Genomic DNA, 60,948 nt, shown 5'->3' with positions numbered 1-60,948 from the left:
CACATCATTCATTCATTCATTCGTATTTATTGAGTGGTTACTGTGTGCAAAGCACCGTACTAAGCGTTTGGGAGAGTACAATAAAACAACTAACGGACATATTCCAGCCCACAACGAGCTCACAGTCTACAGGGCGGGACAGACATTAATATAAATAAATAGGTAAATAAATACATACATTACAGGTATATACAGATATATACATCACTGCGGCCTGGTCCCCACAGCCCCCTCCCCTCCCCACTCGGCTGCAGCTGGCCTTCACAACTTCCTCCCTTCTCCACAGGGCTGCAGCCCGCCTCCACAGCCCCCCTCCTTTCCCACCCCCCAAACCGCTGGAGCCCAGTCTCCACAGCCCCCTCCCCCTCCAACCTCCTCAGCCTCAGTTGTGGCAACAACAAAGGAGTAAAACGGCAGCTACAAAGGAGCGAAGCCGCTCGGCTGCAACCCTGTCTCCCACCCGCCTCCTCCTCGGCTCCCCACACGGTCTCAACAATCCAAACAACGGCCCCCTGGATGCCAGACCCCCTGACCCACCCCAGCTTGCCCAGGCCTCTGATCTGGAGTCAACGCTGCAGCCCCTGCTGGGAAATCCATCCTCCGTCCCCATAGCCCACTTCCTTCAGGAGCCCTTCTGGATGATTCTCTACTTCCCCAGGTAATGTCCCCTCAACGGTCACCCTTAGAGCTGATGTTTAAATCAGGTTTGGTTTTTTTTTTTTGTTAAACGCTTACCACCTGCCAGGCATTGTTCTCAGCGATGGACTAGATATGAGATAATCAGGTTGGACCCAGTGCCTGTCCCACGTGGGGCTCACAGTCTTAATCCCCATTTTCCAGATGAGGTAACTGAGGCACAGAGAAATGAAGTGACTTGCCTAAGGTCACAAAGCAGACATGTGGTGGAGCTGGAATTAGAACCCAGGTCCTTCTGATTCCCAAGCCCATGCTCTATCCACTAGGCCACTTATTTACTGCCTCGCATATGTATTATTTTAAAAATTGTGCTTTAAACAGAGGTTCTCCCGCTCCCACCATTTGTAAATAGTTTACCCCTGACTCCTTGACTTAGATGGTAAGCTCCTTGAGGGCAGGGATCTTGTCAGTCACTTCTTTTGGGCTCTCCCATCCACACCCTGTACACTGTAGACACTCACTAAATACCTACGATTGACTGATCGGCCGGGGTAGATAAGGTGGGGATCGGCTTCAAGGGTTCACCCCTCGGCCTTGATGACCAGAGAAGCGAGAGCCAGGATTCCTGGGTTCTCAACCTGGCTGCGGGGAGGAGCCTGTGCTGGGAGAGCTAAAGCGGGTCCCTTCCCCCTCCCTGAGCCTCTTGATGCCTAGGGCATCCGTACTGCATCCAGCAAGTTCTTAATAAATACTATGACTACTATTACCATTCATTCATTCATTCAATCGTATTTATTGAGCCCTTACTGTGTGCAGAATACCGTACTAAACGCTTGGAATGTACCACTACTGGGGACTCACCAAAGGGAGCATAACTTTCCTGCCTCTGCCCCCGCTCCCAGTAATCAGGCTGTTCCCCAGCTTGGAACTCCCTCCTTCCCCAAATCCGCCCCCCACCCCCCAGGCTTCCCATATTCAAATCCTCCTGAAATCCACTCCTCCAACATTCCTTTCCCCAATTAATTCCCAGCATTCCAAGTCATAAAAACCCAGTACTAACTGCCATCCTTGATCTTGATTCTATTTATTGCCATCCTTCTTGTCTGTCTGTCTCCCCCGATTAGACTGTAAGCCCGTCAAAGGGCAGGGACTGTATCTGTTACCGATTTGTACATTCCAAGTACTTAGTACAGTGCTCTGCACATAGTAAGTGCTCAATAAATACTATTGAATGAAGGAATCCTTGGCAATTTTGTCTCCCCCATTCAAATGGAAGCATTCCTCGTGTAGCTTACTAATTTTTGTATTTCCCAAGTGCTTAGTACAATGTGTTGCACCTAGTGGACACTCGGTATGTGCTATTACTACTACTAGATGGCATAAAGGGTGTTAGGAGTTGAGGATACAGGAACTCTGAAGCGATGAAGCTCCATCATCCTGCCAGCTGCATTCCTCCTTCTGAGTGAAAGCCACTGCCCTCACTAGGCACCCTGGAGCTAAAATTGACCTACAAATAGCCAACAGCCCACTCGCCTGGACACAATTTGCGTCGAACAAGGACTCATTCATTCAGTTGCATTTACTGAGCACTTACTATGTGCAGAGCACTGTGCTAAGAGCTTGAGAGAGTACAATGCAACAATAAACAGACATATTCCCTGCCCACAACAAGCTTACGGTTTAGAGTCAAGAATGTCAAATTCATTTATTTTACCAGCGTCCTGCAGGGGGGAGGGAAGATTGGACTAATATTTGCAAAAGCTATTACATTTTAAAACTTGAGCAAACTCAGGACCTCAATTAATAAGGAAGAGGGGAAGAAATGAAACCCACAGATGATATGAAACATCATTTCTGAGTCAACAGCTTCAGCGCCCTTCCCCACAACACCTTCCAATCAGCACGGTTCAATTAGAGTCAGGTAGAGTGGTGTGGATTTCATCTCCTCCCTGTCCCGGCCCCTGCCCCTGATCGGAAGGAAACCGTTATAAGATGCAGCAGGAGGGAAAAGGAAGAGAAGCAAAATGGACTTGACCCTCGTGCTGGATCACCAGCCTCTGGGGAATGTCAGTCAGTGCCAGCCAGTGCCGGTCAAACCTTGTCAGCCACTGTCAGTCAGACATGGCCAGTTATTGTCAATCAATCACAAACTGTCAGTTATGTCAGCCATTGCCAGTCAATCACTGTCAGTGACTAGGCAGCGTGGCCTAGTGGAAAGAGCACGGGCTTGGGAGTCAGAGGTCTGGGCTTCTAATTCCTGCTCCGCCACTTGTCGGCTGTGTGACCTTGGGCAAGCCACTTCACTTCTCTGGGCTTCAGTTACGTCATCTGTAAAATGGGGATGAAGACTGTGAGCTCCACGTCGGACAACCTGATTACCTTATATCTGCCCCAGCATTTAGAAAGGTGATTGGCACATAGTAAGTGCTTAACAAATACCGTAATTATTATTACTGTTACTATCATCCATCATTATACATTAGTGAGTCACTGTCGGTTACCGTCAGTTAGACGTTGTCAGTCGATCATCTTCAGACTTCCTGGAGGAGGTGGTTTTCTGTTGGATTTTATAAAGGGTGAGGGTTGTCTGCAGTGGTAGGGCTATTCATTGGAGGGTCCCTTCCTGCATGGTGGACAGTCCTGAGGGCCCGTGGGTAAGCTTGTTGTGGACAGAGAATGTGTCTGTTTATTGTATTGTACTTTCCCAAGGGCTTAGTACAGTGCTCTGCACTCAATAAATACAACTGAATGAATGAATCAATTAATTAACAGTTCCACCCAGCCAGTGCTGGCATGATGAAAGATCAGCCTTGGAGTTCTGATAGTGACCCCCTCCTGCCCCTTAGAATCTGGTGCCAGGATATCATTGTCCTCCCCTCCGTCCACCATCCTTTTCCCACCAGAAGAGTAGCACCGTCCTTGGGCTCCGAGAAAGCCACCCCTCCCTTCTCTCTGATTCTTCCCCACCAAAGTGGGAGGCTCAATTCTCAGCAAGTAGAGACATCAGCACAGCCGGGCTGGGATCCTCAGGCCCAAAAGCTCTGAGGAGCTGCAAGTGGGGAAGCCAGGTGACAGGCCAGCTAAGAACAGCGTCTTTAGCCAGTGCTATTATGAAAATTATTATTATTATTATTGCTATTATTATCTCACTGTGGGCAGGGAACATGTCTACCAACTCTTGTACTCTCCCAAGAGGTGAGTACAGTGCTCTGGACACGGTAAATGCTCAATAAATACCATCGATTGATTGATTAATTGATATTATTATTATTATATTTGTTAAGTGCTTATTACTGTCAGGCCTTGTTCTAAGCACTGGGATAAATACAAATTAATCAGGTTGGATATAGACCCTGTCCCACATGAGGCTCATAGTCTAAGTAGGAGGGAGTAGGATTTAATCCCCATTTTGAAGGTTGGGGAAACAGAGACCCAGAGAAGTTAAGTGATTTGCCCAAGGCCACACAGCCACCAGTTGGCAGAGCCAGGATTAGGACATAGGTGCTCCGAGCCCCAGGCCTGTTCTCTTTCTACCGGGTCAGGCTGTTGTGTTTCTGTGCCGTTGTCCCTGGTTACTATTTTCTATTCTGTTGTGTCTGTTTTCTATTGTTTGTTGATCTTCACGCCGACCTTTCGATGTCCATACTGTCTCCCCCTTAGATTGTAATCTCCTCGAGGGCAGGTACATGGTGTTTGCTCCCGTGGGCACTCAGGCGGAGTTTTCTGTGGTTGGAACCAAAAGCCAGATGAGGGGGCTGCCCACAGCAGAGGGTGGGGGAGACAGCTGGCCTTGGGGTTGAAGGCAGAGACCTATGATCGCCAGGTCCCCGTTCCTGGATTGCATATCCTCCCACAAGTGGGATGACAAGCTACCCTCTCTTTAGCCACCAATCCCGGCCCCAAATCTCCCTCTGACTCCTCATTCTCATCCCAGAGTTCAGGAGGGCTGAGGGCACTGGCTGGCCCGGGGCTAGGGGTCCCGGGAATGCCGGCTCTGGCCCTGCCTGACTTGGAAGAGAGGGGCCTGTTCTCAGGAGGGTGACTCTGAACTGGCCGGCCACCCCATCCTGGTGGTGCGGACCTCCTCCCCCACAGCCCCGATCCCCTCTGCATCCATAGCGGTGGTGCCTTCGGGTCTGCTCCACTGGACAGAATGGGAAGGGGATTGGCTGCTGGCCCCAATGCCCTCCTTTTGTTTCTGCCAAATGGGTCAACCCAGCCCCCTTGGTAGCCCAACTCAACCATGCAAGCGCTCCTCGGCTGCAGCGCCTCTTCCTTCCCAGCCCCTCCTTATCTCCAGGAATCTGACCCGAGAGCTTGGGCTAGGAGAGGGTGAAGCCAAGCCAGGGAGGAGGCTCAAGGTCCCCACTCCCCGGGGCAGTCTGAGCAAGGGCAGGGTAGTTCATTGGGTTCAGGACAGTCCCACACATCCCGCCTCCTCTCCCACGCTTGAGCTGGTCTCCGCAGTCCTGGCTCAGACAAGTCATGCGAGGAGCTGGGTTTCAGAGAAATTGGGGGGTGGGGAAGGAAAGGAGGTGTCTGTGGGGGTGTGTATGTCTCTGTCTAGACATATGTTTTGATGTGAATAGGAGAACTGAAGCTGGAAGAGACCTTAAGAGGTCATGTGGTACATCCTTCTGCCTCTGGCCCAACTTATGTCTATACCATCCATGCCAGGAATTTGTCAGGTCTTAGAGCCCCACTCTCCCGGTCCCAGCATCTCACGACTTTAGCCTTCAGGACATTAGGAGGGATATTTGGGGTTCAGTGGGAGGAGGGGGTGTAGGTGGGCCCGGCTCTGTAAGTCCCTGTGAGAAGTGGTCAAGAGCGTATACTTGGTGGAGGGCAGGGGAAGGGAAATGCATGAGGGACACGTGCTCAGAGGAATGGCCCTGGGCCACATGTGTGTGTATCATAAGGGGTGACTCTGCATCAAACACTGTGCTAGCAGCTGGGATAGCTAAAGACAAGATGATCAGATCAAACATAGTCCCAGCCTCCATGGGGCTTACAGCGTAAGGGGGAAGAGGAACAGGTATTTTCTCCCCTTTTTATAAATAAGGAAACTGAGACACAGAGAAGTGAAGTGACTTGTCCAATGCATGCAAGTCTTTCCGTGCCCTGTGGTTGGTATGTCTGCTGCCTGGTTTTGTGCATGTGAATGCTGCGTGGTTGGAGATGTGCACTGGTCAACGTCTGTGCGTCTTGGCCGTGTGTGTACATGCATGCAACGTGGTTGTGTGGAGTTATAGGCATGTTGCATGTTGTATATGCGTCGACTGCATGGTTGCGTACGCGTACGTTACACGGTGTTATTTGTGTATCCTGCAAGGCTTTGTGTGCATGGATGACAGAGTTGTCTCTCCACCCTGATGTTGTGAAGTTGGATACGTGAGCTAGGCAAATGGGATTGGGGGGTCTCTGAGCAAGTGAGGTGTCAGGGTGGGCACTGTAGTTGGAGTGTGTTTTTTGTGCCTGACTGTGAAGAGCTCTGTGAGCGAGGGTGTATGTGTGTGAGTGAGTGAGTGAGTGTGTGTGTGTGTGTGTGTGTGTGTGTGTGTAGCCAGGGTGGGGGTGGTGACAGGAGATCTCTATCAGATGCCTGGGTGCTTAGAGCAGGGTTTCAGACTACTTTCCAGCCCTATTTCCACTCGCCTGTCCCCCGCCCCCCACCCCATTCTTAACCGAGCAGGAAGTGGGCCGGGTCTGGGGGATTTTTATGCTCGCCCCCGTTAGCCTTTTCGATACTTGGGGCCCCAGGGAGGCTGGAGCCAGGCTGAGCTGGGAGCGCTGCGGAGCGGCGAGCTGACAGGTTCCTGTGGGGAGAGGAGGGGGCTCCCCGCCTCCTCCCAGAACTCCTCCGGGACCGTGACCTCTGGGACCCCCATCACCCCTGGGGGCCGCACGGGTTCAGCCGGCGGGTGGCCGGAGGCCGAGGAGCAGTCCTGGACCCACCGAGGCGAAGGACGGCTCCTCGTGGGAAGGTAACCAAGGGGTAGGGGTTAGGGGCCCTGGGGTGGAGGTGAGAGCTCGGCTGGGCTGGGAGCGGAGCTCGCTGGGGAGTTTCACTCTGACGCATTGTTCCCGCTACCCGCGAGGTCTGAGTTAGTCAGGGCTCCTCTCCCTCTCTCTCTGTGTCTGTCTCTGTCTCTGTCTGCCTTGCTCAGTCTCCCCATCTGCCACACCTGGGACCTGAAGAGAGGGGCTGGGGTCACACTTGCATTTGGTACCTGGCGTTCACTCTCTCCATCTCCCCAACCCCCACCGGCCCCTGCTGGGACAGCCAGTCTGGGGTCTCTGGCCCACGGCTCCCCCCCGTCAGGACCAGGCCAGGCCCTGGACACCCCGACTCGATGGACACTGGGATCCAGGCCCCGGCCACCCGCTCTGGGGGAGGCTCTGAGGGTCCCCGACCCTGAAGGCAGCTGGGGGTGGGAGGAGAAAAGCCGCAGAGGGAGGGTCTGTCGCGATGGGCTGCGGGGAGTAGGGAGGCTAGGGAACGGGGGCAGAGACTTGCCTGAGGAGGGACAGGGAGTATGGGAGTGGGAGGGGGTTTCTTTCCAAGTGAACTCACTTGGGGAGGGGATGCCTGGGTTCTGGGGGTCAGAATCCAAGTGCCTTGTCTTTCCAGGCCCCTGGGGCCTCCCAAACACTTCTCTGTTCTCTGCCAGGATAAAGTTGTTCTGCGCCTTTTTCTGGCCCAGCTGTGGCCCCCAGCCCATGGCATCTCAGCCTGCTCCCACCCACCCCCGGCCTTGCCGGGCCGTGGTTGGGCCTCTCCTCCTACCTAGCCTGGATCCCTGAGGAGGGGTCGGCTGGGCCGGGGTCCCGCTCCGACTAGGGAGGAAGCTGCTATTTCCTTGGGTTGGAGGAGACCGGAGATCCATCGGGCCTCCTTCCCTTCATCTCTGATGGGGCGGACCAGGGGTGGAGTTCATCCCTACCCTTGGCCAGCCCCAGTGGGCTTCCTAGGGCTTCCAGCACTCCTATGGGGGATCCTTACTTCCACCACCCCTCCACCAAAATACCCTGGCCTTGGTTCCCAAGTACCTTCTCCCCACATCCTTGGGCTGGAGCCTGAGTTCTCCCCCATATTGTCCCCCAGGAGGGGCCCAGCCTGGGGTTTTGGAAGGGTCCCAGGCAGACCCCAAGGCTACTCCTCATCTCGGCATTCCAGGACGTCTTCTCCAACTCCTGGGCTACTCCGGCCTCCCTAAAGGCATTCGTTCATTCATTCATTCATTCGATCGTATTTATTGAGCGCTTACTGTGTGCAGAGCACTGTACAGCTGCCTCCCTCACCATCAGCCTTTAGTCAGGGCTGTTTTTCAGGGGTCTCCACTCCCAGCCCTCCCCTCTTCCCCACGATGGCTTCTTACTTGGCCTCTGCTTTGTTCTTCCTAGTTGGGGCGGCTGAAATAGGAAGCTGCAGTTAGGGTCCTGAGGTGAGAAATTGAAGTTAGGATCTGGGGTGGGAAGTTGGGTGGATTTAAACAGCAGACCCCATGGTCCAGCAGCTTAAGCCCTGGGACAACTGACTGGAGGGAGATCCAGCAGCCACTCACAGAATGACAGGCTTGGGAGTGGGCATACACCCTGCCCAACTTTGAAACGGGGAGACGAGATGCAGGTAAGCACAGAAGTGGCAAGATCATGGTGACCGAGGCCAAGTCGGAGGCCCTGGCCTCCTGCCTCCGATCGCCAGGAAGAGCGCAGGATATTAGGAAGCAACTAACCTGGCTTTGGGAAGAGCAAATTGTGCCAGAAGTATCGGGTGGCCTCCTCTGAGTGTGCCCAGCCAGACTTGTGGACAAATGAGAAGTCACAGGGGAATACGATTGAAGGAATGACTCAGAATGGATCAGAGCCTGGCCTCAGATCTGGCATTCTCATATGACATTCCCATGGGCGATTCAGAAAAGGAGGATCTGGAGTGCTCACCTATTGGGTGGGGGGCATCGCCGGCTTGTGGGTCACCCCCCACAGGTAGCTATCAGTGGCTCAGGCCATCCAGGGGAAGGATATTTCGTGGGTTCAGAAGCCCAGAACTAGCCCAGAACTTATACTGGAAGAGGGTTTGGTCCCGGAACCAGACCTCTCTGCATATTGTCATTCTGGAGAAAGAGTCTGTGACTGGGAATCGGAAGTCCTGCGTTCTCATCCCAGCTTCCCCGCTTGCCTGCTGGGTGACCTGAGGCAAGTCCTTTAACTTCTCTGGGCTTCAGTTTCCTCACCTGAATAATGGACATTAAATATCAGTTCTCCCTCCATCACAGACTGTGAGCATTATATAGGACAGGGATTGTACCTCATCTGCAAATACTGTATCTTCCCAGCCTTTGACAGAGTGACACAAACACTATCATCACCATCTCTCTCCTGGTCTCGAATAGGGGCAGACAGAACAGCTTCCTCTAGACTGTAAGCTTGTTAAGGGCAGGTAATGTGTCCACTAATTCTGTTGTATCGTACTCACCCGAGCACTTAGTAAAGCGCTCTGCACATAGTAACTACTTAATAAATATCACTGATTGGTTGATTGTGACCCTGGTCCAGACTGAATGTACCCCTCATGCTGGCCTCAGCCCCCTGAGAATCAGACTTTAGTCTGACACTACCCGATGGTTGTGAGGCTGGCCAGGAGGGCTGACCGACTGACTGACCTTCTCGGGAGAGCCATACCTGGATGGAACTACCTGCCCATGAAGGGCAGGTTTGGAAATCTCCCGTGCTGTTCCAGCTTCCAGAATTCTAAGCATCGCCCCTCTCCAGCTCCTCCTGCCCACAGGTATCTCCCTATTGCTTGATGGCAAGATGGTGGGGCAGTGGAGAAAGCCATTCAACTCCAGCTTACCTTGCAAACCCCCGGGATGGTGATAACTATAGCACTTGTTAAGCGCTTACTATGTGCCAAGCGCTGTACTAAACACAGGGGTAGATACAAAAAATTCAGGTCCCACTTGAAGCTCAGATTTTAAGTAGGAGGGAAACAGGAATTGAATCCCCACTTTGCAGATGAGGGAACTGAGTCACGGAGAAATCGAGTGACTTGCCCAAGGTCACTCAGCTGGTAAGTGGCGGAGCTGGCATTAGAACTCGGGTCCTCTGATTCCTATGCCCATGCTCTTTCCACTAAGCGATCTCAGCATGCCCTGTAGCGTTCTGGGACATTCCCTTCTCGCTGGCCTTGGATTACCCTGACCACTGGTTGGGTGGATTCAGTCCCAGAACTGGGTAAAACAAGACCAACAGGTCCCTCAGCCTCTCGTTGGCCTCAGTCGAACTCTGACTGTGTTCCGGGGATCCCTGAAAGTTTACTCCTCTTCTCCTTTCAGGTTGACCCCGAGCCCCTAAAAGTCTTTCTGACTACTTCTCAGCTGGCAAGGCCGGGACCTGCGGGCACCCCTCCGCTAAGCATTCATCTGGTCCTCCGCGGCTCTTCCCCTGTGTAGATGAGGCGGCTGAGACATGGGGGGCTAAAGAGAGTGATCCCACGTCGCACGACACTTCAACGACCCCCACAAGAATAGAGCCCAATAGAGTCCAGAAGGATTGCGTCAGCTGCTTCACCACTGCCCTGTGGCACCTCTTCATTTAAAGGTAATTGCCAGAGCTCCTCTTCTTCCCGATTTTAGCTCCTTGTGGGCAAGGAACATGTCTACCAACTTGTTATATTGTATCTCTCGAGCGCTTTGTACAATGCTCTACACCCAGTGAGTGTTCAATTAACATGATTGATTTGGAAATCCTCATCTCCCACTGTCTCCCCCAACCATGCAGCAGAATCTCTTAATATATGGTACACAGGGGTGTGTGGGCGAGGGGGCGGGTGATAGCATTCAGGTCTCGATGCCCCACGCACAAGGATGAAAACAGTAGTTCTCTTCTCCCAGGTCATAGAATTGGCCAATGAGTTGCAATAGCCCTCACTGTCTTCAATCAATACTTTCAGCTTTGCTCCAACAGTTAGAGACATAAAATGCAGCCGAGGTGAAGGGGGAAATGGGGCAAAGTGAATAGTCAATCGGAAAGACAGTTCTGTGTTTGCTTCTATGATCCGCTGGAAAGAAGCAAGTGGGACCGTAGAGAATGTCCGGCTAGACTGTAAACTCTTTGAGAGCAGGGATTGTATCTTCTAACTCTCCTGGACTCTTCTAAGAGCTCAGTACAGTGCCCTGCACACAGTAGACTGTGAACTTGTTGAGGGCAGGGATCGTGTCTACCCACTCCACTTTTCCAAAATCTTAGAACGAGTCGTCTACAATCGATGCCTAGAATTCCTTAACTCCCATTCTCTCCTAGACCCCCTCCAATCTGGCTTCCGTCCCCTCCACTCTACCGAGACTGCTCTCTCTAAGGTCACCCGTGACCTCCTTCTTGCCAAATCCAATGGCTCCTACTCCATTCTGATCCTCCTTGACCTCTCTGCTGCCTTTGACACTGTCGACCATCCCCTCCTCCTCCATACCTTATCTCACCTTGGCTTCACGGACTCTGTCCTCTCCTGGTTCTCCTCTTACCTCTCTGGCCGATCATTCTCGGTCTCCTACGCTGGAGCCTCCTCCCCCTCCCATCCTTTAACTGTTGGAGTTCCTCAAGGGTCAGTTCTTGGCCCTCTTCTGTTCTCCATTTACACTCACTCCCTCGGTGAACTCATCCGCTCTCACGGCTTTGAATACCATCTCTACGCAGATGACACGCAGATCTACATCTCCGCCCCTGTCCTCTCCCCTTCCCTTCAGGCTCGCATCTCCTCCCGCCTCCGGGACGTCTCCACCTGGATGTCGGCCCGCCACCTAAAACTCAACATGAGCAAGACTGAGCTCCTCATCTTCCCTCCCAAGCCCGGTCCGCTCCCAGACTTCTCCATCACCGTGGATGGCACGACCATCCTTCCCGTCCCGCAGGCCCGCAATCTCGGTGTCATCCTTGACTCGTCCCTCTCGTTCACCCCACACATCCTATCCGTTACCGAGACCTGCCGGTTTCACCTCTACAATATCGCCAAGATCCGCCCTTTCCTCTCCACCCAAACGGCTACCTTACTATTACGGGCTCTCGTTATATCCCGGCTAGACTACTGTGTCAGCCTTCTCTCTGACCTCCCTTCCTCCTCTCTCGCCCCGCTCCGGTCTATTCTTCACTCCGCTGCCCGGCTCATCTTCCCGCAGAAACGATCTGGGCATGTCACTCCCCTTCTTAAACAACTCCAGTGGTTGCCTATCGACCTCCGCTCCAAACAAAAACTCCTCACTCTAGGCTTCGAGGCTCTCCATCACCTTGCCCCTTCCTACCTCTCCTCCCTTCTCTCTTTCTACCGCCCACCCCGCACGCTCCGCTCCTCTGCCGCCCACCTCCTCGCCGTCCCTCGGTCTCGCCTATCCCGCCGTCGACCCCTGGGTCACGTCCTCCCGCGGTCCTGGAACGCCCTCCCTCCTCACCTCCGCCAAACTGATTCTCTTTCCCTCTTCAAAACCTTACTTAAAAATCACCTCCTCCAAGAGGCCTTCCCAGACTGAGCTCCAGACTGAGGTCCAGAGAAGTAAAGTGACTTGCCCAGGGTCATACAGCAGACAAGAGGCAGTGTCAGGATTAGAACCCATGATCTTCTGACTCCCAGGCCCGTGCTTGATACACTACACCTTGCTGCTTCTCTAAATTATGACATCTTTGGGGACTTTAAGGGGGGTAGAGGTTGATGGGAAACCCACTTCCACTTATTGCCAAACTAAGTGACTGATGATCTATTCTGGGGTTTGGGGTGTCCTATCTTTTTCAGGGTCTCTCCTCTCAGTTCAATCCAGCAGCTATGAAGACCTCAGCTCTTCTTCGGTGGTCACTTCCCATCGTCTTCCTCCTCCTCCTTCTCTTCCTGATGGGAGCTTGGGGTTCCGGAGCTGCGAATGGTAAGGAAGGGCTGGGGTCAGAGCTACCCTGAGGCAGGGGTGGCCCTCTGGCCAGTATTTGGCCGGAAGCCTGGAACCCCTGATCCTTAGACTGGAAGCTCGCCTCTAGACTGTGAGCTCGCTGTGGTCAGGGAATAGGAGAAGCAGCGTGGCTCAGTGGAAAGAGCACGGGCTTTGGAGTCAGGGCTCATGAGTTCGAATCCCAGCTCTGCCACTTGTCGGCTGTGTGACTGTGGGCAAGTCACTTCACTTCTCTGGGCCTCAGTTCCCTCATCTGTAAAATGGGGATGAAGACTGTGAGCCCCACACGGGACAACCTGATTCCCCTATGTCTACCCCAGCGCTTAGAACAGTGCTCGGCACATAGTAAGCGCTTAACAAATACCAACATTATTATTATTATTATTATATGTCTGTTATATTGTTATATTGTACTCTCCTAAGTGCTAAGTACAGTGCTCTGCTCACAGTAAGCTCTCAATAAATACAATTGATTGATGGATTGATCTTCCAGGGAGAGCAGAAGGGGAGATGGGGTGGGGGCAAGGTGGGGAAAAGAGATCAGAACAGGGACTGCTGCTTTGGTGTGATAAGAGAAATTGAGACTCTGTTAGAGACCCAACATAGAAATTGTAAGATTGTTTGAACGTGGATAAAGTTAATCATTTCTGGGTGCCAGTGTATATGAGGTCAGAGGTGCCGCAGTTACCTTATCTGTAAAATGGGGATTAAGACTGTGAGCCCAATGTGGGACAGGAACCGTGTCCAACCCAATTATCTTGTATCTATCCCGGTGCTTAGTACAGTGGTTGGCACAAAGTAAGCACTTAATAGTATAGTTATTGTTATTATTTATTAGTAGTAGTAGAAAAATAAATAATGGTTTTTGTTAAGTACTTAATACAGTGAACTGCACACAGTAAGCGCTCAATAAATACGATCGAATGAATCATGGCAGCTTATAGGAGCCTCACTGGTCTCCCGAACTTCAGATAATAACAGTCAACGGGCTATTCGTTAAGTGCTTACTATATGTTGTGTACTGTACTAAGTGCCAGGGCAGATACAAGGTAATCAGGTCAGACACCGTCCCCGTCCCACAAAGGGCTCACAGTCCAAGTGGTAGGGAGAACAGGAACTGAATCCTCATTTTACAGATGAGAAAAAGGAGGCCCGGAGAAAGAAGAGTCTTGTCCAAGGTCACATAGCAGGCATGGGGCAGTGCCGAGACTAGAACCCAGGTCCTCCGACTCTCAGTTTCAGGCACTTTCTGATAGACCGCACTGCCTTTTCCAAAAATGGGGAGCAGCGCTGCGGGAGAGGTGTTTGTTCTGGCCCCGAGGGACTCACAGTCTATGCAGGAATATGAAATGACCCTCAAAGTCGGGATGGAAAGGGAGAAACGAGGAGAAGGGAAATGGGAGACCCACTGGGAGGAAAGGGGGGAAGGAAAGGGAGGAGAGAGAGGGATCGGGTAAGGTTGAGTTGCTCTCCTTAAGAGTCTACATTCTTCTGACAGCCTCTTCCAGCCTCACCTGTTTCTATGATTCAAGAGCCAACCTATCCTGCACCTGGGTCCCGGCTGAGCTCCCGGAGCTGCGGTCATGCTCACTCGAGGCCAGGACAAACTATAGGTGAGAAGAACAACGTCGTCTCTGTCCCCTTCCCTCCCCCATCCTCGCCCTTCCCCTCTCCCTCCAGGCTCCCTCGTCCTCTCTGCCGTCCACAGCTTCAGAAGGTTTCTCCAGGGCTGAAGACGGCTGGGGTCCGGACTGCAGTCTGGTCGCAAAAAGCACCCAAACTGTTGACTCAGAAAGAAGCAGGCCTCTGGGGATCTCGTTCTTCCTGGGACTTGCACATTATTCACTTCAGACCAAAACACTTAGGGTCCCCCCTGCTCCTTTCCGCCCAACTGCTACTGACTCCACAGAAAAATTCTTGAGGTGCTAGGGACTTCCCAGCCCTGCAAGTCTTGCCTGAGGACTGGACTCGTTTCTTTTTTAGAGACCAGACAACTGTCTGCAATCTGCTCCCCATGGGGTCAAAGTCCTTCAGTTGCAACCTGATCCTGGATCCAGATGTACATGTGAGTGTTGGGATGGGGCGGGATGGACTGCCAGGGTGAGGGGAGGGAGGATGATTTAATTTTAATGACAATAATAATAGTATGAGTATTTCTTTTTTTATGGTTTTTCTTAAGACTTTAGTGTGTGCCAGGCAGTGCTGGGAAGCAGCGTGGCTCAGTGGAAAGAGCACAGACTTGGGAGTCAGAGGTCATGAGTTCTAATCACGGCTCTGCCGCTCGTCAGCTGTGTGACTGTGGGCAAGTCACTTAACTTCTCTGTGCCTCAGTTACCTAATCTGTAAAATGGGGATTAAGACTGTGAGCCCCACGTGGGACAACCTGATCACCTTGTATCGCCCCCCCCAGCACTTAGAACAGTGCTTTGCACATAGTAAGCACTTAATAAATGCCATTATTATTATTATTATTATTCTAAGCACCCGAGTAGATACAAGATAATCTTGTTGGACACAGTACCACATGGGGCTCACAATCTTAGTCAGTTTCCCCATCTGTCCAGTGAAGAGCATGCTAGCCCTCACCTCTTTCTACGCTGCCCAATGCTTTGAACAGTACTTGACACATAGTAAGCGCTTAACAAATGTCATAATTATTATTATTCTACCGTGTGATGGCAGGAATAGTGGGTCTTTATTTTTGCTGCCTGCTCCCAAGCACTCAGCACAGTGCTCAGCACACAGCAGGTGTTCAATAAAGACGGCTGATTGAGCGCCAGATGAAGACCCACAGGACCATATGTAAGGGAGAGGTCTGAGCCCATAGGAAGAGAAAGATGCGGTGGACTGGTCCTAGGGACAGACAGTTTTCTCTCAGCTCATCAACAACCCCGAGCTCTTTCCCTGTGCTCCTTTCCTACCCTGGGTCGGGATGGGGGCACTTTGACCCCCTCCTTTCCATCCCTTTTGGCAGGCTCAAGCACTGACGGTAGTGGAAGATGTCAGCCTGAAGGTGACATGCGAAAACTGGAAAGGGAATGTGATTGAGAAGCTGAAGCCCTTTGGGAAGAGTGAGTGAAGGTCTGAGGGTGTGGGGAGGGCGTGCCTCCTTCCGATTTCCGGCTCCCCCAAACCCTGGCTGACCTCCGCTCTCCCTTTGGGCCTCACATCCTTCCTGTGCCCCCTTCCTGTGAAAAAAGCTCCGTTCACCTGGGGATCAGTGGGGTGTCAGGGCATTCTGGGCCGGTGGGGGCTTGGGGACCCCTGGGGTCCTGTGGCTGCAGGGGGCAGGACTGGGATGAGGACCTGACTCCATGTTCCCTCTGACCTCTTTGGTTTAGTTAAATGCTGCCCCATGACCCTCCCTTCACTGCTGCCCAGGGTCCACCCACGGCTCCCAGGGACCACAGGTCGGGGAGCAAGGGTGGTCCTGCCCACTCCCTCCACCCAGGCCAGCGGTCTCCTGGACTTTCTCTACCAGGTGTCAGCCATGGAGGCAGTCTCAGCATTTCTTCCTGCCCCCACCCTGGGTCCGCGGCTGTAGACACTGAAGGCTGCCAGCTCCGCCCGTCAGCCCCTGCCTGTGACGCATCTGGGACCCAGCTTTCCAAACCCCATCCCCTGCTGCTCCCCTATATCTTCTCCTCCCTGGATCCCAGACCCTTGGGAATGGTCTCTCTTGAGGCGTGGCCCTGGTGCCCAGACCCTTTTGCATTTGCTGTGGAGACCATCATTCCAACACGGCTGTTTTCTTTCCAAAGTTCTATTCCTTCAGTGGACCTATTCTAGTCTCATGACAATCCGGGAGGTGGGGAGAGACAGGCTGTCCCATCCCCATTTTACAGATGAGGAATCTGAGTCACGGAGAGGTCAAGCCACCTGACCGGGGTGGGACTAGAACCAGGGCTCTGACTCACACTCCGACTGTCGTTTCGCTGCAGGGTCCCTCTCTTTGCCCCTACGCCCTCTGTGGATTAATGCGGGTCACCTCTTCCCTTCTCAGTCCGCCTGATACCTCCCGACAACCTGCATCTGAGTTACGTGGACACCCACAGCTGCAACTTCACCTGGCAACTCAGGGTGTGCTCCCACTACCTACGAAGATACCTGGAATTTGAAGTGCGCTACTGGGCTTTGTCTGATGAGGGGCCGGTGAGTGCAGCCCCACCCTCCACCCTACATCACCACAGGCAGCAGCCCCGCGTCACCCCTCTTGGGCTCCTGAAGTTCCAAGTCCCACTCCGGCCCCCTCATCCCAGGCTGCCCTTGTCCACTAAAGCTAGGGCTCCGCACGCTGCGCGAGCTGGATATGCACAAACTGACGACAGACCGTCTGACTGGTGGATGGATTGGCTGCCTTGTTGGTTGACTGACGGATTGGCTGATGGATGGAGCTGGCGGACTGGTGGAGGGACTTACGGACATACTGCTGGACCGACTGATTGACTGTGGGACTTCCCAAGGCTGGAAAGGCAGCAAGTCCATTCCTGAAACCATGGGAGGCAGGGCCTTAGGAGGAGAGAGGGATTCTGGGGATCTAAACCAGGAGGCAGAGGGCCAGGCCGGTTGAGCAGAGGATGCTTAGGACAGGAGAGGAACGGGGAGAGAAATAGGAAGCCTGGGCCCGAGAGTAGGAGACCTGCCAAGGGGGGATGGTAGGAGCCCCAACCCCGACCCCAGTAACAAGGAGGAGTAGTCTGGGGTAGCAGAGAAAGCCGGGACAGGGGAAGGTGGTGAAGGACAACAGCAGTGTGGGCCAAATCGGTATCTCCCCCCACGATTATCGCCATCTCTCTCCGATTTGGGGTAGGGGAGGGGGCTGGACCTTCGGCCAGCTGGGGGGGGGGTCTCATCCTCATCTCCTTTGGCTTCCTCCGCCAGGCCCCAAAGACCCTGTTCCTCAAGCAGCCCCAGGAGTGGATTAAGATCGAAGGCCTCTCCCCAGACACGCGCTACAAGGCGCAGGTCCGCGGGAAGCCTGGTACGATGTACTTGGGACATTGGAGCCTCTGGAGCCAAGCCATTGAGTTCCAGACAAAACCCGAAGGTACGGAGGAGGTCCTGGGGAAGGGCGGGTGCCAGCAGGACCCACGCGCCTGAGGAGGGAAGGGATGGGAATGGACCTGCCTTCCCAAAATCAGGTTGGGAAGAGAGGCTGCTTTAGGATACATCCTGGGAACAAGCCCCAGAACCGAGTCCCAACCCCGGGGAGCAATTTGAGGTGAGAGCATCGTGTCCATCCCCTGCTCCCCATGAACAAGCAAAGCCTGGTCCTGCTTCCCAGGATGCTGAAGATGTTCCTGGAGGCAGGAGGCTGGACAGGATGACCTCTTCGAGGCCAATTCTAGATTTCACTGTTAGTATGGAGAAACCGTGGGCTGCCCCACGTGGGAGTTCTGACCAACAGTGGAGAGGTGGGAGAAGGGGAGGGGAAAGCTTCCCGTTGGGGCATCGTTGACATGGCAACCCATCCTGGTCACAGCTGACCTCAGTGAGAAGGGGTCATCAGGGACCTGATGACGTGGCAATAAGGACCCCAGGATACCCAGACAGGGAGAGGTCAGAGAGTCAGACAGTCGAATCGGGGGGCTAGTAGTCTCTCGGGCAGACCCCTACCTTCTCATAGCTCCCGGGACTCACCTATTCCTATTCTCTATTCCCTACGTGACCCTTCTCCTCCTCTCTCCCAGACCCAGCTCCCTCACAACCCTGGCTGTTCAACTTTATCCTGGGGCTATGCGGGGCCCTGGGACTGGTGACCATAGCCATGCTCATCCCCAGATGGTGCACGCCAAAATGGTAAGAGAGTCGAGTTCTGCCGCTTCCTCCCAGCGCTGCTCCCTCCATAGCCCCAGATCCCCGCTCAGTCCCAGCTAACGCCCGGTTTCCCGGATCCCCTGCCCGGTCTCCTTCCAGCCGGGCTGGCCATCTGCAGCCAAGGGGTCACTGCCTGGGGAGCTAGGATCCTGTGGGAACTGCTAGCTCTGCTTCTGGCAGTCTTTGTGGATCCTGCTCACTCTTAGAGGATCCTGGGAAATCTTGGAGAGTTTTGGGGGGTGACTGAGCCCCAGTTCTTCAGGCCTGGACTCCAGGACTCCAAATCAGACCCTGGGGTTCGAGGGGAGGTCTGTAGGATCCCTCTGGGTGTATGGGAATGGTGGAGGGGGGAGGCCTGCAGCCCAGTGAGGATCCTGGGGAGAGAGAGTTGGAGACCAGCATGAGGTGGCCAGGGGGACAGAGGAGGGGTAGTGACCCTTCCAGGAAAGAGCCTGGACCTGGGAATAGGAGACCCAGATTCTAATCCCAGCCCCACTACTTGCCTGTTGGATGACCGTGGGCAAGTCACTTAACTTCTCTGAGCCTCAGTTACCAAATCTGTAAAATGGGGATTCAATACTTGCTCTCCCTCATACTTAGACTGATGTAGAACAGGGATTGTGTCCAATCTTATTATCCGATTAGTACCCCAGTGCTTGGCATGTAGTAAGAGCTTAAGAAATATCACATCATTATTATTATTATTATTGTTCCCTTGCTCAGCCACCTTAAGGGGACCGGTGGAAGACTCTTGGAGGCAGTTGGGTTGGGACTTAAACAGGGCCCTCCTACCCTCCCCCAGCCTCTGTCCTCACTCTCACTTTCTCCTACCACCCCCAGGCTCAAGAAGGTGTTGAAATGTCACATTCCAGACCCCTCGGAGTTCTTCACCCCACTCAGCTCCCAGCATGGAGGAGACTTTCAGGTAGGAGTTGGAGTGGGCGGTGGGAGGAGACCCCTCCCCGGAAACCAGGTTTGGGGTCGTGGTCCTCGCTTCCCCACCTAGAGGGTCCCGCTGGGGGCCGTGAGAAAACCCAGCGGGGGCGGCTTCGGTTTGACCTTCTCCAAACTGTCATTTGGCTCACAGTCTCGCCCGGCCCCTCGCCCCGGCCCCTGGCCCAACCCAATCCGGGGGCGGCAAACCACAGGTGCCCGAAGCCGGACTCGGCTCCCGGTCGGGGACCACAGGCGGGGCAGGGGAGGACAGGGCAGGGCAGAGCTCGCTCTCCTCCTGTTTGATGCTCCCACCCCCACACTTCCCTTCCTCCTCCTCTTCTGGCCGGGCCTGCCACCCCGACTACCCTCTCTTCCCCCTATTGCTCCCCCTCCAGTTCCCCTCTCTTCTGCCAACCACTCCTCCCCTACGCCCGCACCTCGAGAACCTGACTCCCTCCAGGCCCAGGAAATCAGCCTCCGAGCTAAGCGAGTCCGGTGGGTGGGTGGGTGGGGGAATAGGCATGGCACCCTTTTGGAGGGGTCAGTAAGAAGGTGAGACCTAGAGGACGAGGGGGAGTATTAAAGGGGCAGAAGACAGGGGAGAAGGGGAAAAATTCACTCCCTCCACAAAGGCTCTAAAATCAATCAACCAATCATTGGTATTTATTGAGCAATTACTTTGTGCGTAGTACTTCCCCCGATGACTCTGTGGTGGCCCTGCATGGTCCCCAGCAACGAGGATGTTTTCCTCTTCCCTGCCGGGACAACTTGGGGTCCCAGAGGACACCTCTGCTTCCAGAATGACTCTTTCAAGGATGAGGAGGCCGGGGAGTCCCAGGAGCCGGCCGAGCAGGCTGTGGAGGCCTCGGTGCCCTTTCTGCCTGTCCAGGCCAGGCCCGGCTCCTTCCTCCCAGGTGACCTGTCCTGTCCCGAGGCTTGGGCCAACTGGGGAGGGTTCCCCGTCTGCCAGCTCCCCCAATACTGGCACAAATCCTCCGTTTCCTGGGCCGCCCACCAACGCCATCCCAGCTGGACAGGCCCTAGTCGGACCGGACACCCACTGGGGGTTTGAAGTGAAACCGGATGGCAAGATTCCTTCCTCTTCGGAGCACAGCCTGCCGCTCATTCATTCAATCATGCATCCATTTGTATTTATTGAGTGCTTACCATGTGCAGGGCACTGTATTAAGAGCTTGGGAGAGTATAGCACAACAACAAACAGGCACCTTCCCTGCCCACTCCTCCTCTGCTGTCGTGGTGGTCCCGGCTGGCACCGGCACTGGTCCCGGTTGAGCCGTACCAAGCTGTGCCAACTGTAGCGTGTTGTCAGGACAGGTCGGGTGGGTGGGAGCCACGGTCATCACCCCACAGCTGAGTGGTCCATCTCTCCACAACTGGGTCTTCTGGCCACCGGACTCCCTCACCTGCCCCCTCTTCATCCCTCTGATTCTAATCTTTAAACCTCTTCCCTTCCTTTCTTCCTCTTGGTGGGTTTTCTTCGGGCTCTGGGCCCCTCCCACCACGTTCTTTTCCAAGACAGACATCAGAGGAGGTGCTGGGCCCACATGGGGCTCAACTAGATTTGCTTATATCCATCCCAGTGCTTAGTAAGCACTTAACAAATACCATCATCATCGTCTAGCACATAGCGAGCACTTAACAAATACCATAAAGAAAAAGAAGGGGCATGGCCTAACGACAAGAGCACAGGCCTGGGAATCAGAGGACCTGGGTTCTAATCCTGGCTCTGACAATGACTTACTGTATGACCTTGGACAAAGTACTTATCTTCTCTGTGCCTCTGTTACCTCATTCCTAAAATGGGGATTGTCCGTGAGGCCCACGTGGGACAGATAACTGATTATCTTATATCTTCTCCAGAGCTTAGTACAGTATCTGGCACCCAGTAAGCATTTAACAAATTCCTTTTTAAAAAAAGAAGAGGCTTCTATTGCTCATTGCAGTACGATAGGATGGTGGGGGTGGAGAGGCAGTTAAGGAAAGGACAGTCCCGGGGGAATCACATCTGGGAGATTCTCTCAGAAGCTTCCAGGTGGGGGTGAAAGGTAGTACCCCGCTCCCTACCCTGACCCCCTCTCTGTCTTACAGAAATGGATCTCCTCCCCCTTCTCCACGGCCTCTTTCATGCTGGGCCCAGCGGAGATCTCCCCTCTGGAGGTGATGCAGAAAGAAGACAAGGATCCCCGACTCCTGCTGCCCAAGGAGCTGGTCCAGTCCTACGCACCTCCGGACACCAGTGGCCTCTCTGGGTCCAGCTGCTTCACTAACCAGGGCTACTTCTTCTTCCACCTCCCGGACGCCCTGGAGATCGAGTCCTGCCAGGTGTATTTCACCTACGAGCCCTTCGCCGAGGCTGGCGGGCCAGCGTCGGCCAATGACGACGACTCCTACTGCATGTTCCCCAGCGGTGAGGATGCTCTGCTCTTCCCCCCGGGGCCACCCTGGGGGCCCGGCCAACACCTCGGCCTCCAGAACAGCTCCTTCGAGGCTGAGGAGGCCGGGGAGGCCCAGGAGCCGGCCCAGCAGCCTGTGGAGGCCAAAACCCCCTTTCCTCCGGCCCAGCCCGGGCCCGGCCCCTTCCTCCCAGATGACCCGTCCCCCCAGGTCCTGAGGCTCGAGCCAACTGGGGAGGGGCCCTCCCCTGCCAGCTCCCACGGGGTTGGCACCAGCCCTCCGTTTCCCTGGGCCGGCCCCCCGGCCTCCCTGGTCCCCATTGGTGGGGATGCTCCCTTCTGTCCGGCCTCGAATGCCGGGGCTTATCTATCCCTGCGGGAGCTGCAGAACCAGTACCCGGCCCACTTGGTCTAAGCTGGGCCTCCGGGTGGGAAGGGAAAGGCAGGTAGAGATAGAGGCTTCTTTGGTGCCCAGGCTGGACCTGCTGAAAGGGGTGCCCGGCTCCCTGCTGGCAGGGGGCATGATGAACCGGAAGCCCCAGACTGTTCTGCCACCCAGGGTGGCCAGTCCACCTTCTAGATGGGGCCCCTGAAACCCAGGAGAGAGGTGGTGTTCTTTCCAACTTGGGGATTTCTTCTGGAACTCATAGAGGGGTTGCTGGTTCCCTCCGCCCCCAGCCCCGCCTGCCCTCTCCAGACCCATGTCTAAGGACAACTTGGTAAGGGGGTGAGCGGGAAGCCTCTGGCAAGACCCAGGATAACTGCAGTGGCGTGGGTGATCAGGAAGTGACTTGTCGGCCTGATGGAAAGGAGGTTCAGCAGGGGTTCACCCCGTTGCCAGGAGGCAGGTGAGCCTTGGGCGAGTGAAGGGATGCCTCGGGCATGGATGTTGGCAGCTCGGAGGGAGTGAGGCGCCGTGAGGGAAAGGGAGTTGGGGGTGGGGGGAAGGGAAGAGGCCGAGCTTGGCACCGCAGAGGGAACCTAAGCCGGGACAGATGGCACGGGGAGTCCCCAGACTCTGGATTCCAAAGATGGCAGACAAAGGACTTCCAGAGCCAGGGCGGGGAGGCTGGGGAGGGGTTGGCTGGTGTCCCAGCCTCTAGGGCCAAGAAAAAGAAGGTTCCTCTTCGGTGGGCTCCCTGCTCTTCCTTCAGCGGGGAGCTTCTCTGTTCAGCCCCTGCCCCACCTCCCTTCTCTTACTGCTGCTAATGCTCCAAACTAACTCCGAATTGGAAGGGATCTATCCAAATCAGTCATTTCGTCTGAGCTCAGCTGGCACCCACAGGCACATCCTGAAGAATTTCCTATAGGAAGCAAGCCGTGCTCTGGCCTCAGCGTCTTTTACTACTTCGGCGGGGTCCTCAGCAGACCGCGGGCCTCAGAAACAGGAAACCCAGGTTCTAATCCCAGCTCTGCCACCAATCCCGAACCTGTCACTTAACCTCTCGGCATCTCAATTTCCACAACCGTATAACAGGGAGAGGATACATGCTCTCTCTCCATCTTGGACTGTGAGCCCAGTGAAAGAGGACTGGATCCAATTTAAGGCTCTGTATGTACCATAAGAACTTAGCCCAGTGCTTTGGCTCATAGGAAGTATTCAATAAATACCATCATTATGAATGCCGTGATCTCAGCCCTCCTGAGCGTGTGTTTTCATTACTTATTTTAGGTGATATTCGGGAATATCTTTATGCCTTGGCGTGCCTTTCTGGATTCAGTGAGACAGGGATTTGAAAGAAAGGTCTTGAGAAGCAGCTTGGTCTAGTGGATAGAGCCCAGGCCTGGGCCTTGTGCAAGTCACTTCGCTTTTCTTTGCCTCAGTTACCCTGTCTGTAAAATGAGAATTGAGGCTGTGAGCCCCTTGTGGGAGGGACTATATCCAACCTGATTACCATGTAACGACCCAGTGCTTAGTACAGTGCCTGGCACATAGTAAACTCTTAACAAATACCATAAAAAAGAAACATGTGCTTGTCTCCATTAGACACAGGGTGGAGGACCTGAATTTTCAGGGAACTGGGTGTCATCCGAACCCAGGACACCCCAGTGTCCATGGGAGGCCGAGTGGCAGACTGGAAAGAACATGAGGCTGAGAGTCAAGGCCCCTCCTGGGTCTTTACTGCTCTGGGCCTCGGTTTTCTCACCTGTAAAATGGGGATCAGCAGACTTGCCTCTCATTCATTCATTCATCTATTCAGTTGTATTTATTGAGCACTTACTGTGTGCAGAGCACTATATTGAGTGTTTGGGAGAGTACAGTACAACAATAAACAGATACTTTCCCTGCCCACAACGAGCTTACAGTCTCAGGGTGGGGGAGACAGACATTAATATAAATAAATAAATTCAGATACGTAAGTGCTCTCCCTACCTCACAAGGATGCTGGGAGGACAAATCGAGATAACGGATGGGCAAGGGGTGATAAATACAGTGGGTGAGGGTGGGGATGAGGATGAATCGTTCCCTTCTTGGTTACTTAAATGCTGGTCTCCCGCTTCCAGGATCGTCGGGGAGAGCAAGCAATGCTCTGGTCCTCAGGAGGTCTCTCAATCAGTGGTACTTACTGAGCGTTGACTGTATGCACAGCACTGTATTAAGCACTTGGGAGACTACAGTACAGTAGAGTTGGTAGGCAAGATCCCTGCCCCCCAGGAGTTTACAACTGAATGGGCAGGGAATGTCTCTACCAGCCACGTTATGCCTTTATAATGTACTCTCCAAAGCACTTAGGACCGTACACAGTAAGCGCTCAAAATATACAGAAGCAGCATGGCTTAGTGGAAAGAACACAGGCTTGGGAGTCAGAGGTCATGGGTTCTAATCCCAGATCCACCATTTGTCAGCTGAGTGACCTTGGACAACTCACTTCCCTTCTCTGTGCCTCAATTACCTCATCTGTAAAATGGGGATTAAGTCTGTGAGCCCCACGTGAGACAATCTGATTACCTTGTATCTACCCCTTAGAACAGTGCTTGGCACATAGGGCTTGCCAAATACCATCATTATCATCATCATCCCACTGATTGATTGCTGGATTGAGTACAGTATAATAAAGTTTAAGGAGCTCTACAGTCTAAAGGGACATAAATGTACACCTCTGCATATATACCTACACACATGCACTCACACAAACACATATTCCAGAGGAGAAGTCTGCTGGAATCTGGGAATTGGTTAAGGCCAGGTCAGCTGGATGGCAGGTGTGGGCAGTGCTAGCATTTGGGATGAAGCAGTGAAGCCACATCACCCTGACCCCATTGCTGCAGCCCTTTCCTCTGATGGTGGGCACCCAGCTGAGGGTTTGGAAAGGAACTGTGCCAGTTGGGGGTCCGGAAGGAAGCCCATGAAAATGGTAATGTATGCAGCACCGGCCAGCACCTCACACCTGCCCATTGTCATCAATTTGCCTGGCTGGGTGTGGGAGGGGCATGAGAGGAACCAGGGGATCATATCTCAGGCCTGGGAGGGGGAGGTTTAGTGGGAAACAGTGGGAGAGAGAATATCCACTGTTCCCTGGGCCCCGAGAGGGCAGTTTGACCCGGCTGAGGAGCCCCTGGGATTCCCGTGGGCCTTCTTGGGGAGTTGGAGGAATGGAGGAAGAAGGCCAGGACCCCAGGTTGTATTTGAGGCATGGAGCCTCATAGCGTTCACGGTGTGGTTCCGTCTTGGGCCCTTAGGAATTATATCACTTACTTGCCTCTGCTGTGGTGCTCTGAATTTTTTTAATGGTATTTTTTAAGTGCCTACTAGGTACCAGGTACTGTATTAAGGCCACAGGTAAATATAAGTTTATCAGGTCAGAAACAGTCCCTGTCCCACAAAGAGCTCATTGTCTTAATTCCTGTTTTACAGAAGAGATAACTAAGGCATTGAGAAGACTTTCCCAAAGGTACCCAGCAAACAAGTGGCAGAGTGGTGATTAGAAGCCAGGTCCTCCTCACTCTCAGGCCCAGACTGTTTCCACTAAGCCACAGCGACTCTGATCTCAGAACCTGATTTGCTTGAATCTCCCTCTGCCCCCCACCCTGCTCCACCCAGTGCTTAGTACAGTGCCTGGCACACAGTAAGCACTCAAATACCACTATTATTATTATGATGATGATGATGTCTGTGTAGAACTGCATGCTGAGGAGTTAAAACTCATAATTGTGGGATGTAAGTGCTTACTATGTGCTAAGTGCTAGGAATAGATTCAAGATAATCAGGTGGGACATAATGTGCCTGTGTCTTACTTTCCTCATCTTGAAAATGAGGATTTAATAGCTGCTCTCCCTCCCTCTGTGTGGCTCCCATCCCTGTTCCATGTGGGGCACGCTGCTTCCCTGGAAAAAAATTGCTGGAGGTGTTGAAGAACTGCTTCCTTCATCCTACCAACATAATTCCAAACCTCTCTTTAGGGAGGCAGTGTAATAATAATAATGTTGGTATTTGTTAAGTGCTTATTATGTGCAGAGCACTGTTCTAAGCGCTGGGGGAGATACAGGCTCATCAGCTTGTCCCACGTGAGGCTCCCAGTTAATCCCCATTTTACAGATGAGGTCACTGAGGCACAGAGAAGTTAAGTGACTTGCCCGCAGTCACACAGCTGACGAGTGGCAGAGCTGGGATTTGAACTCATGACCTCTGACGCCCAAGCCCCGGCTCTTTCCACCGAGCCACGAAAGTTGGCTAGTGGAAAGACCCCAGGCCTGGGAGTCAGAGGTCCTGGGTTCTAATCCTGACTCTACCACGTACCTGTTGTGTGACCTAGGGCAAGTCACTTAACTTCTCTGTGCCTCAATTGCCTCATCTGTTAAAAGGGGGTTCAATACTTGCCCTTCCCATTAGTCTGTGGACTCCACGTGGACTATGCCTAATCTAATTGTCAGGAATCTATCCCAGTGCTTGGCACAGAGTGAGAGCTTAAAAAATACCTTGATTATTGTTATGGCAGGCATTCAAACCTTCATATTCTTCGTCCGCTTATTCTTCGATCCCGAACAGTGCAGCGGATTGTAATCTAGTCTCGGCTACCTGTAAGATCTCGAACATTTCTGTAACAGTTTCCGAGCCCGACAGCCGCTAGCCGCTCCACTGCAAATGTTTTGATGGTCTCTTAGGTCATCTAGCGATTTTCAGAAACCATCTGAGCCTTCAAACCTGCGGAGTGTCTGTTTTAGAGACCCGGCCTTGTATCTTCTATCTAAACGAAAATCCTCAGTGTGGGAACGTGTTCTACTCAAAGTTTCCATAAACTGTTTCAAATAATAAGCTAGAGGCTCTTTGAATCACTCTAACGTTTTTCTCAAAACGGCCTCTTGAAAGAGAGTGTGACAGCCCTGTTACCCCACTGAAAGAGTGTGCCAGAGTCCTAGTACCCCAGTGCTCCCACCACTGCCATTCTACAGTGCTCTCACTCCTGCCATTCTACAGCGCTCTCTCCACAACATCCTACAGTGCTCTCACTCCTGTCATTCTACAGTGCTCTCACTCCTGTCATTCTACAGTGCTCCCCCCATTGCCATCCCACAGGGCTCTGACTCTTGGCATTCTATAGTGCCCCTTCCACTGTCATTCTGCAGTATTCCCACCCCTGCCATCCTACAGTGCTCTCTCCTGCTATTTTATAGTGCTCCCTCCACTTCCATTTCAAAGGGTTCCCACCCCTGCCATTCTACAGTGCTCTCACCCCTGCCATTCTACAGTGCTCTCCCCAAATAGTCTGTAATGTTTCCACCAAATAATGATAATAATAACGATAGTGTTTGCTAAACACTCTCTGTCAAGCACTGTGCTAAGCAATGGGGAAGGTACAATGTAATCAGATCAGAGCCAGTCCTTGTCCCACATGTTGCTTCCCATTTAAGGACTAAGATGTTCGTGAAGCAGTGTGGCTTAGTGGATAGAACACAGGCGTGGGAGTCAGAAGGTCTTGGGTTCTAATCCAGCCTCCCTCATATGTCTGTTGTGTGACCTTGGGCAAGTTCCTTCCCTTCTCTGAGTCTGTTACCTCATCTGTAATATGAGGATTAAGAGCGAGAGCCCTCTGTGGGATGGGGACCGTGTCCAACCTATCTTGTATCCAACCCAGCACTTAAAACAGTGCTTGGCACATGTAAGTGCTTAACAAGTACAATAATTATTATTATTATTATTATTAATAGACAAAAGCAGTTGTGGCTGTCCCAGTAGCTTCAGTAGGCCCCAGGTTCCAGTGGGAAATTGGGGACTGGATAAACATTTTCCAGAAAAATAAAAACTTTCATATTCATAATTCAAAGTACTTGCATATATCAGCACTTAAATACCCCCATGGTTATTAATTATTATCACGTCTTGAGTCATGACAGTACGAACGGAAAATCTGCCCACCTTCTTAACATCATCACGGATGGGTTTCTGTAATTAGCATGAGAATGATATCCGTGACATCATTTCCCCAGCTCTTGTATTGTTCTCTCCCAAGTGCTTAGTACATGGCTCATCACACGGTAAGTGCTCAATAAATATTATTGATTGATTTTAGAAATGACTTTGGAAAAAGAGTTTTGTTCTGACCCCATCAGAACCAAGATACTATTCGGGCAGAGCCACCAGATTCCTCAGGCTGTCAGAAACACCCTGGGGAAATTTGGGCCTCAAGCCCCAGCCGAGCCGTTTGCTTTACTGTGGGGGGCAGAGGGAGATACGAGCAAATCAGGTTCTGAGATCAGAGTCGGTGTGGCTTAGTGGAAAGAGTCTGGGCCTGAGAGTGAGAAGGACCTGGCTTCTAATCACCACTCTGCCACTTGTTTGCTGGGTACCTTTGGGAAAGTCTTCTCAATGCCTTAGTTATCTCATCTGTGGTATCTGTTCAGGGCTTACTGTATGCCAAGCCCTCTAGTAAGCGTTAGGCTAGGTATAACAGGTTGGACACAGTCCCCGTCCCACACGGGGCTCACAGTCTAAAGTAGGGGGAAAACGAGGCATTGAATCCCCATTTTACAAACGAGGAAACCGAAGCATAGAGAAGTGACCTATCCAAGGTCTCACAGCAGTCGAGTGGCGTAGCCGGGATTAGATCTCAGGTTCTCTGACTCCCAGGCCCGTGCTCTCTCAACTAAGCCATACTGCTTCTCTGTTTTAATCTGTACACTGCTTTAATCCCACTATTCCCCAATTCCCCACCTCCCCTTCTCTCTCCTTGGTTCAGATTTATTTCTTCTTCATGGTCTGCGAGAGGCTGGCTAGGCTTGTCCTGTCCATCGCTGTGCAACTATCCTTAGAAAGTGGCCAATGGGAGAGCAGAATCAATCAGTTGTATTTACTGAGTGCTTAGTATGTGCAGAGCCCCGTAGTAAGCACTTGGGAGAGTACGATGTAACAGAGCTGGTAGAAACATTCCCTACCCACAAGGAGTTTATAGTCTAGAGGATTAGAGGTCTATCTGCTCCAGGGAGGGCTCCGAGAAACAGCTCGATCTAATGGAATGAGCACAGACCTAGGAATCAGAGGACCTGGGTTCTAATCCCAGCTCCGCCGCTTACCTGCTGTGTGATGACTTGAGCAAGTCGCTTCTCTTTGCGCCTCAGTTTCTCATCTGCAAAATGGGGATCCATCACCTGTTCCCCCTCCTACGAAGACTGTGAGCCTCGTGTGGGACCTGATTATCTTATATCTACTCCTCTGCTTAGTACGGTGCTTGGCACGTGGTAAGACCTTAACAAATACCAGAATTATTATAAGCCTCTTCGCGGATCTTCTGGGCTCCATTCTCTCCCCTTTCTGGTCTGTCCTTCACTAATGGGGTCACACGATTGGAGGAGTGTCCTGATTCAGAAATTCCCTGCCAAGCCCGATTAGCAGTCTGAGCTTAGAGCAGGGCTGACCCCTGGTGGGAACTCTAACCCTGGGGGAGATGGCATTTTCTTGGGGTAACCTTGGCCACTCTGCCAGGGAAACTTTTCCGGGGATTTCGTGGACGGCTGAGGCCCCTCGGATTACCCCAGGGCTCACGACGATGGTTCAGGTTGGGGAAAATTCCAGGCTGAAGCAGGATGTAGACTGTAAGCCCCTTCCATAGACTGTAAGTGCCTTTTTTTTTTTAATAATATGTCTTAAGCATTTATTATGTGGCAGGCACTGTACCAAGTGCTGGAGTAGATTCAAGCTAATAAGGTTGAACACAGTGCATGTCCCATGAGGGGCTCACAGTCTACTAATTTTATTCATAAGGTAACTGAGGCACAGAGAATTTAAGTGACTTGCCCAAGGTCACACAGCAGACAAGTGGCAGAGCCAGAAATAGAACCCAGGTCCTCCGACTGCCAGGAATGCGTTCTTTCCACTCACCCCCGCTGCTCTGTGTGGGCAGGGTTTGCATCTAACAACTCGCTAAGGTCAAATCTCCTCCAAGAGGCCTTCCCCGATTAAGCCCTCTTCTCCCTGGTTCACTCTCCCTTCTCCGTTGTGGATATATGACCTTTGGATATCTGATAGTCGCCTTACCCCCAACCTCACAGCACTTATGTACATATCTTGAAATGATATTATAAATTATTTATATTAATGTCTGTCTACCCCTCTAGACTGTAAGCTCATTATGGGCAGGGAATGTAACTTCTAATTCTGTTGTATTGTACTCTCCCTAGCACTTAGAGTAGTGCTCTGCACCTAGTAAGTGCTCAATAAACAACACTGATTAATTGATTAATTGGGGCTGGAGAGCCCCTTGGGGAGGTCTGAGGGGAGAAAGCCTCAGGGAGGTTGGGTCTGTCGCATCCCAGAATTTTCTTCCCGGGGCTCACCCTCGGTCCAAACCCAGTAGGCCTCCAGCCTGTCGGGCCTGACACAGTCTAATTGAGACTGCCACGATTAGGGGGTTAAGCGTGGAGCGCATGCTTCTCTGGAGAGAGCCAAAGCCTCCCTGTCTCTCTGTATGAAGCAAGACACAATTTCCATGGAAAGACAAGTTCTTCATTTCCAAAGGTCTCCGGGCATGGAACGTTAAAGGGGATTTCCAGGCTCTGAGAAGAAGCCAGAGGCACGAATCATCGGGGTAGAAGTGGCTCGTGTGACATGGCTTCCGGCCCAGGATCCCTCGCTTTGATCCCCTACGTTCTTCGGTGATTTGTCCCGATAAAACGGGCAAAGGAGCAAGTGAGCAGAGCGCTGTCGTCCGGAGAATGTTGCCCACTTCCTCACACCCCCTTGGTTTTCTCCCTTTCAGCTGTGTGATTGCCAACAAAGTAGGCCACAGACTTCTCTGACACATTTTCAGTCAACCGTTGGGCAACAGTGAGATATTTTCCTCCGTTGGGTCTACCCGCCCTACCTTGCCCTCCCTTCTCTGTCGACTATGCGTTTTTAAATGGTATTTGTTAAGCACTTACGATATGCCGTGCAGTGTACTCAGCTCTGTAGTAGATACAAGTAGATACGATATACAATCAGGTTGGACACAGTCCATGTCCCACATGGGGGTCACAGTCTAAATGAGCCCCACTCAGTCCAAGTCTTTGTCTAAGTGAATTTATTTACACGAATATCTGTCTCCCCCTCTAGATCGTAAGCTCGATGTGGGCAGGAAATGTCTGTTAATTGTTATATTGTCTTCTCCCAAGGCCTTAGTACACTGCTCTGCACACAGTAAGCGCTCCATAAATACAACTAAGTGAGCTTGGACTGCTTGCTTGCTTGCTGTGTGACTTTGGGCATATCACTTCTTCTCTGTGCCCCACTTTCCTCAACCGTTAAATGGGGATGAAATCCTTGTTCTCCCCCTCACTTAAACCGTTAGCTCCATGCAGGACAGGGACTGTGCCCGACCTAATTAATTTGTACCTACCCCAGTGATGAGAACAGTGTTTGACACATAGCAAGTGTTTAGCAAAACCAAAAAAAAAAAAAAAAATACATGTGTGCATGTATGTGTAATTATATATTTCCTGTCCCAGCTAGCAAATTCCAGGATTTGCTGAGGTCCGGCCTGCTCGTGTCTGGCGCCTTGCCCAGGCTGCTCGGGGATCGGAGGAGCTGACCAACAGCGTCTGTGCAATTGGTTCTGCTGACGCCACACATTCCTGGCTCTCTGCCTCACTGCCTTTCCTACAGTACTCCAGGGCAGAGCTCTGCCAGCCTTGCCAGCCTCTCCTTTCTTCATCCCTCTTGGCACAGACACAGAACACATATGTGCCATTGATACCCAGATTTATACTCTCCCCCACCCCCTGCCGATTCCTTAAAATTAAATAAATTAGGTGGCACCCCTCTGGTTCAGGATCTGAAGTAAATGAGGCCGGGTGAATTTGAACTCTTCAGGTCCATCTGTCTATCCACAAATGACCCGGACATCTGCAGCCCGAGCTATCCAGTAACTGTGGGAGGGCCAGATCCAATTTCCAACCTGGAAGGATGTTCTAATCAAAATAATAATTATTGTGGTATTTGTTAAGCACTGGGTGGATACAAACAAATCGAGTTGGACGCAGTCCATGTCCCACGTTGGGCTCATAGTCTTAATCCCCATTTTATAGATGAGGTAACTGAGGCCCAGAGAAATGAAGTGTCTTGCCCAAGGTCACACAGCAGACAAGTGTCGGAGCAGGAATTAGAACCCATGACCTTCGGACTCCCACTACACTATGCTGCTTCTGGGAGGTTGTGGTGGTGGTTGGTAGGGGGACACCAGGAGAGTGATCACTTTGAGTCACCCCAGGATGGGGAGATGGGATTTGGTTGTCTCTGTGCTCCTTTAAAACTCAAGAGGAAGAAAAGAGGAAGAGAGGGTCAGGCAACCTGGCCTAGGGGAGAGAGGGAAACCAAAGGAGAGACAAAGAGAATAAAAGGGAAGGGAATGAGGAGAAGGTGAGGACAGTTTGCTGTGGTCAGGGAACGTGCCTAGGAGAAGCAGTTTGACTTAGTGCCTAGAGCATGGGGCTGCAAGTCAGAAGGTCCTGGGTTCTATTCCTTACTCTGCCACTTGTCTGCTGTGTGACCTTGGGCAAGTTACTTCACTTCTCTGTGCCTCAGTTACCTCATCTGGAAAATGGGGATTAAGACCGTGAGCCCCATGTGGGACATGGACTGTGTCCAACCTGATTATCCTTGTACCTACCCCAGTGCTGAGAACATTGCCTGCCACATAGTAAGTGCTTAACAAATACTGTAAAAAAAAAAAACCCCAAAAGGTGTCTACTAACTCTGTTGTACTCTCTCAAGTGCTTATTACAGTGCTCTGCAAATAGTGATCATTAATAAATACCAGTGATTAATTGACAGCAGCCTAGGAGGGGCAAAGGAGATCAGGCCCTCAGGGGAGAAGCTGAGAAGGGGAGGGTAGGAAGAGGAGAAGCTGAGGGGGAATTGCAGAGAGGAGGTACAGAGGAAGATGGGGAATCTGGAACAGATATAGAGAATCTAGAGGGTGGGAGGATTAGGAGGACATCAGAGAAAGAGAGAGAGGAATAGGGAGGCACAGAGAAGGAAGAAGTGCCAATTATGAGAAACAACTGAGATGGGTAGAGGCTAAAATCCAGGCATCAGCTGGGGAGAATCCAAGTAGAGTGAACAAAGTCCTCCCCCTAGCTCTGGTCAGATAAAGTGCTAACGTTTCTTCCTGTCAGAGTGAGCACTCTAGCAACAGCTGAATGGGACAATGCCCGGGGCTCGAAAATGTTTTTGACTCTTGTTAAGTGAGGCTGAAATGCCCAGGCCTTCAGGGGAGCAAACACATACACACACACTCAATCAGTCAATTAGCCCTCACTGTGTGCAAAGCATTATGGTAAGGGCTTGGTAGAGTACAATAGGACTGAGTTGGTAGGCATCTTTCTTGATCTCAAGGAGCTCATAGTCTGGAGGGTGAGACACACATATACATACGCACACCCACACACACAAGAATCCAACCCTTGTGCTCTCCTCCCTCCTGGGACCGGTGAATGTAACCAAGACTGAAAATGGTTGCTAGGGCAACATGTTCTCCCAAGGGAGCACTCCAATCCTCTGCCACCTGCCTCCCAGGTGGTGTTCTGGGGGATGAGGGGACAGGAGGGGGGGACAAGGGGCGGGAGATCATCTCCCTTAGGACCCTCTTTTCCCCAACAAGTGCACATGCGCACGTGCATATACACATACACGGGCCCTCTCGTCGCTTCCACTCAGAAAGCCTGGCTTTTCTCCGAGGCCATTTGCCTGGGACAAAAGGCCAGAGGGGGCAAGGGCCAGCACCAGAGGCCAGGGGTGTCTGGCTATCGACCCGGAAGGGTGGGAGGGAGGTGGGGGAGACCTTGAGCCTGAGCAAACAGACAGCTCTCCCTCTGCTCCTGACTGTGCCTGGGCCTCAGTCCCACCTGGAGGTTTCAAAGGTAGGTCTGCCCCCGCCTTAACTCCCAGGGGAAGCTGTGGGGGAGGGGGCTGGGGGGCGGGAGGAGGCAGAGTGGGCAGCGGTGGGTCCGTCGGTCCCTCGTCCTCGCCCACAGGGACACGCCTTCCTCTCGGGGTGGACTCGTCCCGCTTCTTGTGCATCCATGAACTGAAGGGGTGTCGGAGCTGGGGTCTCCTCCTCCCTACCTCCCCCTGCCCTTGCCCGAGGGGGAAGCACCTGCTGGGACTCCTGGCCAGGAAGTGGCTGGGGACGAGCGGAAGAGAGAGAGGTCAGTATGAGCGGCTCGGCCTGGGGATGTCGCGGGGGCGCTGAGAGGCGGAAAGGAGGCTGAATCCACTGACCAACGGGTCTCGGTCGGTCAGCCGTGTGGAGCCTGGTGTTGATTTTCCAGCTGACAAAGGGGAGAGGCAGCAGGGGATGGGGCTGCTGGGCTGGGGGTGGTCGGGGGGGGGGGGCGGGTTGACTCCTAACGTGCTCAAGCCTGGGAGCCAGGGGACCGGAGGGGCTCGGGTGGGGCACCCTACCCAGGCCCAACCTGCTGCACGTACTAGCTCATGGCAGCTTGCCCGGTCGTGCATAATAATAATAATGTTAGTATTTGTTAAGCGCTTACTATGTGCAGAGCACTGTTCTAAGCGCCGGGGTAGATACAGGGTAGATACGTGTGCATGCCAGCACACGTTCCCACACACGTGCATATAAATACAAAGATCCCCTCTCCACTTACACGCATGTACTTGCCGGCACTTGCCCGCTCCCAGGTACACAAAACCCAATTACCCAGTCCTAGACCTGGCAGCTCCTCTGCACACGTGCACAAACATGCAACTGTGTGGGCTCATACTGCTCGTCCTCTAGACTGTAAGCTCACTGTGGGCAGGGATTATGTTTATTGATATAATGTACTCTCTCAAGTGCTTAGTACAGTGCTCTGCACACAGTAAACACTCCATAAATACGATTGACTGACTACCAGCAACCCTCTTTGGAAAACCAAACCCACTTGGAATGCTGGGTAGATGAGGCTCAGCTCAGCACTGTTCTAGCTGCTTCCAGCAACTTGGGCCGATCCTCCCTGAACTCATCCGGTCCCCTTCCCTCCCACCCACCCATAACCACCCATCCCACCTTGAGAATCTGGTTGGCTGTGCTCTCGGTGGGAAGCGAATTGACTCTAGGCCAACCAGGAGACCAAAGACACCTCGAATCAATCCTGGGTTTGCTCTTGTTGCAGATGCCCGAGGAGGCCGAGGGCGAGGAGCAGGCTGGAGAAGGGCCAGAGGCGGGACGTGAGCAGGCGGACGGAGATTGGGCGGAGAGGGGGCAAACGGATGGGCCCGGTGTAAAGGGGATCCTGGGGCTCTCCGGGAAGACCACAGCCTTGCGTAGCGACAACCCCCAGAGGAAGAGGGACTACCTGTGCCTGGCTCCGCTCTGGCTGGCCCTGGTGACCCTGGCTGCTGCCGGAGTTCTGATCTGGTATTTCCTAGGTAACCCAACGACGTGGCGCCGGCGACTCCGGGCTGAGCCCTGGGTAGGGGGCGGCGGGGAGTGGGATGAGGGTCTGGGGGAGCTGGGGGATGGGGTTTCCTCTGCCAATGACTCTCTTCCTCCACTTGGAGCTCGGGACCGACCCCGGGGCCTTCTAGGGAAGGTCTGGTCCAGCCAACCGGCCAGGGAGAGGAAGCCTGGGGATCCCCCGCCGAGGGAGAGGGGAGGGCTGGGGTTCACTCGCCCCCTCGGCCCTGTGCTCGTCTGAGCTCTCTGCCCGGCTCTCTCCGGGCAGGCTTCAAGGAGGAGGGGACCAGCAGCCGGCTGTACTCGGGCAGTGTCGCCGTGCTCGATCGCCAGTTCTTCCCAGACCTCGCCAACCACGAGTCCGGTGCCTTTCGCAGCGAAATAGCCAAAGCCCAGATCATGGTAGGGGCAGAGGGGCCTGGGGCCTGGATTCCCCATTGGGCGAAGGACAAGAGGGAGGGGAGAGGGAGGGCAAGGGTGGCCCTGTGGCTCTGTGATTTGGGATGACCGGAGAGGGGCAATGGAGAACGGTTGGAGCAGGGAGCCCTAAAGGCTAGAGCACAGGCCTAGGAGTCAGAAGGGCCTGGGTTCTAATTCCGGCCCTGCCACTTGTCTGCTGTGTGACTTTGGGCAGGTCATTTCATTTCTCTGGGCCTCAGTTACCTCTTATGTAAAATGGGGATCAAGACTGTGGGACTTTTTGCAACATGATTAGCTTGTATCTACCCCAGCGCTTAGAACAGTGCCTGCCACATAGTAAGCATTTTAACAAATACCATTTAAAAAAAAAAAAAGGCTCTGGCCAGTCACCCTGACACTTCTCATTGCAGCTGAAAGAACTCATCTCCGCCACTCGCCTCTCCGCATATTACAACTCCAGCACGGTGTACTCCTTCGGGTGAGCCCCCTTCCCTCTCCTCTTTCCTCTCCCTCTACCACAGCTGTGCTCCCCACAACTCCCCATCGGACCCAGAGGCAGATCTGGGCTCCCTAGTTCGGGGGCGGCAGGAGGGGCAACGGTTTCTGAGTCAGAAATTGCCTAGGGCTCAGGCCGGCTCTGCTCTCCCGACTCGGCTCCACTCTTCCCGCTCAGGTTCTGACCTTCCTCCGGGCTGGGCGGCCCTTCCATGCCTCAGTTAGCCCCCTCCAGGCCATGGTTCCAGCCCCAACCCAACTTCTGGGGGGGAATAGAGAGGCTTCCAGTGGGGAAGAGGGGAGGCCTCTTCTCCCTTGCTCTCGTCTGACCCGGATGTGTCAGAAAGAGCTCGGGTCTGGGAGTCAGAGGAGCTGGATTCTAGGCTTAACTCTGTCGTTTGCCTGCTGTGACTTTGGGCAAATCACTTCACTTCTCTTTTTCTCAGTTTGCTCATTTCTAAAATGGGAATTCAATACCTGATCTCCCTCCTATTTAGACCGTAAGCCCCATGTGGGGACGGGGACTGTGTCTGACCCGATTAGCTTGTATCTGTGCATGGCACACAGGAAGTGCTTAAAGCATATCACATCTTTTACTAATTATTAAGGAGAGATGAGGGTTCCCCACCCCCTAGATGAATTATGAGCCACGCCAGGTCTCTTCCACCTTGGGGTCAACCTCTGCTAGAGTCATTGTTCCCACTTCCCATCCCCCAACCTTGCTGTCTTTGGAGTGGAGCTCTTCAGGGATGGAAGCTCCTCAGGATCGAGCAGCCCTGGCTGACCCCTTCAGGGTCAGAGCTGAGTCCTGCCAGGGAGGCAGGCAGGTGAGCAGGTGGACATCAGTCTATCTCACACTGAGAAATTCCCCCACCGCCTAGGCCTGGGACTTCTGGAGGGGAGGCTAAGGAGATGGGAGAGGAGTTGATGTTTCAAATAGAAACTGCTCCCCTTTGGCTTTAGAGCACTCAATCACCTTGCCCCTCCTAACTGACCTCGCTACTCTCCTACTGCAACCCAGCCAGCACACTTTGCTACTCTAATGCTAACTTCATTGTACCTCAGTTTCATCTATCTCGCCACTGACCCCTCGCCTGGAACGCCCTCCCTCTTCATATCCAACAGGCAATTATCGCCCCACCTTCAAAATCTCATTGAAGGCACATCTCCTCCAAGAGACCTTCCCTGACTAAAGCCTCCTTTCCTCTTCTTCCACTCACTCCCTTCTGTATCGCCCTAACTTGCTCCTTTTATCCATCCCCCCTCTCCCAGCCCCACAGCACTTATGTCCATATCTGTAATTCATTTATATTAATGTCTGTCTCCTCCCCACCCCCTGCCCCAGATTGTAGACTTATTTCGGGCAGGGAATGTGTCTGTTTATTGTTGTACTGTACTCTCCCAAGTGCTTAGTAAAGTGCTCTGCACACAGTAAGTGCTCAATAAATATGACTGACTGATTAATGTGACCATCTGGTCCTCACAGGGCAAAGCCTCTGACCTGCTTCTTCTGGTTCATCCTACAAGTCCCCAACAGCAAAGTCCAGAAGATGAGCCCAGACTGGGTAAAGGAGGTGCTGGTGGATGAGCTGAAGGCACGGGCCAATGCTTCGGACGCCCTGCCCCAGGATGACCAGTATGAGATGGATCCCGGCACTCTGACACTCCTGGGTCAGTGCCGGACAGTTGGCTGGAGATGCAGGCTGGAAAGGGCATGGGAGGTGTGGGCAGGGTCAGAGGAGAGCTGCTACTGGGAGAGGGGAGAGCATCAGGGTGCTCCTGGAATTGTGGGGGACAATGGCTAAGAGCAGACACCTCTAGAGTTCGTCACAGTTTGACCCGCATGAATAGAGCAGCTTCTGGCTTTTTATTTAGTTGTGGATTTATTTATTTGGGTGGAGGGAGGCCTTTATTTATTTGTCTGTTCATTTCCTTTTTAACAGAGGCCAGCTTGAGAGACATAATTGTGCTGAATTCCACGCTGGGTATGCTCTGTTGCTCTGTTTCTTTTTCTTTATGAATTCTTTCATTCTCTACTCAAAGGGGCTTCTGCAAGGCTGGGGGCTGGGGAGGGGAGGGGGGTGATGGGAGAGCTGGGGCTAGGAGAAGAGGATTTATATAGGTTGCCTCAGGCTCAAAAACTGAGAGAGAGTAAAAGAGAGAGAGTGAGAATGTGAAGCGGACTTTTGAGAAAACCTTGGGGGCCTGGGTGTGTGCATATGTTCCCTAAGTATATATGAAGGATATGTCTACTCATTTTTGATGCTCATTCACTTATTTGTCTATTCTGTAATCATTCCCAATGCCCAAGTCTTTCCAAAATTCATAAAAGTAAATCCATTTGTGTTAGTCTCCCAGGCATGTCCAGATAAAGCGGGAGACCCTCTTAAGTTTGAGAGTGTGTATATGCACACATGCAACCGAACATGCATACACATAAGCTCACCACATACACATATGCATGCACATACACATAGACACACACTTAGACACACACACACGTTATCTGAACTAAGCCCGGATACCTTCAGATCTCCCAGGGTCAGTCAGTCAATTGTATTTATTGAGCACTTACTGTGTGCAAAACACTGTACTAAGCGCTTGGGAGAGTACAACACAACAATGAACAATGAATTCCCTGCCCATTACGAGCTCACAGTCTAGAGGGAGGTGGGGATTCCCGGAGATGCTGGCTGTTCTTTGCCAACTGGTGGGCTTCCCCTCTCACCCTCCATAGAGGGCCCTCGGCCCTCTTCCTAAGTGGGTGCAGATTGATTTTCAGGTCCATTCTGTCCACTTCAAATTCGGGGGACCTGGGGTTGGCCGTTCTCCTGATGGAAAGCTGCACGGCTGCTGCTGCCGCTCTTCGGTTGGGCAGCTGGGAGGTAGGGGGGTCGGGGGACCACGGGCCGGTATCCCACTCAGAGCCAGGGACCAGCAGCGGAGAGATGGTGTGGCAGCACAGGCCGGCCAGTGGGCTGGGAAGCACCGCTGGCCAGGTCGCAGGGAGATGTCGTTTGGGATGGAGGTGAGCTGAAGGAGCAGCTCCATAATGTGCTGTGAGAGGTTGCGTGTGTGTGTCTGCATGCACATGTGCACCCAAATGTGTGAGCAACCACAGGTGTGTGTGTGTGTTTGTGCGAGCACGTTTACACATGATGCTTCCGGAAGCCCTCCCTTGGTCCTCCCAGCAGTGGGGGCAACTGGAGGAGAGAAGAGGAAATGGGGAGCCAGATCAATATTGGGTGATTGCAGGGGGAGACGGGAGAGGCTGAGCCTCCTCCCACGGGGGGAACTGGGAACTGTGGGCGGCCCCGGGGGAAGGAACCGGGAGCCCTTAGAGGAACTGGAGCGCCAGACCCTGGTCCTTTCTTTCCCAGACTTCCTATCTCTCACTCCCTTCGGCCCCCCGTGGCTCCTGCCATTGCATTTCCCCAGTTCCCTGTCCCCCCGCCTTTCTTGGCAGCGAAGGCTCTGTCCGTCTCTCCGATCCAGGCTGCTACCGGTACAGCTACGTCGAGGAAGGTGAGATCCGCCACCTCAAAGGCCCCGACTACCTGTCCTCCAGCTGCTTGTGGCATCTCCAGGGCCCCCGGGACCACATGATCAAGCTCCACCTGGAGTGGACCCTGCCCGAGTGCCGAGACCGCCTGGTCATGTACGACGTGCCCGGACCCCAGGAAAGCCGCCTCATCGCCTTGTACGATTCTCCTGGGTGGCTGGGGAGTGGGGAGCTGGGGACATGGGGGTACTGAGGGGATGCTGGGATACTGGGGGGCTGGAGGGTGCTGAGGTGCTGGGGGTGGGGGCTCCGAAGTGGAGAAGGGGATGGAAGAGGCTCTGCTATGGAGTGTTCAGGGTTTAGGCTAGTGTCTGGCCTCACTCAGCGGAAAGAGCACGGGCTTGGGAGTCAGAGGTCGGGGTTCTAATCCCTGCTCCTCCACTTGTCAGCTTGGATAAGTCACTTAACTTCTTTGTACCTCAGTTACCTCATCTGGAAAATGGGGATTAAGACTGTGAGTCCCATGTGGGACAATCAGATTACCTTATATCCCCCCAGCACTTACAACAGTGCTTGGCACATAGTAAGCACTTATACAAATGATAATAGTAGTAATAATAATAACAATGATGATGATGGTGATGAAGACCTACTCCCTGCAGTCTTGAGGCTTCTGTGCTGGGCTGGGGCTGGACATCTTCTGTCCAGGTGCCAGGCCTCTTCCTCCCAGCTAGATTGAAAGCTCCTTAATAATAATAATCATAATGATGGCGTGTAAGTGCCATCACGGTGTTAAGGCACCGTGCTAAGCACTGGAATATACAAGCCAGTAGATAGAGCATGGGCCTGGGAGTCAGAAGAATCTGAATTTTCATCCTTGCTCTGCTACTTGCCTGCTGTGTGACCTTGGGCAAGTCACTTCACTTCTCTGGGCCTCAGTTCCCTCATCTGTAAAATGGGGATTAAGACCGCGAGCCCTTTGGGAGACAGGGACTGTGTCCAACCTGTTTAACTTGCATATATCCCAGTGTTTAATATAGTGTCTGGTTTAAGAGCTTAACAACCTTGAGAAGCAGCCTGGCCTAGTGGAAAGAGCACAGGCCCGGGAGTCAGAGGACCTGGGCTCTAAATCCGGCTCTGCCAATGGCTTGCTGTGTGACCTTGGGCAAGTGACTTAACTTCTCTGTGCCTCAGTTCTCCTATTCATCTTCCTACTTGGACTGTGAGTCCCATGCAGGACAGGGACTGTGTCCAACCCAGTTGACTTGTATCAATCCCAGTGCTTAGAACAGTGTTGGACACAGAGTAAACATTTAAACTCCATAAAACAAATATCATTAAAAAAATAAGCACAAGATAATCAGTTTGCACACAGTCTCTGTCCCTCTCAGGGCTCACAGACTGAGAGGGAGAGAGAATAGGTATTCAGCTCCCATTTTGCAGATGAGGAAACTGAGGTCCAAGGTCACACAGTAGCCAAGTGGCAGAGCTGGGATTAGAACCTGGGTCTCCTGGCTCCCAGGCCTGACCCAAGGGAGGTCTCACTGGACTCAGGACTCTCTTTTCCACAGATGACTCTCCTCATGGGCTCACCTGCTGCTTGCCCACCCTACGGTCCCTTTCCACCCCACTCTGTTTCTTAGAATGGACAGGCTGGGGACTCCTAGTTCCAGTGAGTCAAATTGGTCCCGGTACCCCTCCCCTGCCCCTACCCTCTCAGCACACGTTAGCATTTTGGGGCTTTCTGTATGGTTAGTCATTCGTATTTACTGAGCGCTTACTGTGCGCCGAGCACTGTACTAAGCGCTTGGGAGAGTACACTATAACAATAAACAGCTTCATTTCCTGCCCGCAAGGGGCTGACGGTCTAGTGGGGGCTGGGAGGTCGGCAGAGGGAGGGGTGGGAGCATTCTGAGGTCTAACACTGCCCCTTGGCCCCGTGCAAACGCCCGATCCCTCTCCATAGCATGAGAAGCAGCAGGAGGACAAAACTGTGAGTCGACCCAGCAGCCTCAGTGGAGCTGACTGGAACAGTAGCAATAACAATATCTGAAGAAGTTCTGAACCCTCGTCAGTCATAGCGATAGCGGTAGCAATAACAGAACGAGGAGTAATAATAGTAGTAATATTGGTCACAGAAATCCCTTGAGAAAGAGAGAGAGAGTCGTCCTGGGGAATTGAAGATGACACTGTCGATAGCGCTTCAAGAGGAGGAGGAGGAGGAGGAAGTCAGCTAGGATTAGAGTGAGAAATTAACTACAACTCTGTGGGAAGTGGTTACAGAGTGAATCTCCTGGAGGGAGGGGCTGTAGGGGAAGTACAGAGGAAATATGCTGCTCTCTCTCCAAAGCCTCAGCATCAGTTCTGGCCTGAGGCGTGGACCCAGGCTGAGGGAACTTCCGGAGTTCTGAGGGAGTCGGGAACCCACCCATCTTTCCCAGGGTCGGTGGGGGGGGAGGGAGGCTGCTGAGCTTGACCAAACCACTGGAACTGGCTGCCTGTGAGAAACTCTCCCCCATATCTCCTACCTCCTGCTAACTGGAGCCCTTACTCTTTCTTTAAAAATAGTATCTGTTAAGCCCTTACTCTGTGTCAGTGCCGTTCTAATCACTGGAGTAGGCACAAGTGAATTAGGTTGGACACAGTTCCTCACCCACATGGGGTTCACAGTCTTAGTCACAGTCTGACATGGATCCCAAAGGCTCCAGCCTCTGGACTGCACGGGGAGAGAGAGAGGCCGGTGGACAACTTCTTGGGCTGCTCTTTGGGTACAGGGTTCCTCTGGGGATCTGGGGTAGCCCATCCTTGTAGCCTGAGTTACCTTCACACCGCTGTCCCCTCCTGACCCTAGCCCACTGTGTCCTCTGGGCTCCCTTTGCCCCATTTCCGCTTCCTCACTGCCCCCCCATTCCGGTCTCCTGCAGACTATACGGGTGCAGCCGTGTGGAGCCGGCGCTGGACGTTCTCTCCTCAGGGCCGGTCATGTCGGTGGTTTGGAAGAAGGGACTTTACAGCTACGACGACCCTTTCACCTTGGCGGCTCAAGCGGTGCCCTTCCAGGGTGAGGCGGGATGGGGATGGGGTGGGGCAGGGGATGGGGAGGTACCCTGAGGGTGGGGCAGAGAAGGGAGTCCAGGCAAACTGGAACATCTGGCCCGGGGCTGTTTCCCTCAGGGACTGACGAGGGGGTTTCCCGAAAGGGGGGAAGCAGGCCTCACCCCTCTGAGTTGTTCATCATGGGCGGCAAAAATGGGGACGGATGGGCACCAGTGGCCGATAGGAACTGTGTGGCCTAAAGGAAAGAGAATAGGCTAGGGAGGCAGGGGACCTGAGTTCTAATCCCAGTTCTGCCAATTGCTTGCTGTGTGACCTGGGGCAAGTCACTTCACTTCTGTGCCTCAGCTGTGGGCAGGGAATGTGTCTGTTGTTATACTCAGCTGTGTGACTGTGGGCAAGTCACTTCACTTCTCGGTGCCTCAGTTCCCTCATCTGTAAAATGGGGATGAAGACTGTGAGCCCCACGTGGGACAACCTGATTCCCCTGTGTCTACCCCAGCGCTTAGAACAGTGCTCGGCACATAGTAAGCGCTTAACAAATACCAACATTATTATTATTATTATACTCTCCCAAGAGTTTAGTACAGTGCTCTGCACATAGTAAGGGCTCAGTAAATAATAATAATAATAATAATGTTGGTATTTGTTAAGCGCTTACTATGTGCTGAGCACTGTTCTAAGCACTGGGGTAGACATAGGGGAATCAGGTTGTCCCACGTGGGGCTCACAGTCTTAATTCCCATTTTACAGATGAGGGAACTGAGGCACAGAGAAGTTAAGTGACTTGCCCACAGTCACACAGCCAACAAGTGGCAGAGCTGGGATTCGAACTCATGAGCCCTGACTCCAAAGCCCGTGCTCTTTCCACTGAGCCACGCTGCTTCTCTTTTGACTGACTGAGTTCCATGTGGGACAGGGACTGTGTCCAACCTAATTAACTTGTATCTACCCCGGTGCTTAGAACAGTGTTTGACACATAGTAAGTGCTTAACAAATACCATTGAAAAAAGGTATGTCATATTGCATGCAAATATCACATAATGAATTGAAATATGATGAGGTTGTTTGCAGAGGTCTCCACAGTTACTGTTGTTTCTAAGAATCAAACTTTAAATTGAGTTTTCTAGATATATGATATTTACATTTATTAAGCAACTACAGTGCATAAGGCTAAGTGCTGGGAGACAATTCAAAGGTGAGAATTAGACATGGCCCCTCAGGGGGCTGGCAACAGACACATAAGAAAAAATAAAACAATAAAAACAGAAAGACAATATGAGGAACAAGGTCGACTATAAATACAAAGGGAACTGATTAACTTCTATCTCCCCCAGGTCTAAGCACAGTGGTACACACTTAACACATTCCACATTATTATTATGACACTCACAAAGAGCAGCAGGGCCACGTGACTAGAGGAGCACAGTATCATTTTCCTTAAATCTCAGTCCAATCAACCACAGCCACGGCCCTAGATTTTCCCACATCCCAAAGATTGAGAAGGTCTCACGCTGCTAGGGGAATTTCCTCTCCTTCCCAGGGCTGGAAAAATCAATCAATCAATCAATCAATGGGGTTTATTGAGCCCTGTATGCAGAGCACTGTGTTGAGCACTTGGGAGAATACAGCAGAGTTGATACACATTCCCTGCCCACAATGAGCTTGCAGTCTAGGAGAGCAGGAGGGCAACAAACACCGAGTTCTGCCATAATAGGTATTTCTACCCTGCACTTTGGCTAGAACGTCGTTAAGGATTCAAGGGAGCCTTCTTGAGGATGAGGGATCGTAGGACGACCTCCGGAACCTGACTGAAAGAATGGGAAAAGTTGGAGGCCTTGCTGAGGGATGGAAGGGGAAAACGGGTCTCTGCCAACCCTTCCCTCCGCCCATTATCTCTTTAGATAGTTCAACCCACTGGAGGTGGGGCTCCAAATGACCTGGTGAGGAGTGTGGCCTGGTGGATGTAGCGTCCTGGGGTCTCCAGATGTTTTTCTCATGGGTTGTAAGCGGGGAAACGCGGAATCGAGAGAGAAGAGTCGGGGTGTTAAGGATGGCTGTTCCTCTGAAAGCATCCTGTACCTGCTGACGGAGACCGAATCCTGGGCCAGACGGTCCACTGATCTGAGCCGGGATGGCCAATAAAAGTATGCCCGTCTGTGTGAGCCAACCTCCTAAGGTCTGCTGGACCCACCTGGCTTAAGTTTCACAGGCTGCTCTGAACCTACCGTACCCAGGCCCTAAAAATTCCAAATAATAGTCCATGACACCGAGGAGAAGCGGTGTGGCCTCACAGAAAGAGCATGGGCCTGGGAGTCGGAGGACGTGGGTTGTAATGCCAGCTCTGCCACGTGTGCTGTGTGACCTCGGGCAAGTCGCTTCACTTCTCGGTGCTTCCGTTACCTCATCTATAAAATGGGGATTAAAGCTGTGAACCCCATGTGGGACATGGACTGTCTTCAATCTGATGATCTTTTATCTACCCCAGGGCTTACTTCAGAGCCTGGCGCGTAAGTACTTCACATATACTATAAATAAAAACTACGGCAGGCCTGAACGTTTTAAAGAGGCCTCTTCGTCTGCTGACGTACCTAAGCGCTCATCTTCCACCATCCTCTGCTCTGGGCTGAGAGCAGGACCACATGAGCCTGGAATTACAAGCTCTGGTCCCTTCCCCCACCATGAGCAACTGCTGAAGGCAGAGCGGCTACAGAATCCTCCCCTCACCCATCTCACCTCCTCCCAAGTGCTGGCTTTTGCCCAGCCAATCTAGACCTAGATAGTTAATTACTAGCTACAGCTCCCAGCACTCACTACAGCAAGAGCTGCCCGTTAGAGGCCCAAATCTCTATTCCTTTCACAAACTGGTTGAACTGGGTGTCTTCTCCCAGCCCAAAGCAGTTCTGGTGTTTTGGGGGACAGAGCAGGTCACGGGGTGTCTCGAGCCAGAGTTAGGTTCTCCTTAGAGACCTCTTTCCCTCTCCCACTCCCTCCCTGCCTCTCTCCCCCTCCAGCCAGGTGCAGATTGGGGTGCAGTCTGTGTGACTTTCTTGAGGCTGGTTTCCGCTCCTGCTTCTGCGGTACTTCCATCAGGGCCAAGAGAGGAGGAGAGTGCTCGGTCCCGGGGATTGAAGCGAGTCAACAGGAGGGCTTGGTGACTGCCCCTTTCGGGTCCTTCCCCTGACCTCCAAAATGGCCGTTTTCCATGTTCTCAGTGTGTGCCATGAACCTGACGCTGGAAGAGAGTCTGGAGCTTCAGGGACCCATCAGGACCCCCTACTACCCCAGCTACTACTCTCCCAGCACGCACTGCACTTGGCATCTGAAGGTCAGACGGCCACTCCAGGCCCCCTCCCTTCCAATCACCCTCCCAGATTATGGAGCCCCCTTCTCTCACCGACCCCCTGACTCTCATCCAGGTGGTCTTTAGAGGGAGGAGAGGGACTGGTTGTGGATCCTAAGGTCAAAGCCTGATGACGTTCTCCATCCAGTGTGCTCGCCAAACTTGGCAGGGGGTGGAGGCAGGGTGGGGATGGATGAGGTGGTGAATTCCACCCCACCTCAGACCCAGTTGGATGGGATCGCACTGGGTGGGTGATTAGGACGCCCAGCTGGACAGGCTGGGTAGGAGAGCTGCCCTTCCCTTTCAGCCGCGTGGGCTGACTTGCTCCAGAGGCCTCTCCCTCCCCTCCCACTCCTCTCCCCCTGCCTGTTTCCGGCTCTGAGCCCCCCTGCTGGACCCCGCCCCAGCCGTTCCCACCACCCCGGGTTCTTCCGCAGGTCCCATCCCCCGATTACGGCGTGGCCCTGTGGTTTGACTCCTACGCGCTCCAGAGAGGGAAGAAGAGCGGACTGTGCACGCAGGGGCAGTGGACGATACAGAACCGAAGGTGAGCGGCGGCCGGGGCCTCTGCCCCTCTGCTGCCCCTCCTGAATCCCTTCCCCTCCATCTGGTCTGGGTCAGGGTTCGGGGGGCAGAAGACGGGAGGGGAGCTGGGGGTGCAGAAAGGGGCGGGACCCCGACCACCGGCCTCGCCTGCCCCTCTACCTGACTCTGACTGGGGAGCGGTGGAAAGGGAAGCTACGGAAGGTGGGGGGCAGGGTGGGAGGGGAGGTTGTGCTGCAGGCTGTGAGGAGGGAAACAGTGGTTTTCAACCAGACCATCCCCCATCTGGTAGTGCAGTACGGGTCAGTAAAGAGAAGCCCTCTATTGGTCACGGTCACTGGGGATACCCTCTATGCCAAGGTCCTGTCGCTCCCAGAAAACTCTCAGCCTCATCTCCCAAGCGACACCCGGCCCCCTTCCTACTGCTCCCGGGTCTGGGCCTTGCGGCCTGCGGCTTGGACCTCGCGGTCTGTGGCTTGGACCCTGTGGCTCGTGGTTTAGGCCTCACAGCCCTCGGCCTGCAACTCGCGGCCTGAGGCCTGGGCCTCAGACTTCTCATGCAGCCTCACCTAGCTTCCTAATCCAAGAGAAGCATTAGCCTATGGGCCTCAGTCTCCCTCTTTGCTCTGGCCACCTGGCTGCTGGGCCTCCCCCCCTCATCCTGTCCCCCTTGGCCTCGCCCCCAGGCCTGATCCCTCTCCCTTTTCCTAACCAGGGCCCATTTCATCAGTTTGCTTCCCAGCTTTTTAATTTTTTTTAATGGCATTTGTTAAACTCTTATTCTGTGCCAGTTTCAATGTGCCACTTTCAATCCCCCATTTTCCAGATGAGATAACTGAGGCCCAGAGAAGTGAAGTGACTTGCCCAAAATCACACGGCAGACAAGTGGCAGAGCTGGGATTAGAACCCGGGTCCTCCGTCTCCCAGGCCCGTGCTCTGTCCACTACACCATGCCGCTTCCAGCTGGCTTCACTTCCGTTGCCTTGGGCTTCCCAGCCTGACCCTCATGACCTCGCCCCTCTCTCTGCCACCAGCCTGGCCTCAGCCTGGCCCGGGATGGCTCAGCTGCTACCATCTCGGAACAAACGGGGCTGCTGCACGCTGCCACAGCTTGACAAAAGCTGTGACTCACATTTCTCCGTATGATAAGGGTTTTTTCCCAACTTCAGTGATGAATAAGAAGTTTCAGTGCCCAGCTCGGGGCACGGGGCAGAGGAACCCTGACCCCATTCCAGTCCCCAAAATTGAAACTTCAGTGCTCATCAGCCGGGATTTTCCTACCTTCCCAGGATCTCCAAATTCTCACAGAGAGCTCCCAGCCCCTGTCCCGATCTCCTTGGAATATCCCTTCTCCATACTGCACTCCCACTCTAGACTCAGCTCTTCTCCTCTCTAAGACGCTGGAGCTTCTGGTCCAACGAGGGCAGCCCAGAGTCCCAGCTGGGACACCCCCTCCCCACCCAAGAACTGGGTTTTTCTCTCTCCCTCCCCCTTCTCTTTGAGCACAACAGCATGCTCCTTTTTTTATACTACTTGTTAAGCGCTTACTGTATGTCAAGCACTGTTCTAAGCACTGGGGTAGATACAGATTCATTGGATCGGACAGAGTCCCTGTCCCACGTGGGGCTCACAGTGTAAAAAAGAGGGAGAGCAGGTATCGAATCCCCATTTTACAGTTGAGGAGACTATGGCACGGAGCAGTCGAGTGAGTCCCCAGGGTAACACAGCAAGTAAATGGTAGAGCTGGGATTAGAACTCAGGTCCTTTGACTTCCAGGCTCATGCTTTATCTACTAGGCCATGCTAGTTCCTTGTGGAAAGGGGATGTTTCTACCAACTCCGTTATATTGTACTCTCCCTAGTGGCGCATAGGAAGGGCTCAATAAATACGACTGACTGGTTGTTTGAGCACCTACTGAGAGCCGTGCCCTTTACTAAGTGCTCGGGAGAGCACAAAAGAGGTAGAAGATGCTATTCTGCCCTCAAGGAGCTTCGAATCTAGTGGGAGAGATGGACACAGAATAATTTTCAGATAAGAGGAAGAACTGCTCAATATGTTCCAAAGTGCTACAGCTCCTTTTCTCGTCTTCTGTACCACTCTGCATTCTCCCTGATGCTACCATGATCCCTCCAGGAGCCTCCTCCCTGCTTCCCCGCAACCCTGTCTGGGTCTCCTGACAGGGTCTCCACGCTGAGAAGCAGCGTGGCTCAGTGGAAAGAGTACGGGCTTTGGAGTCAGAGGTCATGGGTTCGAATCCCAGCTCTGCCACTTGTCAGCTGTGTGACTGTGGGCAAGTCACTTAACTTCTCTGTGCCTCACTTACCTCATCTGTAAAATGGGGATTAAGACTGTGAGCCCCAAGTGGGACAACCTGATTCCCCTGTGTCTACCCCAGCGCTTAGAACAGTGCTCTGCACATAGTAAGCGCTTAACAAATACCAACATTATTATTATCTCCCCACCCTTATTGCCAGCCCCACGGCCACTTACAATTCTCTCTCTTGCCTCCGCGCTTCTGTCTACTCACAGAAATCTGCTGCTGTCAGCCCCCTTCCACCTTCAACTTGAACTCAGACTTTGCTACCGCCTCAGCCCCGACCTGTCCTTTCCAGGAAAAGCCCTTGACCTGCTTCCTCTCTTCTCTGTTATCGTGTTTCAAACAGCAGAATGATTTCCATCTTGACGTCTCTTTGTTCCCTGGAAATGGCTCGCTCTGGGAAGCCGACGCCTTTGCTCTCCAGCTGGTCCCGGGAATGGCTGGCCCCAGTGACCTGTGGTGACCATTTTTCCCAAGCGTTCTCTTACCCAAAAGGGCTCCTCACCTCTTTGGCTGTTTTCGTGGCGGGGGCTGCCCGCTGCCCACCCTCCCCAACATCCCGATTTCAACACCAAAGTCCAAATGGCCCCCTCCTTTCACTTCTCTCCTTGTGGTTTGTTTTGCTCATTCCCTCCCTCTTCTCTCTCTCCCCCTTCCTTCTCATCTCTCCCTCTCTCCTGTCTGGTTATTCAAAGCTATCTCTGCCTTCATAGATATTTAATGGACAAGGACCATTGGATCCAAGGGTGGACGTAAATGACAGAGAGGGGGATTATCAAGTCATTTGATACTGTTCCCGAGAGGGGGAAATACGTCATGGCCTTTCTACCTCCTCCGTCTCTCTGACCCAGCCACCTGCTTCTGTGTAAGAAAGACCGAACCCCTTCCCTATCTCTTCCCACAATCTCACCGCCATCACTGAGACAGCCTTCCCCACTTCAACAGCAGTTCCCCATCTTGCTCTGAATCTCATCTAAAACTACACTTTAGTCTTCTCCCCACCCCCCTGCCCCTTCTTTCACTCCTGGGTTCTCTCCATCTTTGTCTGCTTATCTCTGCGTGGAACCGGACGCTGTGGGTTAGATCCTCTTGGCTCTGACTACAGAAATAGACCCCGTCCGTACATTCCACTCCCCTCCCTCCTCCTGACCCCCCTGGTTTGTTAAGTTTTGCCAAAATTATTTCATTAGCTCCTGCTCCCCTCCAGCAGGGTGGGGGGTTAGGGGGTTTGAGTTGGGGGGGGCTTGGATGGGGGTGTGCTTGGCATTTGGGGAAACTGAGATGAGGCTGCCTGGCCTCTGGAGTGCAGGAATCCGAGTTCTAGTCCTCATTTCCTCTTCTCCCACTCTCTTCTGTGTCACCCCGATTTGACCCTTACATACATATCCATTATTTACTTAGTGTCCGTCTCTCCCTCTAAACTGTGAGCTTATTGTGGGCAGGGATGTGTCTGCCAACTCTGCTACATTATGCTCTCCCAATTGCTTAGTACAGTGTTCTGCACACATTAAGCACTCAACAAATGCCACTGATGGATGAAGACCTATCTGCAACTTGGGCTGATAGTCCGGCTAATAGCCCACGGGCCAAACAGGCCCCCTTCTCAGGTGGCACCCCAGGCAGTGACCTAGCCCCAAACCTTTTGTTTATCATACCCAGACACCTGGGTTCCCTTAAGCTCCAAGAGGCATTTATGAGCGGAACAGTGGGTGACCACCTGCTGGCCCCGGGGAGAGACTGGCCAGATGCTGCGGACTCGGCCCTCCTTCTCAGGGTCGCCTGCTTTTCCTGGCTAGGATGTGTGGCCAGCGGATCCTGAATGCCTACGCCGAGAGGATCCCCGTCGTCACGGCCGCCGGCCTCACCATCAACTTCACTTCCCAGATCTCGCTCACGGGCCCCGGACTGCAGGCGCACTACAGCCTGTACAACACATCGGACCGTGAGTAATAATGATAATAATGGTCTTTATTAAGCACTTACTATTGCCAGGCACTGTATTAAGCACCGGGGTGGTTACAAACATCAGGTTGGACACAGTCTCTTGTCCCATGTGGGGCTCACAGTCTCAATCCCCATTTTATGGTTGAGGTAACTGAGGCACAGAGAAGTGAAGGTGACTCGACCAAGGTCACACAGCAGACAAGCGGTGGAGCCGGAGGTAGAACCCATGGCCTTTCGACTCCCAGGCCAGGGCTCTGATCATTATGCCATGCTGCTTCTCTAGTCGCTGGGGATCGCAGGGGCCTCCTCTCTTCGCCCTCCCGTCCGCCCTGCCGGCCGAGCCGCCCCCGCCCACCTGTCTGCCCCTCCAATGTGTCCGTCCCTATCTGCCTGCCCGTCTCTGTCCGTCCCGCACGGGCCCGTTCTAGGGCCAGTTGAATTGTGAGGTTGCCAGGGTGTCACACGCTTCCTCAGGTGGGAGTTGAGGAGTCAACCATCCCTGCATGCTTGCACAGGCAAACATCTATCCATTGAATCGTAGTTATTGAGCACTTACTGGGTGCAAAGCACTGTACTAAGCACTTGGGAGAGTACAATAGAACAATAGACACATTCCCTGCCCACAGAGAGCTCAGAGGGATAATCAATCAATAGTATTTATGGAGCGCTTACTGAGTGCACAGCACCATAATAATAACAATGTTGGTATTTGTTAAGCGCTTACTGTGTGCAGAGCACTGTTCTAAGCGCAGGGGTAGATACGGGGTCATCAGGTGAGGCTCACAGTCTTAATCCCCATTTTACAGATGAGGTAACTGAGGCACAGAGAAGTTGTGACTTGCTCACAGTCACACAGCTGACAAGTGGCAGAGCTGGGATTCGAACCCATGACATCCGACTCCCAAGCCCGGGCTCTTTCCACTGAGCCACGCTGCTTTCCTACCAAGCGCATACCCGCGTCCGTGTTCGCATACACATCTCTACCCCGGGAGCCCCTCCAGAGCAGACACCTCTCCATGCTCCAGATCGAGCCGGAGGTACCTACTGCCCCGGGAAAGTGCGTGGAGCTAAGGATCATTTGGCAGAAGCAGGAGTGACACCAGCCCACTGCAACATTGGGGCGGTGGCTCTGATTAGTGGTGGCTTGAGGGCACCCAGAGCACCAGAACGCCCGGCGGGCCAAACCTGCCACAGTGCTCCCCTGCCCACCCCCGGCTCGCACTCCCTCCTTAGATCTCTCCCTCCCCCAAACCCCACCCAGAAGGAATGATCACGTTTCGTTTTTGCAATTTCTTTTTCATGCCTGCCTTTTAGAAAGCAGTGTGGCCTAGTGGAGAGAACACAGGCTTGGGAGTCGGAGGACCTGGGTTCTAATCCCGGCTCTGCCGTGTGACCTTAGACGAGTCCGCTTCTCGGTGTCTCAGTTTCCTCAACTGTAAAATGGGGATTCAATACCTGTCCTCCCTCCTACTTAAACTGGAAGCCTCACACGTGGCAAGGACTGTGTCCGGCCTAATTAACGTGTACCTAACTCCAGTGCTTAGAACGGTGTTTGACACATATTAAGCGCTTAATAATTTTTTTTTTTAATGTGGTGAATTTGAAGAAGGTGGGCCGGGTTAGCGGCCAACTTACTGCAGAGTCGTGGGCTCATATAGGCTCGAGGGGAGGTGGGATGGGTGTGGGCCTGTCTGTTTCTCTGGCCATCTGTCTGTCAGTGGGGCTTATGTGGAGCAGTTTACAGGGACCACTGGTCCTGGACCAAATATGGGTAAGAACAAGGAAAATGGGAAGCAATAGGGCCTACTGCAAAGAGCACAGGACTAGAAGCTCTTAATGGGCAGGGAATGTATCTATTATATTGTTGTGTAGTACTCTCCCAAGAGCTTAGTAAATTGCCCTGCACATAATAAGCGCTCAATAAATGTGATTGAACGCATGAATGACAGGACACTTGGGTTCTCTGTCATTTGCCTGTTGTGACCTTGGGAGAGTCACTTAACTTCTCTGTATCTGTTTCTTCATCTGTAAAATGGGGATTCAATATTTGTACCCCCTTCCCCTTAAATCGTGAGCCCCGGTGACTGTGTCTGATAGATTATCTTGTACCTCCTCCAATGTTTAGTACAGTGCTTTGTATATAGTAGCCACTTAAAACACTACAATTCATTCAATCATATTTATTGAGTGCTTACTAAGCACTCGGAAAGTACAATTCGGCAACAGATAGACAATCCCTACCCAACAACTGGGCTCACGGTCTTTATTAGTAATGGTATATATTGAGCTCTTTGTGACTACAGGGCACTGTCCTAAGAACTTGGGAGATAAAGCAGAAGCACAAGACACATCCTCTGCACACAAGAAGCTTATACTTATGATTGCAACTCATCTCCCTGGTCCCTGGGGTGACACTACTGACTGGCCCTGAGGCTCTCCGCAGCGGGGGGTGTCTGCTGCTCTAACGAACTATGAGACTCAGTACCTGGAATAGCTGGGATCCAGATTGCCCTTCTCCATTCCAACCCGGCGGGGGCAAGAGGGTCCTGGATATTTGTGGTTTTACTCCACCGGCTTTCTGTAAAGCCTTAAGAGGGCTTGTGTGTACAGGTGTGTGTGTGTCTATGCACACACACACTTACTGAGTTCCTGTTCTTGACTTCCATCTCTTTCTTCTATGTGTCTGTGATTTTCCAGCCTGCCCTGGGGCATTCCTCTGCCCCCTGAACGGCCTCTGTGTCCCAGGCTGTGACGGGATCAAGGACTGCGGCTCAGGGATGGATGAGAGGAACTGTGGTAAGAGATTTCTCTCCTTTCCTTGCCTGCCTCCCCTCTCTCCCTGCCCCAGAGTGGCTGACCACGGGGCCAAGTCCCCCTACGGCCCAATGTGAGAGGCGGGAGAGAATGAAGGAGAAGCGCCTCTTTGTTGGACCTTGCTGGGATATGTGTTCTAGCCCAAAAACGTGGAGTCTGCGCATTCTGGCCTCAGCGGTCAGCACGGTGATTATCCTCTTCACCGTGGAAGGCTGGGCCCGGGGGGCCTGTGGCGGCAGAGAATTGGGTGCTGTTGGATTCCCAACTCCTGACCCTGCTCCAGCCACATCAATCCCAACTAAGCGCTGGACTTGACACGACAAGTCAGGGGGCCTGGAATTCCCCCACGCCCTAGGGCTGTTCCCCCCCACCCACCAACCAACCAATCAATCAGTGGATTTTTTTTGAGTGTTTAATAATAATGTTGGTATTTGTTAAGCGCTTACTATGTGCCAAGCACTGTTCTAAGCGCTGGGGTAAACACAGGGGAATCAGGATGTCCCATGTGGGGCTCACAGTCTTAATCCCCATTTTACAGATGAGGGAACTGAGGCACAGAGAAGTGAAGTGACTTGCCCACAGTCACACAGCTGACAAGTGGCAGAGCTGGGATTCGAACTCATGAGCCCTGACTCCAAAGCCCGTGCTCTTTCCACTGCGCCACGCTGCTTTACCGACTGCAAGGCACTGTACTAAGCAGCGTGGCGTAGTGGATAGAGCACAGGTCTGGGAGTCAGAAGGTCATAGGTTCTAATCCCGGTTCTGCCACTTGTCTGCTGTATGACTCTGGGCAAGTCACTTAATTTCCCTGTGCCTCAGTTACTTCATCTTTAAAACGGGGGATTGAGACTGTGAGTCTCCAGTGGGACAGGGACTTTGTCCAACGCGATTTGCTTGTATCCACCCCATCGCTTAGTCCAGTGCCTGGAACATAGTAAGCGCTTAACAGATACCACTATTAATAATAATAATGTTGGTATTTGTTAAGCGCTTACTATGTGATTACAGGGTAATCAGGTTGTCCCACATGAGGCTCACAGTTAATCCCCGTTTTACAGATGAGGGAAGTGAGGCACAGAGAAGTTAAGTGATTTGCCCACCGTCACACAGCTGACAAGTGGCCGAGCCGGGATTCGAACCCATGACCTCTGACTCCCAAGCCCGGGCTCTTGCCACTGAACCACGCTGCTTATTATTACGGTTTTAACAGAGTTGGTAGACATGTTCCCTGCCCACCAGGAGCTTACAGTCCAGTGGCAGGTCTGGAAACTGTCTCCCGGGGGTCCGAGTGGGGGCTCTCCGGCCCCTTCCATCCCCCCCGGGAACCCTGCCTCCTGCCTCCCTGTGTCCCCTTTCTGGTCTGCCCCGTGCGGCCAGGGGCACGGTGACTCCCCAGCCCCGGGTACCCTGAGGGTGACCTGTCCGCTCTTCGCCGCAGTCTGCCCGGCCAAGTTCCAGTGCCCAGAGGACAGTGCCTGCATCGCTCTCCCCAAAGTCTGCGACCGGCACTTGGACTGCGTCGACGGGAGTGATGAGCAGCATTGCAACCACAGTAGGGGGGGAAGTCAGGGGGGCGGGGGGTGGACGAACCCAGAGTCACACTCCAGTCACCCCTAAGAACCCCGAGCCCCCCCCCCCCCCCAAACCCCACCTGAGAGTCCTCCTAGGCAGACCCACGTGCACTGGGGAAGGGCACAGGGAGGGATGGCAAGTATGGAGGACCGTCCGGCACTACTCACTCGACGCTACTGTCATCACCACCCTTTCCGACCAGTCCACCCAACACCACCCCACCTCCACCCCCCTACCCACTCAACACCGCCACGTCCATCCCCACCCATCCCTCTCAACACCACCAACTCTATCCACTCATCTGCATCCACTCAACGCCAACACCAGCATCCTTCCCCCCGCCAAGGGAGGTCCCGAATCCCGACCCGGAGCTGGTTTTCAGCTGCCTCAGGGATGCCCCACGGCCCCCGCCCAGGGCCGGAACCCTGGTGGACTCGGTGTATTTTGAGAGTGCCTCTTCCCTCCTGACCGGGAAACTCCTGCAAGCCGGCCTTTGAGAGACTCGGATCTAAGTGAGCAAATCTCCCCGAGGTCACTGCTCTTGTGCAACAGCAGGGGGCTGCCCCCGAAGGCCCCACAGGGTGCCTTCCAGCTGATTTTGCTAGCGCTTCGGAGCTCGGGGGAGACCCGGGACCTGAGGCTGTGCCCTCTCCTCGCCAGCGGTGCCCTGTGGGGCTTTCACGTTTAAGTGTGCCGACGGCAGTTGTGTGAAGAAGCCCAATCCTCAGTGCGATGATTTGCCCGACTGCCCGGACCAATCCGATGAACTGCACTGCGGTAAGGGGGAGAGGAAGGGGCGGGTTTGGTTGCCGGTGGCGGTCGGGAGGGCACTGGGGCTTTAGGTCTGGCCCGGGAGGGGAGCACTCACGACTCCGGGATTCCCGGGCTCCTCTGATTGTTTGGGCCCCGCATGAACAGCGCCTGATGATCCTCCTGCTCTAAAGTATCTCATCCCAACTGCGCAAGCGGGCTCCCGAGATCCAACAACCAATCAGTCAGTCAGTCGACCAGCTGCCGAGAGGCAGCGTGACCTGATGGATGGAGCCAGGGGCCTGGGAGTCAGAAGGGTCTGGGTTCTAATGCTGGCTCCACCCCTCTTCTGCTCTGTGATCTTGGGCAAGTGACTTCACTTCTCAGTGCCTCAGTTCCCTCATCTGTAAAATGGGGATTGAGACCGTGAGCCCCGTGAGGGACATGGCCTGTGTCCGTCCTGATTAGCTTGTATCTATCCCAGCGTGTAGTACGGTGCCTGGCTCCTAACAAGCGATTCACAAATACCGTAAAAAATGGTACTTATTGAATGCCAGCAGCACGGCTCAGTGGAAAGAGCACGGGCTTTGGAGTCAGAGGTCATGGGTTTGAATCCCGGCTCGGCCACTTGTCAGCTGTGTGACTGTGGGCAAGTCACTTCACTTCTCGGTGCCTCAGTTACCTCATCTGTAAAATGGGGATAAAGACTGAGAGCCTCACGGGGGACAACCTGATTCCCCTGTGTCTACCCCAGCGCTTAGAACAGTGCTCTGCACATAGTAAGCGCTTAACAAATACCAACGTTATTATGGTATGCAGAGCACTGTACTAAGCACTTGGGAGATTCCAATACAGTAGAGCGGGTAGACACGTTCAGTCCATCCCCGGGTCTGCTGGGCCAGGGCTGGGGTCGCTGTACCTCCATCGCTCAAGGGCTGGAATCCAGTGTGAGGGTCACCCAGGCCCCGCTCCCCCTCCCTCCTGCTGGCCTCGCCCCCTGAAGAAGGGCGAGTCGACCCAGCGTGCCTGCGTGGATTGAGAAATACCAGGGTGAGGGGGGAGGAGGCTGGGGGCATTCGTTCACTCGGTCGTATTGATTGAGCGCTTCTGTGTGCCAAGCACTGTACTGAGCGCTTGGGAGAGTACAACATAACAACAAACGGACACATCCCTGCCCCCGACGAGCTAGCGACCCTCCCTCCGTCCACTCTCGCCCTGCCCCGGCTTGCCTTGCCACCCCCGGCCCCCGCCCAGACTGCGGCCTGCAGGCACCCACCAATCGCATCCTGGGTGGCTTCAACTCGGTGGAAGGAGAGTGGCCGTGGCAGGCCAGCCTGCAGGCGCAGGGCCGCCACATCTGCGGCGGGAGCCTCATCGCCGACCGCTGGGTGCTGTCCGCCGCCCACTGCTTCCAGAAGGACAGGTGAGCGATCGGCCGCCCCCGACCGGGGAGGGACGGGCCCGGGGGGCGCGGCGGCGGCCGGCGAGTTGGGGGGGAGCTGCTCACGGCCCCCGGGGGGACTCCGCCTGCTCCGTCCCCCCAGCCTGGCTCTCCCGGCTGTCTGGACCGTGTACTTGGGCAAGCTCCAGCAGAATTCCAGCCGGGCCAGCGAGGTATCCTTCAAGGTGAGCCGCCTGCTGCTGCACCCCTACTACGAGGAGGACACCCACGACTACGACGTGGCCCTGCTCCAGCTCGACCACCCCGTGGTGCGCTCGCCCGTGGTGCGGCCCCTCTGCCTGCCCGCCCCCACCCACTTCTTTGAGCCCGGCCTCAAGTGCTGGGTCACCGGCTGGGGGGCGCTCCGGGAAGGAGGTAAATGGGGCGGGCCTGACCGACTGCCCGTCGACTGACCGTTGGGGCCCAAAGCACCGCCTGCCCACTGAGTCGCAGGGGCGGGTTTGGGAGCCAAATAGGCCGGGGGTCAGGGCTCCTGGGTCCCACCGCTAGGCTGACCACTGACTATTTGGATCCGGTGCCAGAGACATCCTTCGCTGAGCTTGTTTTCAGGGGAAATAATCGAGACTCCGAAGGGTGGGGAGTGGGGCATCCCACCTCAATCACTCCGGTTCGGGGGAGATGGCGAAATTCTTCTCGAGGTAGAACCCGAGAGGAGGGCGTCTTCACCTCACTTTCTTCTCTAAAGCTGGGCTCGGAGCAATGGGTCCCCTCCCTCCTTCCCCCACAGTTCGGCCTTCCAGCGGCTAAGAGGAGCTGTGAGATCATGTGTGTAGAGGTCTTTTTTTGCTCCCAGGAGAAAAGGAGCTAGGGAACTACTGGGCTGAGATCTGGCGTCACGGCTCTGACTCCTCTAGGAACCAGGAAGACAGTGCATGAGAGAGACGGAGAGACAGAGATGGAGGCAGGCGCGGAGACCAGAGATAAAGACCCAGAGCGAGACAGAGGGGCACGGAGAGATGGGGGAGCGAAAAAGACAGGGTAGGTAGACCGTAAGCTCACCTTGGGCAGGGGACAGGCCTACCAACTCTGTCGTACTGTACTCTACCAAGTCCTTAGTACAGTGTTCTGCACATAGTGTGTGCTCGGTAAATACCATCGATCGATTGGTAGGCAAAGGCACAGAGATAACGACAGAGACAGAAGGACACAGAAATAGAGGGCCACAGAGAGGGACAGAGGCATACTGACACAAAGAGAGGGACAGAGAGAGAGGCGGTGACCATAAGGACCCAGAGAGAGACACACAGAGACACAGAGACTACAGAGAGATGGCCACAGAGTCAGAGAGATCAGGAGAGCAAGAACATCTTTAGCTGCCCACTCTGTCGGGGTGTGGAGTTCTTTCTGAGGGGGAAGCAGTCGAAGGAGACTGTCGGACCGGTAGTTGAAGGCGAGGAAGGGCAAGGGGTCGGCCCGGGAATCAATCAATCAATCGTATTTAGGAGCACTCACTATGTGCTAAGCGATCGGGAGAAGGGCTCCTTTCCTGAGGGGAAAGGCCTGGTCTGTGCTGCCCCCGCAGGCTCCTTCAGCAACACCCTGCAGAAGGTGGACGTGCAGATCGTGCACCAGGACCTGTGTGACGAGGCCTATCGCTTCAGCATCACGCCCCGCATGATGTGCGCCGGCTACCGGAAGGGAAAGAAGGATTCTTGCCAGGTGACGTGGTGGAAACAAGAGGTCCCTCCGGGGACCTCTGGGGATGGGGTGGGGAGAGTGGGGGAAGCCTGGGACAGGGTCCTGCCGCTCCCCAAATCTGCTACCAGAGCAGAAGTGCACGGCTAGGGAGCGGCCCTCCTGCCTCCTCGTTGGATGAGGCATCTTGTTAAAATGCCCAGAATGAAAAGTCTTAGAAACCTCTGTCCAAACCAGGCGCCGCAAAGGAAGGAGAGAAGGAGAATCGGGCCAAAATCTGAGAGGGAACTGAATATTTGGGGCGGGGGTGATGCGTATCGTGGGAGTGACTCTTGCTTGCCTTTCCTGGGGGAACAAGGCCACGCTCAAAATTTGGAGGGGGGGGGGTCCCTCCGAGGAGGAAGTACTTTAATTTCTCTCTAAGCCTCAGTCTGTCATCCCCTTTGAGGCCACCCTGACCCTTTCGTTCTGAACTCTTAGAGACCTGCTTCCCACTCTTTGTTTTCCACCTCTTTGCTGGTGAATGGAAAAGAAATGAGATGTCAAACCCTAGGAGGTCAGGAACCAGGTCTGCCAAAAAGGGTCATCGGCTCCTTCCTGGGAAACTCCTTAACCACGGCTTCGCGCTCTGAACCCTGCAGCCAGGCTAGGGGCCTCCGGCAGAGGGGAAACGATGAAGGACACGGGGCGGGAGGAAAAATGGGTTTGGGGAGGGGGTCTTGGAAAGTCACCTTCCCTCCCCGATGTCCCCCATTCCTGATAGTACCTCGCTTCTCTTCTAGGGAGATTCGGGGAGCCCCCTCGTCTGCAAAGAGCCCAGTGGCAGGTGGTTCCTGGCCGGCCTGGTCAGCTGGGGCCTGGGCTGCGGTCGTCCCAATTATTTTGGGGTCTACACCAGGATCTCACGCGTGCTGGACTGGATCAAACAGGAGATGTCCTGAACAGCAGGATCCTGCCCGTCCTCCACCGTCCCCACGGTTCCTGCTGTTCCACCCCAGAGCCAGCTGCAAGGGGAATAAACCTGCCGCAGTAGCCTGCTGTGTGTCGCTGTGTGGTTGCCCGGGACCGAAGAGGCCCCACCCCTGACCGACACCACCCACAGACCCTGCAGATTCTGATTAGAGCCCGGCAGTCGGGTTTCCACGGGGAGCTCCCCAGGATTACAGGAATGTTTTGCCTTTTCTCAGTAAGCCAGGGATTACCTAGGTCAGGGACGGTGGGGGCACGGCCGCGGCCAAGACCTCAGGACTGTGGGGGGTGGGGACAAGCCCCTTGGCTCTGCTGGGAGGAGGAAGAAGAGCAGAAAGGAAGGGAGTCCACCTCCCCCTTCTGAAACTTCCAGCCAGAGGGCAGGGGGCCAGTACGGTAGTCCTCTCTGGTCCAGCTCAACGGCTCTGTGCAGGAGGATGGGTTCTACGAACGCCGGAGGTCCCAGGTTCCAGGCACTGCTGAGGTCTTGTTCCTACCGTCCTGGCTCATCCCTAACTAAACCGGCCCAG

General features: G+C 53.6%; 2 protein-coding genes and 1 long non-coding RNA gene across 6 annotated transcripts; all 3 read left to right on the top strand.

Annotated features, from left to right (window-relative positions):
- Nucleotides 1-519: 519 nt before the first annotated feature.
- IL2RB (interleukin 2 receptor subunit beta) lies at nucleotides 520-23,366 on the top strand. 3 transcript variants are annotated; one of them, XM_029079538.2, is made up of 11 exons: nucleotides 520-658; nucleotides 10,089-10,236; nucleotides 12,416-12,542; nucleotides 14,062-14,176; nucleotides 14,547-14,628; nucleotides 15,538-15,634; nucleotides 16,567-16,715; nucleotides 17,445-17,610; nucleotides 18,254-18,362; nucleotides 19,221-19,305; nucleotides 21,426-23,366. In XM_029079538.2, exons 3-11 carry the CDS (start codon nucleotides 12,446-12,448, stop codon nucleotides 22,143-22,145), a joined length of 1,620 nt encoding a protein of 539 aa, XP_028935371.1. In that variant the 5' UTR covers nucleotides 520-658; nucleotides 10,089-10,236; nucleotides 12,416-12,445; the 3' UTR covers nucleotides 22,146-23,366. The 3 variants fall into 3 exon arrangements, with proteins under 3 accessions (XP_028935371.1, XP_028935368.1, XP_028935367.1); XM_029079535.2 differs by lacking the exon at nucleotides 520-658 and adding an exon at nucleotides 6,307-6,620; XM_029079534.2 differs by lacking the exon at nucleotides 520-658 and adding an exon at nucleotides 6,307-6,620 and having other exon boundaries at nucleotides 9,972-10,236.
- Nucleotides 23,367-25,227: 1,861 nt separating this feature from the next.
- On the top strand, nucleotides 25,228-31,962 carry LOC114816390. The gene is made up of 3 exons (XR_003764158.2): nucleotides 25,228-25,350; nucleotides 30,681-30,851; nucleotides 31,649-31,962. It is a non-coding gene; the product is annotated as an uncharacterized LOC114816390 (long non-coding RNA).
- A 2,018-nt stretch (nucleotides 31,963-33,980) lies between these two features.
- TMPRSS6 (transmembrane serine protease 6) lies at nucleotides 33,981-60,484 on the top strand. 2 transcript variants are annotated; one of them, XR_003764425.2, is made up of 20 exons: nucleotides 33,981-34,060; nucleotides 34,175-34,348; nucleotides 35,315-35,570; nucleotides 35,867-36,000; nucleotides 36,429-36,496; nucleotides 38,000-38,184; nucleotides 38,457-38,498; nucleotides 40,009-40,213; nucleotides 42,940-43,076; nucleotides 46,285-46,397; nucleotides 46,850-46,959; nucleotides 51,069-51,214; nucleotides 53,914-54,012; nucleotides 55,469-55,582; nucleotides 56,263-56,379; nucleotides 57,607-57,775; nucleotides 57,897-58,168; nucleotides 58,669-58,792; nucleotides 59,337-59,473; nucleotides 60,232-60,484. XR_003764425.2 is itself a non-coding variant. In XM_029079225.2 (19 exons), exons 3-19 carry the CDS (start codon nucleotides 35,315-35,317, stop codon nucleotides 60,388-60,390), a joined length of 2,463 nt encoding a protein of 820 aa, XP_028935058.1. In that variant the 5' UTR covers nucleotides 33,982-34,060; nucleotides 34,175-34,348; the 3' UTR covers nucleotides 60,391-60,484. The 2 variants fall into 2 exon arrangements, 1 of the variants encoding a protein (XP_028935058.1); XM_029079225.2 differs by lacking the exon at nucleotides 58,669-58,792 and having other exon boundaries at nucleotides 33,982-34,060.
- The last annotated feature ends 464 nt before the right edge of the window (nucleotides 60,485-60,948 follow it).

The sequence above is a fragment of the Ornithorhynchus anatinus genome, chromosome 14 (genome assembly GCF_004115215.2).
Source record: "Ornithorhynchus anatinus isolate Pmale09 chromosome 14, mOrnAna1.pri.v4, whole genome shotgun sequence".
NCBI lineage: Eukaryota > Metazoa > Chordata > Mammalia > Monotremata > Ornithorhynchidae > Ornithorhynchus > Ornithorhynchus anatinus.
This window is presented reverse-complemented; position numbering and strand designations above follow the sequence as displayed.

Excerpts from the sequence above, each read along its gene's own strand:
- IL2RB (XM_029079538.2), top strand. The coding sequence starts at position 12,446 with ATGAAGACCTCAGCTCTTCTTCGGTGGTCACTTCCCATCGTCTTCCTC. Across the intron at positions 14,177-14,546 it reads GAGGCCAGGACAAACTATAG|AGACCAGACAACTGTCTGCA; the intron begins GTGAGAAGAACA and ends TTTCTTTTTTAG. Across the intron at positions 14,629-15,537 it reads TCCTGGATCCAGATGTACAT|GCTCAAGCACTGACGGTAGT; the intron begins GTGAGTGTTGGG and ends CCCTTTTGGCAG.
- TMPRSS6 (XM_029079225.2), top strand. The coding sequence starts at position 35,315 with ATGCCCGAGGAGGCCGAGGGCGAGGAGCAGGCTGGAGAAGGGCCAGAG. Across the intron at positions 58,169-59,336 it reads GGGGGCGCTCCGGGAAGGAG|GCTCCTTCAGCAACACCCTG; the intron begins GTAAATGGGGCG and ends CTGCCCCCGCAG. Across the intron at positions 59,474-60,231 it reads GAAAGAAGGATTCTTGCCAG|GGAGATTCGGGGAGCCCCCT; the intron begins GTGACGTGGTGG and ends CTTCTCTTCTAG.